Source organism: Anabrus simplex, chromosome X (assembly GCF_040414725.1).
Source record: "Anabrus simplex isolate iqAnaSimp1 chromosome X, ASM4041472v1, whole genome shotgun sequence".
Classification (NCBI taxonomy): domain Eukaryota; kingdom Metazoa; phylum Arthropoda; class Insecta; order Orthoptera; family Tettigoniidae; genus Anabrus; species Anabrus simplex.
Window position 1 is genome coordinate 145971369 of NC_090279.1, and position 72089 is coordinate 146043457.

Consider the following 72089-nt stretch of genomic DNA (forward strand, 5'->3'; position numbering starts at 1 on the left):
GGTATAAAAGAAGACAACTGAAGAAGTCCTCAACATCTTGAACAAGAGGAAAGAGCTTCTCATAACCATCAAGGAGCGTAAGCTCAGCTACCTCGGGCACATCATGAGAGGTGAACGACACGAACTTCTCCGACTGATCATTCAAGGGAATATTGATGGGAAAAGATCTGTGGGAAGACAGAGAAATTCCTGGCTGAAAGACTTGCGGCGGTGGTATGGTCATACGTCGATAGAAATCTTCCGCGCTGCCGTTTCGCGTGTAATCATAATCAATTGGATCGCCAACTTTCGGAGGGAGACGGCGTCATAAGAAGAAAACTGTGTGCGTGTATGCTTTTTATTGAACACTGAGCGAATAGTTTCAAATTTATTTGCAATTGCGTGAATCTGTGCTTGTGATGTGGCACTTCACCAGGAAATTGCTGAACAAATGCATCGCGTACGCGTCGAGCTGACTCGTAGTTAAAATAACTTTTACATACGAAAATAACTGTCACGCCATGTTAACAGCTCAGTTTCAGACTGGCGACTGCTAGATGGAATACGTGCACGATCCTTACAAGGTCAAGAAATATGACCGCACCTCCCGTGCTACTGCGTAAGGCTCGGAGAGCAAAAACGCCGCTGGACGGTCTGGGTTTATATGGAACACCCTGTACTGTTAGGTGTTTGAAACGGTAGAATAAAATGTAAGGTAGACAGGCTAACTGGCGTAAAATTTAAGGAAATTGTATCCTGTAACTGAGGCAATTAAAATTTTTGAATTATAAAACCGAGTGAGTTCGCCGTGCATTCGATAGATAGTGAGTTCGAACCCAACAATCCGCAACCCTGAAGATGGTTTTCTGTGGTTCCCCATTGTCACAACAAGCAAATGCTGAGGCTGTATCTTAATTAACGCCACGGGCGCTTCCTTCTGCACTCCTAGCCCTTTTGTACTCTACTACTAATATTTTCATTCCTCCCCAAAGGGGGAAGGCGGGCCTCTTAGACGGTGACACCGTCTCTCAGCCCGGGAGATTTGTTACTCGGAGAAGGTGAGGGGTTTGGCGGCCGTGGCCTATACTAGGAACTTTCCCGGCATTCTCCTTGGTGCAGGAGAATGTAAAACCACGGAAAACCATTCTCAGGACAGCCAACGGTTGGGGCCAGCCCTGTCCCGTCTCCCGAATGCAGAGGCTTAGAGCCATGATAGAACCGTGGCCACCGCTCCTCTGCTCGGTTGGCCGGTCAGAGTGCAGAGGTATTGGACCACGGACCAGCCGTGGCCACTTATGGGCCGAGACCCACTCTGCATCTACCGACCCCCTTTGCTATCCCACCGTCGCCATAAGACCTTTCTGTGTCGGTGCGGGGTTGGAACACTTCCACGGAGTGACATTTGCACGGAGTCTCAGTATTCATATACTGCCTACCTCTTCGGTGTAAATTGTTGAAATCATACTCTGTTTCTCACTTCATTCGCCGCTTCGTCTGGAATGCAAACACGACTTACCTCGCCCAAAACTATTTTACTTTTTCTTGTTATTCTTCCTTTACATTTACTTTTCTTGAAATCTGCGCACCGCCAATAAGTCAGTTGATCTTTTCTGGTATAGTCCACAATGGACTGATATCCGTTGTAAACCAACAAAGGGTCGTCTTGGTGGTCTGGGTGAACTCCATAGCTGGAGAACAACTATCACCAGTTCAACATGGAACACTAGTTGTTACCAGGTATCAACTGTAGCAGTGAACTCTCAAGGTATATATCTACCTATCTTTTTACCGGGTAGAACTTCACCTCCATTGCTCCTGAATTGCAACCATTCTTGGTCTTCGTGCAAGTGTCACTGTTTGACACACCCATGCTTAGTAATTTCCTGGAATGTTTGGCGTTCCGTGCAAATGTCAAGACATTCCATCTCCGTGCAAGTGCCATAACTTCGTCGGTGCGATGTAGAGCAGATTGTAAAAAATATATTTAAAAATTCTTATTATTACCCGCTCCTGATCTTATAATCCCTTAGTACTTACTAGCTCAGATATTTCGCATATCATCAAAATAAATTATATTCTCATGGGAAGAACAAAGAGGAAACAAAAAAAGAAAAGCGTTGTCTCTTCGCCTCTGGGGACACGCATACCTGTGTCAAGATCGTCACACAACTGTCCGGCTGAGCGGGGGTCGATTTTCATTTGTCAAGCAGTTATCATAGACACCCGGGTAGAGTGCGACACCATCTAGATAACTCATTTCCAGAGAAATCTGGAGCGGTAATCTGGAGCTGGACAGCGAACTAATTGTGAGCCGTCATATAAACACATTCATGCCTATATATTATCGTGTTTCACAGCCTTCTGTGCGCGCTACAAAAACAACGGAACAATGATACAGCCGACTAGATGTGTCTGTCGCCATAGAACAATGCAACGGTCTCGATGATCGCTTGAAACAGATAACCATGGAAAACAAAACAAGCAAACAGTGAAGTAGCGTTACGCGCGATTTCCACTCGTGATACGTAACGAACCATCAATCACTTTCCCGCCAAAAGTGACGTGCTAATGAAGACATAACATACACGAACGTGCTTCATGTAACCCGAGAAACAAGTCCATTCCGAAAGTTTATAAATAGTATTGGAAATAATATCTGTGGTGTAGTGGTTAGCGTGATTAGCTGCCACCCCCGGAGGCCCGGGTTCGATTCCCGGCTCTGCCACGAAATTTGAAAAGTGGTATGAGGGCTGGAACGGGGTCCACTCAGCCTCGGGAGGTCAACTGAGTAGAGGTGGCTTCGATTCCCACCTCAGCCATCCTGGAAGTGGTTTTCCGTGGTTTCCCACATCTCCTCCAGGCGAATGCCGGGATGGTACCTAACATAAGGCCACGACCGCTTCCTTCTCTCTTCCTTGCCTATCCCTTCCAATCTTCCCATCCCTCCACAAGGCCCCTGTTCAGCATCGCAGGTGAGGCCGCCTGGGCGAGGTACTGGTCATTCTCCCGAGTTTTATCCCCGACCAAGAGTCTGAAGCTCCAGGACACTGCCCTTGAGGCGGTAGAGGTGGGATCCCTCGCTGTGTCCGAGGGAATAGCCGACCCTGGAGGGTAAACAGATGATGATGATGATGATGATTGGAAATAATAAGTGAGCACAATTCATTAATCTGGCTATGATATGCGCCAGAGGCAATTTTTTATAATTTCCTATATATACTGTAGAAAGTTCTAAGACTATCAAAATTTACTCCTACTTGTAAGAGAAAAGGTTCTTCATAGACGACCTACGAGAGTTCCCCCTGTGGGTGGGGGAGGTAGAATAACAACCACGGTACCCCTGCCTGTCGTAAGAGGCGACTAAAAGGGGCCCCAGGGGTTCTGAACTTTGGAGCGTGGGGCGGCGACCACGGCGCCCTTAGCTGAGTCCTGGCATTGCTTCCACTTACTTGTGCAAGGCTCCTCATTTTCATCTATCCTATCCGACCTCCCTTGGTCAACTCTTGCTCTTTTCCGACCCCGACGCTATTAGGTTTGCGAGGGCTAGGGAGTCTTTCATTTTCACGCCCTTCGTGGCCCTTGTCTTCCTTTGTCCGATACCTTCATTTTTCGAAGTGTCGGACCCCTTCTATTTTTCTCTCTGATTAGTGTAATATAGAGGATGTTTGCCTAGTTGTACTTCCTCTTAAAACAATAATCACCCCCACCACTACATTCTACACCTGCCAACGATAGTGTTCGCAGGGCTCAGACGGTCTTCTGACCCCAACTTGGCAGGTTCGATCCTGGTTCAGTCCGGTGGTATTTGAAAGTGCTCAAATACGTCCGCCTCGAGTCGGTAGATTTACAGACACGTAAAAGAACTCCTGAGGGACGTAATTCTGGCACCTCGGCGTCTCCGAAAACCATAAAAGTAGTTAGTGGGACGTAAAACCAGTAACATTATTATTATCATTAAGATAGTGTTCTACAAGAATTCTACTGAAAGAAGAAGGAAATATGGAGCACATTTTATATCACGGATGCCATGACGACTCAAGATTGGAAACAACCAAATTATAAGCTACGACAAGTCATGACACGATCTCGTGATACGTAGGGTTGTGTGTGTCGGCTGTGCAATAATCGTTGTGCTCGCTATCCCCTTTAGGAATGTGGAAAAAGATTGGTGTCTTTGACCAAATTTTGTTGTGATTAACACGGAGAACTACATATTGCATTCTAAGACAAAATGTATGTATCTACTTCATGGTCATTGGCTGCATTAAATTATATCTGACATAGGGCTAGTTGGAAGATTTCCGAAGAAATCTTGGCTAAACGTAGATTTTCTCTTTTGCTATTTGCTTTACTCGCACCGACACAGATAGGCTTTATGGCGACGATGGGATAGGAAAGGCCTAGGAGTGGGAAGCGGCCGTGGTCTTAAATAAGGTACAGCCCCAGCATTTGCCTGGTGTGAAAATGGGAAACCACGGAAAACCATCTTCAGGGCTGACAACAGTGGGATTCGAACCCACTATCTCCCGGATGCAAGCTCACAGCTGCGAGACTCTAACCGCACGGCCACCCGGTTTATTTATTTAGCTTATGGCTAGTACATAACTCTGCATACAAACATTAAAAGAATATAACAAACAATATAACACTTCAAACAATCAACCAATCTCAAAAACAGATCACAAACTCAAATCTAAACTGTCCAACCGTTGTACAACCCCGTCAGAAGCACACATGAACTCCTTCAGCTGACCGGAATATGACCTCCTTGGACATTCAATAGCAATATGACGGATGGTCTGGTTCTTCTCACCACAGTCGCACTCAGGGGAGGAGCGCATGCCCCACTAATGTAACAATGAACTACATCGACCATGATTGGTACGGACTCTGTTGAGAATAACCTAAATTCTTCTCGGGAGATTAAAACCAGGTGGTGGATGTTGAAGACTAAAGAGGGTCTGCCATTCATCTGGGACTGAGTTGTTCCACTCCAATTGCCATTCATCAGAACCATTAAAGTTCCTATTGATGAGTTCCCTTGCAGTCTGAATGGGCGGAGATCTTGATTTCAGACGTCCATAACTCACAACAATGTCTTCATGAATGGGAAGACTTGGGTTCATTGTTATCTTCCTGAACTCGCGTATTAGGTTGTTTCGTCTGCGTGTTCTTGGAAGTGTTATGTGGCTCAAGACTGGCAACGAAAAGAAAAGAGGAGTACATCCGACTGCGCCGCTGACAATGGGCATCGTCTGATTCAGAACAGCATCAATATTCTTAACATAAGGGCTATTCAGCGAAAAAGAAGAACAATACTCGGATGTAGAGTATACCAGTCCCAATGATCATGACTAGAGCCCGGATTTCCATGCACTATCAAATCTGAAAATATGCATGTATTCATGCTCTATCATATAGCAAAACATGCACGATAAACTGGAAATATGCACAATCAAAATCCACTTCCTTTTGAAACATTTGTACAACTAATTTCTCCAAATTGCCTTGATTTAAGCTCGTCCGTTTGTCTGTCAGCACATCCTTAAGCACAGAAGTTCTACGTCACAAGAAGTGACAGTGCATAGTTAATTGAAGACATTTGGGACACAGTGAGGTCAGATTGTACGTCGTTTGCATTTTCACTACAATACGTCTTATATAAGCTTGACGAATCAAAATCAGGATTTGAACGGATCACTTTTTTCAACTTATATCTAGCTGGCGCTGCTATACTTCTCCGTGCGATGATGGCAGACACATTTGAATCTCCTCAATAACTGGCACTGATTGCCTGCTGCGATAGCAAAGTGACAAGTGAGAGTTCCCGGTAGGAAAATCCAGAATAACAACGGAAGAGGGTTCAGTGCAAAACCAGCTGCTAGCTCAGTAACGCGGCGTCACAGAAATGCGATACAAGTTTTATTTTGTTCGTCTAACACAGACGAAAGAATGAGCCGTCAATGAGTAATGCACAATTTATGGTTCGATTTATAACAATGTATAACTGGGACAATTTAGTCCCAAGAATTACACAGATCGACATGGGGCCTTCCGGCTAACGTCAATGTTTACTCAAGCAGCAGATAAGAAAGTGTTTGGTTAATTGGATTATGTACTAATTTTGGTTGTCATGTAAGATGCCAGGAATACATTCGCTCAGTTTCTCAGTAATAGACATTCTGTATAACGTGGAAAAAGGCCCCAAGTTCTGCAAACCAACATTCCTAAAAGGCACTATCATGCAAGTTAGCATTATATATGCGCCAAAGTCACAAGAAAAGTCATATTATGCAATATTAAACGTCCAAATATTCGCTATTAAATCCAAAATCTTCAAAATATGCATTATGCATGAATTTTGTCCTAAAAAGGCCAAAACATGCAAACATATACGGGAAAAGAACGGTCATTTGGAATCGTTAAGCCATAAAACGAATATTTGCAAAGTTTGAGAATTGTAACCAGCTTATTTAAAAACATGTATTTGCATGGAAATCCGGGCTCTAGGCATGACCTAAGTATGGATGCTGATGTTCCCCATGCCACTCACCCGGTAAACGTAGATTAGCAGCAGAGCTGGTGCGAGTAAATGTAGGCAACGAAGTAATATTATTACACTCGAAATGGCTGATTACCTTCTTTGTATATAGGAAATTACAAAAAAATTGCTCCACAACGAATTGTTCAAACACATTTTTTAACAGGCATATCTATGATTAAAGAGAATATTTTCTAATGCTAGACACATTTCTTAGCAAACAAAGTAGGGTTCTTCATACTACAAAAAAACCTACAATTTAGTAATATCCTCAACTATGCCTATAGTTGAAGGGATAAAGAGCCCGGAAAGATTTCAAATTTTGAGTGAGTCTTGGATATCTCTGTCAAACTAAAAAAGAAATTCGAAAATCACTACCGGCCTAAATGCAGTTCCAGAGAAACAGCCTAAAATCGCTTGTTTTTTTACGCATTTTCTGTTTGACTTAAATCCTAACCAAAATAATGTATTTACATAATTCCTTCTCTGAAGTGTTCCTTGGTTCAATACCCACAGGATATTTCTGATTTTTTGAAAATGTCCAAACCGAATGTGAAACAATGCATTCGAAAATTCGTAGCTCATATGCCTAGGATGTTTTTAACATTTATTTGCTTGCCTGATCGGCTAGAACTGTGGCGTGTTTTTTTTTCTTAAGAAAGACCTGCCTTGCTTGCGCCAGTCTGTATTTTATGTCGTCCTTACTCTACTATCTTTAGTTATTCTACTAAGATGGTTTGGAAATGTAAAGAGGATGGAGGAGAAAAGAATACCAAAGAGAGTGAGAGGGAGAGAGTGGCGGCGATAAAGACCCCGCACCCCGCAGGGGGAGCCCACTGCTTGTGAGGGGCCCATGACTGTTTCTTAATTCAGTAGACCGTCGTAGTGCAGAGCTTCTTTCGTAAATAGAAATGCAGTAGTTATTTCTGAAAGGATGCGAGCTTCCCAACCTGTTCCAATAATATCCATCCCTTGCTGCCACTCACAACAATCAACAAGGCTTTTGAATAAGTAATTAGCCAGCTCTGAGAACCCAGTAGTGAGCGAAGATGCGATAACAAAGAAATTCTCCAAATCTAAACGCTAAGTACTAAAGTGTCTAGCCTGTATATAACTCTCGGCAGACAGTGTAGCAAAGTAGGCCTACAATGGACGGTTGAGTTGTAAATTATTTGGTCCTAGGAACCAGACTTTTTCTTAATATTGTGACGGTCAGCGTGTTTTGGTTACTATAATTGGAATATGCATTTCTTGTGTGTGTGTGTGCTGCGTACCATACAAGTGTATTATGAATACACCGGTTCTCGTCCGATCACCGCAGTTAAGCAACATCGGGCGTGGTCAGTACTTGGATGGGTGACCGCTTGGGAACACCACGTGCCGTTGGCTCCATTTCCTTTTTAATTCAGCATTTAAAACTAAATTATGTAATTATTACTTCTTCTCCTCTTTTCGGTCTTCTAAGAACCACGCTTTCTCCTACTATCCTTCACATTTGCCCAGTGTTCCCGCAGTCTTCTTCGGTAAGCATCCCTTCTTGCCGTTTTCATTTTGGGTTTGGCTGAAAACTCTGTACTTCCCCAAGTTTCTTCTTCAAAGAGTCACGTTCCTCATGTGATATCCCCGGTTCTTGTAGGTCTTTTTCCATCTCTATAAGCCAGATCACTTTGGTTTACTTCCCCGCAAAGTAGGCACAGATTCGATTGGACCATCCTCCGGAGCTCACTCGTGTCCAGTGGCCATATGAAGAGATTCACCTTTTGCGTATGGTATCCCTTATCTTCTTCCACACAACCCAGCATGTTCAAACTTTTTTTCTTGCGGCAAGAGGTGTGATAGGTGATCTTAACTAATTTTGGGTCGCTGAACACGAATCCGTTGTCCGTTTCTACGTACCACGTCACGTTTTCTCGCAATAGGTATATCAAATCAAGAGATAGACCTGAATATTGCATTTAAAATGTACTGAAAAATGTTGATAATTTTGAAAATATTTATAGTTCTTTGTATGAAATAGATGAATATTGTCTTGAATTGTTATATACAATAAATAATTATTGAGTATAAAATTTCAATGAAATATTTAGCAGTTATTGTAATATAATACTGATTTACACAAAAACACATAAACAAACATCTCTGAGGCAATGAAAGCATTTTATTTTGAAACTTAAACGTGATTTACAAGCAAACAATGTAACTTTTATTCAGTATCTTTATGAATTCATAAATGTGAACAAAATTAACAGTCCTAGATGTCCGCTTGGAATGAACGCTTGGCTCCCCAGCATCTGACTGCATCAAGTTTGTCTTCTCTTTTCAAACACCAACAGTAGTCGGCCATCATTGGTTCATCCCACCTCCCCTGGTATCTTCTTTCTGCCTCCTTGATGTCCTGATAGAACCTCTCTCCCATCTCTTGATTAACAGCCCTTAAGATTTTCCAGAAATTGATACAGATGAGAATGAAGGAAGTGCAGTTTCAGACTCATTCTACGCAACTCTTTCATATCACCCAACATCGTTTTCAATGTTGTTTAGTATTGTTCATCCTTTACATTTCCTAGGAACTTTATTATGACGTCTGTTATTGAATTCAATGCATAAAGTTCCACGACATTCATCGTCTGTTCAAAGTTTCTGTCTTTCAGAAGCTTTCTAATTTGTGGTCCATTAAAAATGCCTTCCGTGACTTTTGCATAAGATCAATGTAGAAATTTGCTTGCATTGTACTTGAAACAGGGGCTAATTTTGTCCAAGGCCTTAACGAACTGCTTCATGATTCCCCAGTTTGGTGTGTAGCGGTAGCAAAATAATTTTTTGTGGGTCAACTAATGAAGCGTTTGTAACATTTGTAACATTTTTCACACCAAGTGTCAAAACTTGTCTCTTGGTCCAGGAAGGTGTAGACACCTAGCTCTGCTGTCCCATTCACATAAATAACAAGGCAATTTAGTGTAGCCTGCTTGTTGTCTTGATACAATGCCACACACCTTCAAGTCACTACACACATCCCACCGGTGCTTATGATACTTGATTTTATCTAAAACATTTTGCATTGTGACATATTGTAATTTTCTTTTAGTGAAACCGAATGTACCACAGGAATCGAAGCTATATTGTTACGGTTATGAAGTAGTACAGCCTTTAAGCTCCTCTTGCAGGAATCCATAAACAGCAGATTCGCTGTTATCACAAAGCAGCACTGTGCCGGAATGACACATTTTCAGACAGTAAATGGCAAATAACACAAAAACTAGATGTGATACAATAGAACCAATGACATTTCTGAAATCAGGAGACCTTATTTAGTTAAAATCACGTATCAGATGCTTTGCCGCAAAAATCATGCTAGGTAGTGTTATTAGTGTTCCGGGGTAAATGGGTCTAACTACAACATCAAAGTTACTTTAAAACTGTAACAAAGGTTATACATTTTTCTTTTTTAAAACAAAAACAACAAGTAACAATTTCACAGGTACCGGTAGCAAAATAAGTCTAGTAAAGACAAGATTGGTGGTATAAACAGAACTTGGGCTTCAAGTCTTCACTTAACAATTCCTGAGCTACACACTTAGCTTTACAAAGATCACCATTTTATGCAAGGGCAGAACACCCCTCAATACATGGAGCACTTGCTCCCAATTTTTGACATCAAGCCTCCCAGAGGCACTTTTACAACACTAGAAAAGAGCTGACACGCTCCCAATTTTTCAAGCCTATCCAAGGCAATATCAGAACCTTACAATTACTTGCCATCAAGGCAAAACTTACAAAAATGAACCAGGGGTATCTCGTACCCAACCTACAGGGCCTTCGTGTAAAAGAAATAACAGTTAAATAAATGGCCCGAACACAAAATGAAAGGAGGCGAATGCCTGCACTCCTCGGTGTAACTTCTTAAAACCTAAAGGGCACTAGGCCGATGACACAGGGGCTATTCCCAAACTATAAAGGTGACCCGTATAAGAAAGAAATTTAAAACATTAAGGAAGAGATAAAAAATCAGTTACCAAAACGTAGTCGCCTCAAACCCAAAATGAAGAGGAGCTCGAGAGGGTGCATCACTCTCTATCCCCGAATTACGGTTACAGATTTTATGAAGTTTTTATATAAGCTGGCAGAAAATTACATTTTTAGAAAAGTAGGCTACATGGTAAAAGTTTGGGACCTTTCCCGCGGGTTAAACTGCTGAGCTAGCAAGAAATAAAGATGTTAAACGGCCATTACCTTGCTGAAGAACTGCTGCCTGATGAATGAGGCACTTCCCGCCTCCTGCTTCACATACACACTTAGTTAGATGTTGATCAAATGGCCAAGACACGTGAAAAACCCCAGTTTATAAACCCTCGGGGAAGGTTCGAGACCTTTCATGAATAATCAAGCCACACCCTCTCACTTTTATTGGCTAGTTTAAAGTTACACACCAAAACGAAGAAGAAGCCTGATAGGCCGAAAATTAATTACAGAAATTAGGGATTGGCTGTATTCAAAACTGGGGAAAGAAAAGATCAATATTGCCAACCCAAAAATGAATGAACATAATTTATGAACAAACTTATGAATACAAAATTTCTTCAAAAAAAGTTCCTTCACTTCGAACCAGGGTGCATGGTCATAGTTTTTGTAGAGACATCTGTTGCAGAAAGTCCAAACTTCGTGATAAGTGGTAAACAAAACACGTAGAATTTCATACAGTACTGGAAAATTCACAATCACAAAATTAAGGAGGTGACATCTTCTGAGGAAAAGTTTAAGTTCAGTGTTTCTCCTGTAGAGTAGTTCTAATTGGCGCAAGATTTAAATGTGCGGCGTAGATGTGTACCGCCCGGTACAATTATTATTATTGTTATTATTATTATTATTATTATTATTATTATTATTATTATTATTATTATCTTTCTTTCTTTCTTTCCTTCTTTCTTTCTTATTCTGCTTACCCTCCAGGGTTGGTTTTTCCCCTCGGACTCAGCGAGGGATCCCACCTCTACCGTCTCAAGGGCAGTGTCCTGGAGCTTCAGACTCTGGGTCGGGGGACGAGGGATACAGCTGGGGAGGATGACCAGTACCTCGCCCAGGCGGCCTAACCTTCTATGCTGAAGAGGGGCCTTGCGAGGGGATGGGAAGATTGTAAGAGATAGGCAAGGAAACGGCCGTGACCTGGAGGAGAAGTGGGAAACCATGGAAAACCACTTCAAGGATGGCTGAGGTGGGAATCGAACCCACATCAACGCACTTGACCTCCCGAGGCTGAGTGGACCCCGTTCCAGCTCTCGTACCACTTTTCAAATTTCGTGGCAGAGCCGGGAATCGAACGCGGGCCTCCGGGGGTGGCAGCTAATCACACTAACCACTACACTACAGAGGCTGACCTTTATATTATTTCCGTAGAAAATACCAGTTAAGCAAGATTTTATCTACGGTGACTCAAATTATTCAATTTTTACGGATTATATAAAATCATATTTTGGCTTTATTGCTGTTTATGTCATTTTCCGGTAAATTTTCATATTGTGGTCATATTTCCCCGTGAATTTTCGTATTTTTGTCATATTTTAATCTTTTTTTTATTCGAGTTTCGCATACCTGCTTGCACTCGTCTCAAAGACAGATTACCGGGCGAGCTGGCCGTGCTGTTAGGGGCGCATGGTTGTGAGCTTGCATCCGGGAGATAGAGGGTTCGAATCCCACGGTCGGCAGTCCTGAATATAGTTTTCCGCGTTTCCCATTTTCACACCAGGCAAATGCTGCAACTGTACCTTACTTAAGGCAAGGCCGCTTCCTTCCCACTCCTAGCCCTTTCCTATACTATCGTTGCCATAAGACCTATTGTGTCGGTGCGACGTAAAGCAACTAGCAAAAACAGATTTTTCACATCTCCTAACTGTCATCTGTAATTTCTCACACTTATCTTTCTCACAAATAAATATTTGTATGTGAATTAGGAGAGTAAGCTGTTTAGAAAAAGACAGAATGGTGAGCCTCAATTGATTAATAGAAGATCGTGCTCATTTGAAAGCTTAAAAATGTGAGTAAATTGCTGTTGCAATTCTTTCTGATCGCACATCAGATTACGGCATTTTTTTCTTTCTGTGCAGAGTCGGGAGTTAGATTTTCAAAATTTAAAAAATGTCACCAACACCTTCTTAGGTAACAAATGCTTGCATATTTTTAACATTTTATGTCATAAACATCCGGGCCCTCCAAATAACATTCCTGCTAATCAGTTAACCTTTCACAAAATAAGTTTCTAAATTCTCCTGACCCATTCCACATTTTGAGTTTCGAAGCATTTCATATTTGAGTTCCAAGGCTTCTTCAATTATTAATTTTCATTTTTTTAAATCAATCTTTAATCATCATCAACTTTCTTTTAAAAATCCAATAATTTATTGTTTCTGAATGTTCATGAAGCCACAACCCCACATATCGATTCTTTAAGTCAACTCTTTGTTGGATAAAATCTCCGATATACCGGCGTTCGTTTGGTCTGTTAGTTGTTTGAAGGACATTAAACTAATTCCAAAGACTCATACTGTACATCTTACTCCTTTGCTTCCAAAGCCTTCTTTAACTTCAATGGGAATTCCATAGTTGCCTCAATTATTGGTTTTATTTTCCTCTACAATTTCTTGCACGCGCTATTAATTTTTATGTTTCTGAAATGTTATGCAATTCATCTTCCAGTTTCTTATCTCTCTCTTAACTCTCCCGTAATTCTAAAAATTTGAACTCCATTACGGCACCGTATAACTATTTCCTTGAATTGGTGGATACAATCGTGCAAGTATGTTGCAGAACAAGAAGTAGCCTGCGAGACAGGTTTTGTCTGTCACTAGTGTGGCGGAGGAAGTGCTGCCAGCCAGACCAGTTTTGGAAAACACTCGGTGACCCTGCAAGTGTGATCTAAACCCTCCCCGCATTTCCTCTTCACACGCTGCTTGTTGCATTTCCGCCTCTGCATTCGAACCCTGGGAATATACTGCATGGTCAAGATACAACGGAACCAGAAAAACAAATCAAGTTCATCTATAGATTAAAAGAATTTCCTAAAAACAGCTTTGGCAAATCCGTCCGTCCGTTCTACTGGACCGATTTGTTTCATGTTTGCATTATTCCCTCCGGAATCACCTGTCGGTGAATCACGAGACAATGATAGGTCTCTAAGTTCAAGCAACTTTGAGTAATCGTTAAATGATCACCCCAATAACTGCAGGCGAAAGCTTACCCTAACCCGCAATACAATCTGCATTTACCAGGTTGCTAAGCGACTTTCATTAATATTCTGATATACCGTATGTTACTTTATCCTCAGTAATGCCATTGCATGCAGCCATGTTTGATTACTAAAGCCCGGATTTTTATGCAATAACAGGTTAGATTGCAAATTAATTCGGTTGGTAGGAAGTGTCGGCCACCCGCTCTTCCATAATGTAGCAAGAGTAACATAAATTATAGGGGTTCTGATGGGCCGTACCCCTCATGTTTATGCAAACCCCATAGCATAATCGTTGTGAAGGTAGACTATACTTGCTACTCGCTTCAGTAAATTTGCATTCTAACTTATTAATGCATAAAAATCCGGCCTCTATTGATTACTACCTATCAAGCCAGAGAGTATACACTTCATCTGATCAGGGAAAAATATTGTTCCCTGATAGATACTCTTTGAATCTCTAACCTTTCCCAGCTTCCAAATATTTTCAACAGATGGCAGAGCGTTCCTAATAACTTATATGCTGCTAAGAGAAAAAAGTCTACGTACAAACAGACCCCATCACGACATACGCGTTGGACATTATCTGAGAACACCCATCGAAGGATAACCTAGCTACACTAGAAAGAGTGATGGCCATGTATCTTAAAAAAGTTCTCTGTCTGGCAAAAACGCTCCTTGGAGACTAACCTATGAACTCACAAGACAACCATTCTATATAGAAGAACTGTAATTAAAAATACCATTGCCTTCTAGGACATAATACCAAGCTTTACATCAAAAACTGCAGGATAAAAAAAGCGAATATATGGATGGATTTTTTACCAAATAGACGGCATCTTGACGTAAGAATGGATGAATTCTGTCTATGAACTGCGGCATATCATAACTCGCTTCTTATTAAATGTTCTTAAATCCACTGAAAATGGCAGGCAAAGCAATCTGACTACGACAGGCGTATCAAGACGAGTTATCTGACCTATTGATAACGAATGGTGCGGAGCAGCTCGGGTCCTCCAGTTTTAAATTACTTGAATTGTTTTCTTCTTCGTGCCAAATAAAATAGCTGGACGCTAGTAATCTGTCAAAAAAGCTGCAACTAAAGGAAGGTATCACTGAATAGGCAACATAAACAGGAGTTCACGTTTTGTAGGATGGCCTGTTTTCATATCCAACTCCTTTCTCGGGTTGGTGACAATCCATCCATCCATCCATCCATCCATCCATCCATCCATCCATCCATCCATCCATCCATCCATTCATCCATCCAATCCAATCCAATCCAATCCAATCCAATCCAATCCAATCCAATCCATCAATGATCTGAATTTCGGGATATCACTCAAGTGGCAGATTCCCTATCAATTGTTTATCTAACTTTTCTTAAATGTTTTCAAAGAAATTTATCGAACATTTCTCTTTGATAAATTATTTGTCCCTTACTGGTCTTCCATGCCTTTGCTGGCAGGACCTAGTGTTTACAGTGCACTATGTCTTCTGGTATAGGCTAGAGCAATTTTGTTACTTTCATTGATCTATCTCTGTCTTATCCTTGGTTTGACAATATGAAAGTGACTGAGGTATGAGCGATGCCAATCCTTATGCAGCCAGTCCCTGTTATGAATGGTGTGAAAATGTTGCTCATAGGGTCGGTTGGTGTATGCATTTCAATGGGCTTGGCAGACTGATATGTAATAGCAACTCTCGCTCGGTGAGGAAAGCAACGGGAAACTACCTCACTCCTCATTTCCCTAGTACGCCTCTTCAGTGATGCCTAGGCCATCTATGACAGCTGATGGCAGAGCTGTTGAGGATCCCACCAGCGGCATCGCTGACGGACTGAACATACATACATACTGGTCTTCCTAAAAATGAATATTTGCTCCAGTTTCTCCTCTTGAATTCCACCTTGTCCGCCTCTGTGGTGTAGTGGTTAGTGTGATTAGCTGCCACCCCCGGAGGCCCGGGTTGCATTCCCGGCTCTGCCACGAAATTTGAAAAGTGGTACGAGAGCTGGAACGGGGTCCACTCAGCCTCGGGAGATCAACTGAGTAGAGGTGGGTTCGATTCTCACCACAGCCATCCTGGAAGTGGTTTTCCGTGATTTCCCACTTCTCATCCAGGCAAATGCCGGGATGGTACCTAACTTAAAGCCACGGCTGCTTCTTTCCCTCTTCCTTGTTTATCCATTCCAATCTTTTCATCCCCCACAAGGCCCCTATTCAGAATAGCAAATGAGGCCGCCCGGGCAAGGTACTGGCCATCCTCCCCAGTTGTATCCCCTGACCAAGAGTCTGAAGCTCCAGGACACTGTCCTTGTGGTGGTAGAGGTGGGATCCCTCGCTGAGTCCGATGGAAAACCGATCCTGGAGGGTAAACAGATTGAGAAAGAGAGAAAGAATTCCACCTTTCGAAAGCTCCATTCAAGCTTACTCCTCTACCAATGTCATTCCACACCATCTCTTAACTGACAGCTCGGAGCATACCACCTAGTCGAGCTGCTCGTCTCATTACTCCTAAGTCTTCCCAACATCAAGTTTGCAAAATTTTCGTAACACTACTCCTTTATCGGAAATCACCCAGGACAAATTGTGCTGCTTTATCATTTGGATCTTGTCCAGTTCTGGTACCAAGTAATCCTGGTGTGAGTTCCGTACACTAATGAGGGTCTTACCAGAGACTTTTATGCCCTCTATTTTACATCCTTACTACAACGCCTAAATTCTCTCATAACCATGTGAGGAGATGTGTAACCTTTCTCAACATATTAATTTTATTATCCCAATGAAGATAATAATATTATTATTTTGAATCGATTTTGGCCTACTGTCTGTTAGGTCATCAGCCCAAGGGCTGGTTGGATCCTCAAATAGCATCACCAAACGTTATGCGTTTATAGGGAAACCGCAAAAACGAATGGCAGAGCCCAAATGAGGCGTACTAGGCATTGCTTTCCTCACTGGGTCGGAAAGTACTATTGCAACACGACTGACCCTATGAGCAACACCTTTCATAACACTCAGATGCACTAGTCGTGCTCTGAATGTCATTACTCAGCACCACCCATACCCCAGCAGCTTCCATATTGTCACAGCCATGGATGAGACTTGGACTTGGATGGAAGCTACACTTTGCTCTGGCCTGTGCCAAGAGACGGATACAAAAGTACTGCATCCATCAAAAAATGGCAACAGGCGGCTATGAAACAAATAATTGACTCTGTATGATATCTGTATTCTTTCATTCTCCTGCTTGCAGCTTCTTTCTTTTCATCTGTCCGATGCTGTATCTCCTTGGTCGCTCTTTCTGGATCGTAGAACTCTTCAAATGTCTAATTGTCACAATTCTTGTTTTATTTTCCACCTAATTCAATACATAAAACTGTTTATTTTCTCTAGAAGGACATTATATTACAATACAACGCTAACAGGGACCTGTTTCGCTCGTTATATCAAGCACCTTCAGCCTCATTTCAACAAATATCTCAAAGTTAAGTCTTTACATTGAACTTTCATATGAACAATATGATTATTAAAAACACGAATAAAGGGGTAAGTGAAATTCAAACTACAAGAATTTCTCATAACAACTACAAACAACACACTCATAATATTCTTGTGTTACAGACACATTCATCATCAAATCGTCCGGCTCCATGGCTAAATGGTTAGCGTGCTGGCCTTTGGTCACAAGAGTCCCGGGTTCGATTCCCGGCAGGGTCGGGAATTTTAACCATCATTGGTTAATTCGCTGGCACAGGGGTTCGGTGTATGTGTCGTCTTCACCATCATTTCACCCTCATCATGACGGGCAGGTCGCCTACTGGCGTCAAATCTAAAGACCTTCACCTGGCGAGCCGAACTTGTCCTCGGACACTCCCGGAACTAAAAGCCATGCGCCATTCCGGTTTTTTTTTGTTATCCACAAATGTTGCAGTAAAACAACACATCACCACCAACAGCTCTACTTCACGCTAAGCAACAGTTACCAACCTGTGTAAATACACTACTGGCGACCAAAAACAAAAAAAAAAAAAAAAAAAAGTGTATACTATTATTGGGAACTATTGAACAACAACAAATTGTCTACAAATTTGATTGATTTTCTATGGAAATGTATGTGATTTTAATGTAATAATGTGCAACATCTTTGTCTTTTATATGTATATATATATTTCACACTGTGACAATGACTTGTAATGAATTGTAAATTTCAAACTAGCGTACTGTAATATCCAGGTGGCTGTTTGGTCTGTAACTGATCTAAAGGCAAATAAATTTTAAAAAACACATCGGCACCTAAGCATCATTTATTGGTGTCCCTTTTAATCACGTTTCAGTAACAAAAAGCAGGTTATTTGCATCCTGCCAGAACGCAGGTCCGAAACTCCGCAGAGGCATGCCAGTTCCTCTCCGCACCACAATTCCCTTACCCCCCACCAACAGCGCGTGGCAACCCATCCAAATTTTGACCACGCCCAATGTTGCTTAACTTCGGAGATCTCACGAAGTTCTGTGTTTCAACATGGCTACGGCCGTTGGCGCAAGGAACAGGTCAGTGTTAATATAAGGTGACTCAAACCAGGTGAAGAACGGGGAAGACTACTATCACGATGGTTCCAACAGACCACAAACCTTTAATGCACAATCTTTTAATAATGTTGTGGTTCCTCAACTAAACTGAAATTTTCAATTGAAGGAGAAAAACCTTGCATGTCTAATCCTCTAACATCATTAATTTCAAATAGGACCTTTAAACGCCTCTGTCGTGTAGTGGTTAGCGTGATTAGCTGCCACCCCCGGAGGCCCGGGTTCGATTCCCGGCTCTGCCACGAAATTTGAAAAGTGGTACGAGGGCTGGAACGGGGTCCACTCAGCCTCGGGAGGTGAACTGAGTAGAGGTGGGTTCGATTCCCACCTCAGCCATCCTGGAAGTGGTTTTCCGTGGTTTCCCACTTCTCCTCCAGGCGAATGCCGGGATGGTACCTAACTTGAGGCCACGGCCGCTTCCTTCCCTCTTCCTTGCCTATCCCTTCCAATCTTCCCATCCCTCCACAAGGCCCCTGTTCAGCATAGCAAGTGAGGCCGCCTGGGCGAGGTACTGGTCATACTCCCCAGTTGTATCCCCCGCCCAAGAGTCTGAAGCTCCAGGACACTGCCCTTGAGGCGGTAGAGGTGGGATCCCTCGCTAAGTCCGAGGGAAAAACCGAACCTGGAGGTTAAACAGATGATGATGATGATGATGATCTGATTTCCTGCCGCTTGTTTCGTACAATTCTTTGTTGCTGCGAAATCGGTAAGATTCAGCACATTTTCTTGGTCTGATGATTTTTCTTTCTTCCTTCTCAGTTTCTTCTTTTCTGCTTGGTAATCCTAGGCATTCCGAAGCAAATACGCTTTGGTTAGATTAGTGTCTGATAGTGTGTTGCCTTATTATTATTATTATTATTATTATTATTATTATTATTATTATTATTATTATTATTATTATTATTATTATTATTATTATTATTATTATTATTATTATTATTATTATTATTATTCTGCCTGCTGTCATTTCTTGCATCCATCTCTTGGCACAGGCCAGAGTAAAGTGTAGCTTCCACCGAAGTCCCAGTCAACATCCATGGCTGTGACAATATGGAAGTTGCTGGGGTATGGGTAGTGCTGAGTAATGACATTCGGAGCATGACTAGTGCATCTGAGTGTTATGAAAGGTGCTGCTCATAGGGTCAGTCGTGCTGCAATAGTACTTTCTGACCCAGTGAGGAAAGCAATGGCAAACTACCTCACTCCTCATCTTGGCTAGTACGCCTCATTTTGGTGCTGCCATTGGTTTTTGGGGTTTCCTTATAACCGCATAACCTTTGGTGGTGCGACTTGAGGATCCAACCAGCCTCTGGGCTGATGACCTAACAGACAGGTACATCACCATCATCATAATTACAACAGAATAAACTTTCACTTCGAAGCCGGGCTGAGTGGCTCAGACAGATGAGGCGCTGGCCTTCTGAGCCCAAATTTGCAGGTTCGACGCTGGCTTAGTCCGGTGGTATTTGAAGGTGCTCAAATACATCAGCCTCGTTTCAGTAGACTTATCGGCACGTAAAAGAACTCCTACGGGAATAAATTCTGGTACTTCGACGTGCCCAAAAATGTAAAACCAAATAATATTTTTATTATTTTCGCTTCGAAAACTTAACTTTAACATTAATCCTTCGAAGATGCAACGGTACTTTAATAACTGTTGTACGGAGCGAGTGGCTTCATGGTTTCGATCACGTAACTATCAGACATTCGGGAGATAGTGGGTTCGAACCCCACTGTCGCCATTCCTGAAGATGGTTTTCCGTAGTTTTCCATTTTCACATCAAGCAAATGTTGGGGCAGTAGCATAATTAAGGCCACAGTGTTTCCTTCCACACCCCGCCTTTTTCTATCCCATCGTCGCTATATGTCGGTGTGAACATAAAAATTAATTTAAAAAACTGCTGAGTGTTCGACTTTCGGGCTTGCCTGTATCAAGGTGTGAATGTCAGGATGCTCATTCTGAGAACTCATTACGCGAACACTAATCACTTTATGACAGCAGCAGGCTCTGTCTTAATGGGACTGACTTTAGAACCTTAACATTACGCACGTCCGCCATATTTTTAAATGACTGCCACCACGATCAAGATCTTGGTCTGAACTCGGCCGGAGAAGGTCTTGTCGTTCACCTTGCGTGGCTTGTAGGCTAACAACCTGGCGCAGTTGGCTGACCTCCACATTATCAGAAATACTTGCTTCCTTTTCTTGAGTTTTGAAATAGTGGCAGGTAGTCTTTTATGACTATTTTATTTTTTATTTGTTTTACGTCACGCCGACACAGACAGGTCATATGGCGATGATGAGATAGTGCTGGGAAGGAAGTGTCTGTTGCCTCTGTCAGGGTTTAGCCCCAATATACAGCCGGAAACTAAAGTCTTCATACACCCCATTATTCCATAATTTCGTGGACAACCCTTATAGAATGTTCATTGTTTTGATGCCTGTGCTTGTGACATCCTCCAGACAGTGAATACTTCTGTCCTTGTACTAAGAGCATGCGCTGTAAACACACACAACCCATGAGTCGTACTGAGCAAGATACAAAAGTCAACATACACTTCAAGAGTTAGTCACAGGTACCACTGAGTTGTTTTTTCAATTATTATTACTACTAATGGCGTTAGGCCTCGGAAGACTATGCGGCTAGCATTTACAGAGTGAGAGAGCATACATTTACGGTGCATACATTTCGTGGTTGAAAAAAAAAGTCATAACGTATAAATTAATACTAAAGTCTGATAAATATTAGAAAATGACAGCGCATGATTGTGGAGTTAGATTTGATAACAGGATGGCAATTGAAGTTGACAGTGGGGCATTTAACTTCACTAAAGAAGGTCGGATATTTCTTTAGGGTGTTCTGGGCAGTAGATAGCCGGCTCCATGGATAAATGGTTAGCGTGCTGGCCTTTAATCACTGGGTTCCCGGGTTCGATTCCCGGAAGGTGCAGGTCGCCTACGGGAGTCAAATCAAAAGACTTGCACCTGGTGAGACGAACATGTCTTCGGACACTCCCGGCACTAAAGCCATTTCATTTCATCCCATGTGGATGACTCGGATAGCATCCATGACCCAGACGAATTCTTATTAAGGATGAAAGGTGTCTACGAGTTAGTTACTTTCAATTTCAATTTCTCGAACCACATTTGCGTTGGTATGGTGGGCTGAATTTTAGCACAGTCCTTTCCTCTTATAAGTTGTGACATTTTCCAGTACTCAGACCATTCCCTGTAGACCTGTTGTTTGATTGTGGGTAGGAAATCAGAATATGGTAACTGATTGTAAAGGCGGAGTTCACATGTTGTACCACTGAGTTATGTAGTAAGGTTTATTCTACAACTGTGTGATCGAATTGGATGTTTTATCCACAAATGTGCTCCAAAAGAATTTAAATACCAACTGAACAGAAGGAAGTTATAACTGAACTTCATGCAAAGAGGTTTTCATTGCGAAGAGTTGGTGGGATAGTGAAAATAAGCCATTCAAGTGTTCAGACAGTTATCAGCAGGGCTCGGATGTAAGTCATATTTCTTCTTTGTCTCCATTTTCTTGCCTGATTGTATCTTGATGCAAATCAGGTTATTATAGTCACAATTAAGTGATTTTTATTTGTCATATAAATGCATAGTTTTACTATTTTTTGTTATAAGGTCATATTTTGAGCTAAACGTCGTATTCCGGTCATATTTGGGCGGTTTGGCGACAACTGTAGCTGTGTAAAGTCATCGTCAACTTCCCGAATGAGAAATAGTATTTACAGAACTCCTTTCCGTATCAAATCTGTAGTTGATACAAATGGAATACTCTGCCTCTTCTATCAAGATTGCGCAGGAATAGTTTTCCTATAGTTTGTCAGCAAGTCGGACATATATTAAGTGGAACTTTGGAATTATATCGAGTGCAATTACTCGCTTAGAAGCTGCTAGCTTAGAAATATATGCAAGTATTGAAATTGTGAGAAGTGTTGAACTTTCAGCACAACAATCACATGGAATAGTTGGCGTCAGTGTAATATGGAAACTTTAAAATTTGCTTAAACAAAGTGACGGTTTTCGCTGTGTGTGTAAGATAAAGGAGAATGTACCAGTGCATTTCAAGATGAGTGCGTACCCGACAGCAGTGATTTAATATTATTTAAATGTGCACCAATGGCGTCTTGTGACGTAGAAAGTAGCTTCCCTTTTTAAAGAATGTGTTAAGTGATAATCGGAGATCTTTTGCGCCTGATGTTTTGAAGATAAACCTTGTCATACACTTCAACACCACCCGAGGAGAAGAACGAAAAAGTTATACGAATTTGCACTATATGCCGAGTCGCCCTACCGTAATGTATGGAAAGACATCTACTTAATTCGTTTCGTGGTGCTCAGTTTAAACTTTAACGCATTTGAGCAATAGTAATGTAATCTGGGCTTAAACGTTTCAAAATATTTTTTAAAAAATAGATTGATTCCTAGTTTTCTTCGTATTTCAAACCAGCAATGAAGGGTACAAACATATTTTGACTTTTAAAATGTTGTGTGATCTATAATCTTAGCGAACTTAGTACTTCTTAGGTATGTATTCACGAATGTTTGATAAGTGAATCAAGGACAATACACTGAATAACTGCTAAACGTGTATATTCAGAAAATTAATATGAAGGTAAAGAATTTAGTTAACAAATGTGTAACAAAGGAATTGATGTTTCGATGAATAAATTATTTTAAAATAGCCATATTTAGATTAATCCCTTTCGGGTCATATTTTGTAATTTTTACGTTATATTTCGTCACTTTTGAGGTCATATTTGCTTGCTTATTTAGGCTATTTTTAGGTCTTAAACATCCGAGCCATAGTTATCAGAAATTATAACGCACGGGGCGGTGCACTGAAAACCTCCACATCATTAGAACAATCAATACTTCCACACCTACAGAAATGGCAGTGGATATCGCACGTACTAATGGAAAGACTGTCCATCCCATTACAATAAGAACATTAAAAATTGCGGGTTTTCAGAAGAGATCAGCAAGAAAGAAACCTTACATTAGTACCGTTAATGAGAAGAAGCAACTGTAATTTGCAAAATTGCACAAAGATAAGGATTCCAATTATTGGAACAACTTTCTCTTCACATATGCGAATAAGCTCAATTTATCTGAGTGTGATTGAAAGTAGAAAGTTTGGAGAAAACGTAATTAAAGCCTTCAGAAGAAAAATATTATTCCATCAGTGAAATATGGAGGTGGGAACATTCTTGTCTTGGATTGCATGTCTAGTGCTGGGGTAAGCAATTTAGTGTTTAATGAAAATACAATTGATAAATGGATGCATCTGGATATATTTAAGGAAACTCTGGAATAGTCTGCTGAAAACCTGGGACTAGAAAGTGACTGGGTCTTTCAACAAGACAATGACTCTAACCATACCGCTATAATAGTGAAAGTATGGCTGCTTTATATCATTCTCAAGCAATTGCATCCACCTCCCCAGTCCCTCGACATTAAACCCATTGAACACCTTTGGGAAGAACTCCATAGGAAGATTAGGAAATATTCCATTAAGTGGAAAGACGACTTGAAACTTGCCATACGAACAGAATGGAGTAAAATTTCACCAGCAATCTCCAGAAATCTAGTGGAATCGATGCTCCAGCATTTGTGGTAGCTGCAAAAGGCGGAAACACAAAGTATTGAACCTAAAATGAGACTGAAGAATAGTGAGTATATGTTCACTTTTGTTCCTAACATTTCTTCCCTTTCAGAAATGAACGACACCTTGTCTTTAGTTCCACACTTAGTTATTATTGTATGTATGGTTAGTCATCAGCCCAAAGGTTGGTTGGATCCTCAACAGCTTCGCCATCAGCTGTAATAGATGGCCTAGGCATCACTGAAGAGGAGTACCCGGGAAATGAGGAGTGAGGTAGTTTCCCGTTGCTTTCCTCACCAACCCAGAAGTTGCTATTACATAGGCCTATCAGTCTGCCAAGCCCACTGAAATGCATACACCAACCGACCTTATGAGCAACAGTTTCACACCATTCATAGCAGGGACTGGCTGCATAAGGAATGGCATTACTAGCATTGATCATACCTCAGTCACTTTCATATTGTCAAAGCCAAGGAAAAGACAGAGATCTATGAAAGTAACAAAATTGCTCTAGCCTATACCAGAAGGCATAGTGCACGGTAAACACTAGGTCCCACTTGCAAAGGCACCCACACTTAGTTAATAATGTCAAATGTGTATACAAGTCTATCATTTTGTTTCATGTTAGGCTCCATGGCTAAATGCTTAGCGTGCTGGCCTTTGTTCACAGGGCGATTCCCGACAGGATCGGGAATTTTAACCATTATTGGTTAATTTCGCTGGCACGGGGGCTGGGTGCATGTGTCGTCTTCATTATCATTTCATCCTCATCACGACACGCAGGTCACCTACGGGTGTCATATCACAAGACCTGCATCTGGCGACCCGAACTTATCCTCAGACACTCCCGGCACTAAAAGCCATATGCCATTTTATTTTGTTTTATAAATGGAGATAAGTAAAATGTTCTGTTTTTTTTTATATTTACATGAAATGTTGAGGTCTACATAGACTTTTGTTTCAGAGTGTATCTATCCGTTCATTTCTGGAGCGTGGTCAATTTTCCGACACCACTGTAGCCATGGCAACCACTGTTCGTCTATGTACACTATAGTTCATTCCATGTTAAGAAAACAGTATTGCTCTTATGACAACAGGGTTGCCATATCGAATGGTTTTGCTCAACACCATCACGGGAAAACGGCAGCACATAAGTTTGTGAAATTCAGTATTTAAGTTTAAGACAAAACGCGGAAGAAACTAAGCTACAAATTATTTTTTATGAACTGAAGAGGACACAAATACCTCAGCATTGAAGTCTAAGGCAAATTGGGGGAGAAAATTGACAAATAATTTTCATGCGCTCGAGGTGTGAGGGAATAAAGGCTACAAAACAGACGCAACAAATAAATACTGTAGATTACTCTAGAAAAAATCACAGTATTAATGTTAAGGTTTATCGCATAACTCTCACTCATCACAAGATAATTACGCAATGATTTAAAGCTTAAAAACACACGCAACAAATAAATACTGTAGATGACTTCACTACAGAAGTGAGCTGTCGGAGGTTCACAGAGTGAGGGACTAGACGAGGCTTGTACCAAAGTAACACAGAAGAAGGAAAATGAAGGAAGACAACGAAGCGATGGCTGTTCCCACAATTGTGCTCCCTCCCTACAAATGTATTTATGAAAAAGGAAATGTTATGTAGTTATTTTAATAACTCACGGGCAAAAATGCCCCACCCCTTTTATCTATCTTTCATAATACATTACAAATTTTATTATAATATCCCTTAATCAAGAATAATTATGGCTATCTCAGAGGGGGTGTGTTCACTCCTTGTAGGTCCGTAAGAGCAATACTGTTTTCTTAACGTGGAATGAGCTATACGTCAGTAGCGTCATGTACACGTTGCTTCGTGAGAACGAGTACAATTTACTACCTATCGCACTTTGTGGTGATTTGAACATTAATCTGAAGTCAACCCCTGGTCCTTCATGCTTGATACGCTCGCCCTCGAATTAAACAAGGACCCAGCCACTTCCGCTACGAGGAGAACTACGTGCAGTCGCTACGTAACCAAGTAACAACCCAACAGTACGTTCACTATCACCGTCCATTACCGAGTATAACTAATGTACTCAAACCTTTGTCTAAACAAGTAAAGTTATAGGAGGCCCGCTGTCTGTAATTTCGTTTGTTTTGTCGATTTTTCAGCTATTTATACGTTTTAGGTCTTCTCAAGAGCGCATCAGTGGTTTTTAGTTTTCGTGTCTGTTTGTCTGTTCTGCCATCACGGCGGAACGGCTCGGAAGACCCCAACTAGAGTATGGTTCCAGTGTATGGGACCCTCACCAGGATTACCTGATTCAAGAACTGGAAAAAATCCAAAGAAAAGCAGCTCGATTTTTTCTCAGTGATTTCCGACAAAAAAAGTAGCGTTACAAAAAGGTTGCAAAGTTTAGGCTAGGAAGAATTGAGAAAAAGAAGTAGAGCTGCTTGACTAAGTGGTATGTTCCGAGCTCTCAGCGGAGAGATGGCGGGGAATGACATTAGTAGACGAAAAAGTTTGAGTGGCGTTTATAAAGGGAGGAAAGATCACAATATGAAGATAAAGTTGGAATTCAAGAGGACAAACTGGGGCAAATATTCATTTATAGGAAGGGGAGTTAGGGATTGGAATAACTTACCAAGGGAGATGTTCAAAAATTTTCCAATTTCTTTGAAATCATTTAGGAAAATGCTAGGAAAACAACAGATAGGGAATCTGCCACCTGGGCGACTGACCTAAATGCAGATCAGTATTGATTTATTGACCAAACTTCATATCTAGAGTATACTCATCGAAGAGCAGGTTTAGATATTCATATGACTTAGAAATCACTGAATAGACTCGGTTTTTTTTAGGAAAACCAGAATAGTTTTTTCCAATTTTCTCTTATACTATTCATTTGCTATAAAATCCGTAGACAATACGTGAAACTTCCCTTCGTTTTAAACAACCTTGGTTATGTACATTATTTCGCTTAGTCTTCAAACACGAAAAAGTATTGTGCCCTTTTCAAGGCAACAACTGCGGTGAACTCTTCCTTCTTCTGTGCGCCGGCTGCTCCTGTAATAAATGACATGTAAATAATACTCACCGCTGCATGTAGACTCTTCTTCCTCAGTCGTGCCCGTCCGTTATCCCCGGAGAGAGGCCACCCGTAGATCAGGAGTGAGGAAATGAAAAGAGGGGGTAAACTAACTAAAATGACGGTACCCAAAGACTGAATAAAATTTAAATAAAAGACTTATTGAAATAAAAATGCAAAATGATAAAAAAAAATGAACGTAACTGAACTAGTAAAAAAATGTAAACAAAATGAAATCAATGAAACTAAGAAAATTAAAGATTGAAGATCTGCCTTACAAAACATCATAATCTGCCTAATAAACTGACTGAAGGTCAAACACCTTAATTAAAATTATTCCAAACTCTGTTGACACTGTCTTCAAATTAAATAACATGACTCAGTTTAAAACTCTGGTCAGAAAGACCACCTTCTTGAAATACAGAATTATTACGTAGAAAATATCTCTCAAAAATAAATTAAAATAGTTGAATCATAATAAAGTGAAATTGTTACGTCATCACTCCACTGACTTAAAGAAGTTATCAAATATTTATCACATGTGGCTCATTTGGTAAAATACCCAAATTAAAAATAATCATGGACTGCACTAACCAAGTGTATCATATAAGGAATAACTCGAAGAAAAACAACCATGAACATCACACTTCATTTCCGACATAACCATTGTCTTATTCAAACACCTCATAATTAAACAAAATAAATTATTGAAACATCAAATCTGAGTGTATCAACCACTCATCTAAGTTTTAAACTTCAACTTGCATACCTGTGATAGACTGGACTTCTTAAGAATCAACCAAAATTTAGGCCAAGTGCCTGATGTTAACATATCAAATGATAGCGATCCTTGTACATTAAAATTTCTATTGAATTTGCCGCTAACTGCATTTTATTATCAACTCATATTTGTGGTACCACCACTAGATGGAGGCAGATGCCATCTTGTTTACCTCATTCATTGCGGCAGTTTTATACAATTTGTTTATTAAAGATCGCTTCATTTTGCAAATAAAAATGTAGTGGTTTTTAAAAGGTTTGGTAATTACTTAAATGCCTGGTATGAGCATACCACTACTATCATTTCGACTGTGATTTAATCGATGATCTATTAACCTAACATCTGACAATCTTATTTACATCATTACATCTGTTAACGGAGAAACACTGCTCCGACAAAGAAAATACAGAAATCAAAACTAGCCTATCTACACCTATCTATTTACATCAAATCAAAGATAAATAATTCACATACGCTTACGTCCTACAAATACACGGTAATAAAGTACACTCAGAAAGAAAAACAAACAAACAAACTAGATCCCACCATCGCGGCCTACTGGAAATTAATAAGGATGGAATGCGCAAAACAACATCGGAGTCTCCAGAAAAATATACCCCGCTGCGAGTAGCAAAAATTGCGAATTTGACGGCAATCTCTTACCTCAGACGATAAATGTCTGGATATGACACAATTTAACCTTGATGGACAAATTACTGTTATTTCATGTCATCCATGACTCTACATGATTATAGAAAAACACATTGACTCGTCGCTCTGCTCACATTGTACAATGGCTAGCATATCTGCCGAAACATCTACTTTCCCTGGAATTATTTAAACAAATACAGGCTTCTGCCTACAATCATAACCCATGTCGTAACACATTTAACACCCGTGGTTAAATTCTTCATTTCACAATTCTATTTACCCATTAAATCTCGACGTCTTTATTATTCATTATTCTCACAATACGGCCTCGCTCGTATCCGGCGGGCAAATATCTGTCGTGCACATTACGACTTCTTACGACAGTTCAAGACATGGTCCAAATCATATTTCCATCATCAACGTAGATCATCAGGGATATTAATCATCTAGCTCGATCTCTCGATCATTCTCTGCTTAACATATCACAAATCTCAGAGCTGACTCATCAATGGTACTCACTGTTTCTATATAACAAAAGATGACGAGATTGCCTCTCAAAACACAGATGTTGAAACATGTGTAACCGCAGCTACACAGAAATAAATACTCGCGTCTACCAAAATCGTCGCAAAATACACGGGATAGGTACAATCAAAATCGTCGCATCTGAAGGATGATTCCCCAACAAAACAAGCTGAATGCGCAAAGTAGCAAATAAACATAAAATCATCGCGGCGGCGTCTACAAGATCAAAACTCAAACAAAATATGACTCAAAAAACCAACGATCTAATCACATGATGAATCATAATAATAAACTGGCATTACACTCATAGATCAAATATCAAAGCTGCCTAACTGTCAAAGTGGCATACTACAGAAATAATCCAATAAAACACGCAAACAACATCTACCTAAACGAAGTGCACAAATAACCTAGCTGAAAGTGCAACATAACATTATTATTAATATTATTATTATTATTATTATTATTATTATTATTATTATTATTATTATTATTATTAGTTACAATTATCAACCGTGAATTATTTACAATCCTACCTAATACTCTAAACTACATTGATCATCGATTAATCACAGTCCTACATATTTATTTACATTATTTATTGATGCTCATACCTGTGTGATGGGAGCATGTTGGCTCACCCTCTGGACTCGGTCATGGTGAAATTAGAATTCCATCTTCACGCTGCTGTGGTAATCCAAATTTTTACACACGCAAATTTGACACATATTTGCCATGCCGTAACACACGTTTATATTAGCATACAACACTCGCATTTCTCTCACTCCAGTGAAAGTTAGACGATCCCACTGCAGACTCCTGTGGTGTAGTTGGACGGTCGTCTCGCTGTCTACCTGGAAATCACCTGTTGGTCTGCACGCCGGCCTCTCAGCTTTATTTACCTCGCAGCTTACAGAACATTAACCCCAACGGAACATAACTGTTTGCCCAAGGTTTATTACTGCGGCCTTCATTGAAGAAAAGTCATTCTCCTCCCTGTCTGTCTTTACTCTTTCTGCCCGTAAATATCTCGCTTGCCAAATAGTTTATTGAAATGGTACAAGCAAGCTAAAATACAGTTTATGTTGTGGAGAAAATTCTATGCTGATAACACATGTGAAACTACCCGTGGGTTAGAGAAGTTTTTATGTAATTATGCCGAAAACATGGACTTGTTCCTCTCGACTCGTAATGTGAGTTCATTTAAGTTGAACGTGTAGCTCTCGCCTGTCATCTCTCTGCATTTACAGTAAGAGTTTGTTAAAGTGTTCACTACTGAAATGTTACTCTCCCAAGTAAATAATACAAGGCTTTCTCAAAATGCCTACAAGTGTCTAATCGCTTTTTTACCAGCCAAAAGTAAAGCTGACTAAATGAATTAGCTGTCTCACCCTGTCACTCTGTCAAACGAAGATTCACTTGAGAATACTGAAGAAAAACTGAGACTATTACAGAATCACTGCAAAGACTCTAGAAAACACACTGTCACACTGAGAGTACTCAAGACAACACACTGAGGATTCTCAAGACAACACACACTGAGAGTACTCACGACACTGCCAAGACTCAAGAGACACAATGAGAGTTCAACCCTCTGGTCGCTGGGTTTTGTCAAGAGTCCTCCCACCACCTAGAAAATAGTTCCGTGGAAGGGATGTGGCGTAATAATCTAGCCCTCGGGAGCGCTTTATCGTACATCCGTAGGTTATAGTTTTCAAAATTTATATGCAGAACTTCCTAAATTTTGTCCACCTTACATGTGATATTGCGCCGCGGGAAATGATCACAGGATACTCCACACGACAGCGCGCGTCACTGGTGTTATTTTCTTCCGGTGAACGGCTCCATCCCGCCATGACAGCTCATTCTTCTGGGTCCTCTTACTCCTCCGTGCGAAGTTAAATTTTATTAATTAGGCACTAATTAACCACAGATTCGCACTGATAATTCACCAAATATTATAAAGAAGTCAGGACACTGTTTTTCACCACCTCACCGGGCTTCAGATCGCGAAATACTGACTGTAGATTCCCGGTTTTACAGTTCATTCAAATTTAGAATCTTGTGATTGGCTGAGACTTTCGCGCCCTTCGTAGCGTGGGTGCTTCCACTTCCTCCCAACGGTTGGCGGGTATTTTCGCTGTCCCTTTTGTCCGAGCTAAGTAGGTCAGGCCTCAACGCGTGATTTTCTCGTGAGAACCAAACAGCAAGTCGCCGCTCCTATGCGGTGTCATAAAATTTATTGGATGGACTCCTTAGGGTGGTTTACAATTTGGTCGTGCTTTGAGAAGAGTTTCATGGATCTTACTTGCCGTCTGACTGGCGCCAGAAAGTTCCTTTGTGACTGCTAGTTTCACAGCCTAACTGTGGTATCTCATGTGCGAAATATTCAATTTTAATTTGTAATTCAATTAGGTAAATTCGCTTATGGGTGCAGTATAGAATCATGAATATGTTTTCGACTTAGGAGAAGAGAGAGCGACTACAGATTCTTCGGTTGTTCCCCTTTAACTTGCCTCTTGCAACATGCAGGGTGTACAGATAATGCATCTTTTGACTAAACCCACACGGGAGACGAGGGTTTCGATTAATCGAAAGAAAAATGACTATCCACAAAGTGAAATACATTCTAGACTTTGTAATTATTATTATTATTATTATTATTATTATTATTATTATTATTATTATTATTATTATTATTATTATTAGCCACCCAGCCCTGTGGTGTACAGGTAGTGTGCCTGCCTGTTATTCAAAGGCACTGGGTTCGTTCTCCGGCCACTTCAATTATATTAACTCTGGACTGAGGAGCAGAACGAGGTTCACTTGATACGAGCTTTTTTCAAGCTCTTAGTTACATGAAGAAAGGGCGCAGTGAGAAGATGTCACTACTGACCTCGTGTAAATAGACAACACTGGTAGCAGAACGTGGTTCACTTGATACGAGATGTTCTCAAGCTCTTAGTTACAGGAAGAGAGGGCACAGTGAGAAGAAGCTACTGACCTAGTGTACATAGATAACACTGGTAGCAGAACGTGGTTCACTTGATACGAGATTTTCTGAAGCTCTTAGTTACAGGAAGAGAGCGCACAGTGAGAAGAAGCTAATGACCTAGTGTACATAGTCCAACACTGGTAGCAGAACGTGGTTCACTTGATACGAGATGTTCTCAAGCTCTTAGTTACATGAAGAAAGCGCACAGTGAGAAAATGATGCTACTGATCTCATGTACACAGACAACACTAGGTTGCCATGGTTACAATGGTGTCAGGAAATTCCAGATAGACCCACAGCACAAAAACATATTCATGATAATAATAATAATAATAATAATAATAATAATAATAATGAAAATGAAATGAAATGGAGTATGGCTTTCAGTGGCGGGAGTGTCCGAGGAAATGTTCGGCTCGCCAGATGCAGGTCTTTTGATTTGACTCCCGTAGGCGACCTGCGCGTCGTCATGAGGATGAAATGATGATGAAGACAACACATACACCCAGCCCCCGTGGCAGCGAAATTAACCAATGATGGTAAAATTCCCGACCCTGCTGGGAATCGAACCCGGAACGCCTGTGACCAAAGGCTAGCACGTTATCCATTTAGCCATGGAGCCGGATATAATAATAATAACAATAATAATAATAATAATAATAATAATAATAATAATAATAATAATAATAATAATAATAATAATAATAATAATAATAATAATAATTGTTCCGAGGTATCTGTGGAACAGCAGAGGTGAAAGAAGGTGCGGGGGTGAACGGGCCTCAAAATACGAAATTAAAGTTAAGATAAAATTTAACAAGGTTATATTTTCTTATCAAAATCAAGAGATAACAAACATGGCAGGTACAGAGTAGCAAGGCAACAAAGGTACAATTACAGTATTTACAGGATTTGGGCTTCGAGCCCCGAACTCACAATTCTTGAGCAATTAGCCCAGTTTTACCCCAAAACAAGTTTCAACAGAGGGGCAGAAAACCCCATTCATGCCCAGGAGCACTTGCTCCAAATTACACAGTAAAACCTCCTAGGGGCACGCAGAAAACAAAATTTAGAAAGAGCTACCTGCTCTTAAGTTTGAGCCTATCAAAGGCCACACCAGACTCCACGTTCAAGCTGTCCTCCAAGGACCTACACACAGGGGTAAAAATACCCAACCTACTGAGGCCTATTAAGTGAGAAAAGGTTAATTACATGGCCTCTACAATACCAATTTGAGAGGAGGCGTACTTGCACTCCTAATACATTTGTTTAAAACCTAATCTGGCTCTAGGCCGCTAATGCAAGGGCTAATCCCATACTAAAGAGGTGACTTTAGAAAGAAACAATTTACATTACGTTAAGGAAGAATCAGTTGTGAAAAATAAGTTCACCTCAAAACAATATGAGTGGGAGCTCGAGAGGGTCAAGCACTCTCTATCCCAATATGTAGCTTAAAAGAGAATAGATACTAAGAGTCTTTACATTTTAGGGAAAAGTTACATGGTGGAAAAGCTTCGGACCCGCCCCGAGAGTTAAACTGCTGAGCTAGCAAGAAAAGAAGTTATTAAACGGCCATTACCTTGTGGATGAACTGCTGCCCGAAGAAAGAGGCGCTTCCCGCCCCCTGCTACGTACTTTACACACTGAAAGATGTTACTGAAGTGGCCCGGAGACCCGAAAATCAGCAGTTTATATACTCTCGCGGAAAGTTCGAGGCGTTTCAGGAATGAGAACACCCTCGCACAAAAACTTTATTGGCTAGGGTTAAGCAACATATCCCCGGGGAGGGAGATACACCTGATTGGTCATAAATTAATTAAAGAAATTCGGGATTGGCTAAATTCAAAATAAGGGGAAAGAAAGGGTTATACAGCCAACTTAAACAATAACAGAAAGAAATTTAACAAGGAACAAACTTTTGAAATAAAAATTTCTCCAAAAACAGTTCTTTCACTTCGCACTAGGTTGCACCATTGTAGTTCTTCAGTAGTGTCCTCTAGAAGAGAAAGTTCACACTTCTTACTACAGGTAAAACAAAAATACATCGAAAACGACCCAGTTCAGAACCTTCAAAATTTCCAAGTAGTGACATCTTCTGAGAAACGTGAAATTAACACCTTAGATAAGGTTCAGACTTCCTCCAGTAGGGAAGTTTCAACTGGCGCAAAGTTTGAATTAGCGGCGTGGAGGTGTACCGCCCGGTACAATAATAATACCAAAGGGCCAACATTTCAAGATAATATACATCAAGAATTAAACACTCTACAAGAAAATTGATACTATGCGAAAAAAGCATATTTTTTTAGGGTCATCTTCTCAGAATGAACTCTAATAGTTTAACCAAAGAAATCTTTGACTTCTTCTGTAACCGCAAAAAAATACCAACTGGTTTAAAGAAACGGAAAAAGACCTAGTAGAATTAAAAATTACAGAAAATTCACTATTCGATCGAACAGCTGAAGTAATAACTGAAGATGAAAGTATAGACTTCCAAGACAAATACATTAAAGCCCAAACCTATTATCTCGGAAAACAAGAGAAAACGAAGATCAGAAAGAACGAAGAAATACTGGGCACTAAGAAAAGAACCGTACAAGAGAAATGATTGTTTCAGCATACCCCAAAGATGGTGAAACGAAAGGATAATAATAATAATAATAAGAAGAAGAATATTATTATAATAGTCCGCCTCTGTGGTGTAGTGGTTAGTGTGAATAGCTGCCACTCCCAGTGGACCGGGTTCGATTCTCGGCTCTGCCACGAAATTTCAAAAGTGGTACGAGGGCTGGAACGGAGTTAACTCAGCCTCACTCGTCTTCATCTTTGCTTGTACGGTGAACCCTCGTCCCCGACAATCAAGGCCTCTGTTCAGCATAGCAGGTGAGGCCACCTGGGCAAAGTACTGGTCCTCTTCCCTAGTTGTATCCCCAGACCAAAAGTCTCACGCTCCAGGGCACTGCCCTTGAGGCGGTAGAGATGGGATCCCCTCGCTGCGTCCGAGGAAAAGAATCAATCCTGGAGAGTAAATAAATAGATTAAGAAAGAAGGAAAGAAGGAAAGAAAGAAAGAAAGAAAGAAAGAAAGGAAGGAAGGAAGAAAGAAATAATAATAATATTAATAATAATAATAATAATAATAATAATAATAATAATAATAATAATAATCGTCTTCATCTTTGCTTGTAAGGTGAAGCCTCGTCCCCGCCAACCAAGGCCTCCTGAAGCGCTCCACTAAGTAGCTTGTTATCTAGAAGTCTAAGCCACCTGTTGTCGTTGTGAGGTCTTCTAACGTGCCGGATGCTCTGTGATAACCGCCCTCACTTGTAGAATGAGTTTTCCCTTTTAGAAGTGAACACTGCTCTATCAGCTGATGATAATGGTTGCATGGGTTCACCCAATTAACAGCATTTGGCAGCTAAAAACCGGTCTGTCGCCGCTCACTGAGTGACGGCACCGCTACACCCTGTCTCGCAAGTCCAGCGGTTCGTTGTTCAAGTGCGTTCATAAACTCACGGGGCATTGTCGGTACGACGTAGTTGGTTTAGGGCTCGAATTTTTGTGACACATCACATTTTGATCACCTGACTTCGTTTGATTGCACTCTATTTCATTTGTTTTCGACTTATTTATCTTCATCTTGTACACTTTCCCCAAGATTCAGTCCGTACCATTCATCTATTTTCCCAGTCTTCTGCAGACTCAGATAAAATAACAAATCATCGGCAAATCTCAGGGTTTTGATTTCGTCTCATTGGATTGTGATTCCCTTTCCAAATTCTTCTTTCCTTACTGCCTGTTCTATATATACATTGAAAAAGACGTGGGACAAACTACAGCCTTACCTGCCCCCTTCCTGAATTGCTGCTTCTTTTACAAAGCCGTGGATTTTTATCACTGCAGAATGATTTTTGTACAGATTGTAGAAATATTTCTTCTTCTTGGAATAATAATAATAATAATAATAATAATAATAATAATAATAATAATAATAATAATAATAATAATAATAATAATAATAATAACAATAATAATATTCTTAACTTTACGTCCCACTAACTACTTCCACGTTTTTCGGAGACGCCGATGTGCGAGAATTTAGTCCCGCAGGAGTTATTTTACGTGCCAGTAAATCTACCGACATTTGGCTAATTATTTGAGCACCTTTAAATACCACCGGGCTTAGTCAGGATGGAACCTGCCAAGCTGGGGTCAAAAGGGCAGCGCCTTAACCGTCTGAGCCACTCAGCCCGGCCATAGAAGCCTAATTTTGCTTGTATTATAATACTCTTAGCCGTTTCTCATGTATTGTTCTCATGTTTTGTGCCGATAATGTCGAGTGACTTTGTTTGTGTCTGGTTATTTTAAATTTTCTTTCCTTGGAGGTATGTCTGTTAAGTCATCAGCCCAGAGGCTGGCTGGATCCTCAAATAGTACCACCAAAGGCTATGCAGTTATAAGGAAACCGCAAAAACCAATGTGTATGTTGGTTATTCAGCCCTTAGGCTGGTTGGATCCTCAACAGTTCCATCATTAGCTGACATAGATTGCCTAGGTGTCACTGAAGAGGCGTACCAGGGAAATGAGGAGTGAGGTAGTTTGCCATTGCTTTCCTCACTGGACCAGAAGGTGCTGCTGCAGCACAACTGATCCTATGAGCAACACCTTTCATAACACTCAGACACTAGCTGTGCCCCAAATGTCATTACTCAGCACCATCCATACCCCAGCAGCTTCCATATTGTGACAGCCATGGATGAGACTGGAACTCTGGTGGAAGCTACACTTTGCTCTGGCCTGTGCCAAGAGACGGATACTGCATCCATCAAGAAATGGCAACAGGCATCCTTGGAGGTATATTGGGATTAAATGAATATTGAAGGTAACGGGTTTCGAGTGTAGTCATTTTAGTAATGCGATCAGTTTTTTCTCGCTTTTATTATGTATGTCCACCGGGCTGAGTGGCTCAGATGGTTAAGGCGCTGGCCTTCTGACCCCAAATTGGCAGGTTCGATCTTGGCTCAGTCCGGTGGTATTTGAAGGTGCTCAAATACGTCAGCCTCGTGTCAGTAGATTTACTGGCACGTAAAAGGACTCCTGCGGGACTAAATTCCGGCGCCTTGGCGTCTCCGAAAACCGTAAAAGAGTAGCTAGTGGGACGTAAAACAAATAACATTATTATGATTATTATTATTATTATTATTATTATTATTATTATTATTATTATTATATGTCCTTTTTAACACACAGTCCTACCAATATTACACACAAAACAGACTTACACATACAAAGGTAGTTACTATACTATGTTGAGTTTCCACACAGAATATGTTTTAATATGAATGCTTATTACTGGGGCTCGGAAGCTGAGGACCTGTAAATTGCCCCAAAAAAAAAAAACACCTGCAGAAGAAACTAAAAATATCCGAAAACCTAAAAACTGGCTAAAAAGAACATAAAAATACTATCCAAATTCATTCATAATTTTCGTTTTAATTACACATTTAATGAAGGAATATGATGCTTTAAAAGATGCAAAATTCATGCAACACGCAATGCAAAAGTGTTCGAGTGAAATACTTCTTCTTTCAGAAATTGTATATTTTTTGTTTAGCAATTTAGGAAAAGGAATTCCGTGTTTGTAAAAAAAATTCTTGCAAAATTTTAAATGAAAAATCTTTTCCACCTAGAATGAATTCAGCGATCCCGCAATGGACCTTAGTATACAGTAACTGGGATTATATCCAGAGTAGGGTTACAGAAATTGGAATTGTTCTTCAGACAGTGCTTTGCAAAACATCGAGAAACTTCTCTCCACATCAATGGGTGGTAAGAATTCATACTTTTAGAAAGTGAGATCGTCCTATTCAAAAACACTCGTATAAAAATTTTCTCCTTTCAATATTTCACTCATCTTGCACATAATTTGATACTTCTGGCTTTTCAAGCATTAGATTAATTTGTTTCATTTCGTTTCATTTTATTTAAATTTTATTTTCTCTCTTATCACAGAAAAGATGTCTAAGAGATGATGCATGAACTAATGACGGTTCGAATTGAGAATGGGCAGTACAAAAGTACTCGAAAAAAGGTGAGGTTGCAAAAAAGAAAAAGGTCGTTAATACCTATAAAAAGGACCCATAATCCAAAAAAAGCCGAAAAAGGCAAAAAGGACAAATAAAACCCACCATTTTCTGGCCTACAGTGACCCAGAATGAACATATATTATGTTGGGCCTCGTTTGTGGACACTCGAGAGAAGAAGACTTTTCCTCGAGTTCCGAGCCCTACTTATTACAATAACCCTGGAATGGAAACATTTTATGTTGATACTATTTGTGAACGCCTTAGGCCTATGACGCGACTTTCTTTCGAATGGAGTCGGCATTCGAACGTACCGATTTGTAAGTGTGCAGACCTTTGCCTCCGTGCTCTATGATAGCTTTGGGTCACGTAGCGTCGCACATTTCAGTTTACGAGATTTTGTTGGTCTTCCTAGTATTTCATTGTTTTTAGAACCGGCATTGTTTCTCCGGCAAGAAACATAGTGGATTTGCTTTCTGTAACTTCTTCAATTCGTAAAATTAAAAAAAGGAGATTTCCACTTCCGAAAGTGCACATGGCTCTGAGGTTCATTCAGCCTACACCAAAAATGAGTACAAGGTTAATTCCTGGGGCAAAGGCGGCCGGGCGTAGAGCTAACCACTCTACCCCATCACGTGCCGAGGTTACGAATAGTGGAAGCCTTTACCTTCCACTCCTCCAAGGGCCTTCATGGCCTGTACGGAGATGACTTTGCTTTGCTTCTTCAATACTTATAGTTTAATCATTTGAATGGAAAATACTTTTATTCGTGGGAAAAAACGACGACTGGATTCGAAACAAACTGATGAAGCCAGACACGGGAAGAGAGTACATCAGAGGTGCACGGATGAGCGCCCGCTGAGGCTAGCCAAGAGCGGCCCGACTGGCGTGACGTAAATGCGGGCAGCTTACGTAGCAAGCATACGTCACAGTGAAGCGGGAGAGCGAACGCACTTTGCAGGGAAGGAAACAGTGACGTTCGGTTTTCATTACGATGCTCTCGTTCACTCTTCAGCGAAATGCACATCGTGAACACCTCTGGTGGGGATAGAACATCACTCACTTCAGGTGACAAGGATGAAGATACTGTGATTCAGGACCACGAGGAAAAGGACTACATATATGTTCCAGGCAGTGCATATTCGTTACCCCAGCTGCAAAAAAATGTTTTTTTTTTAAATATAAGCAATCGTAGCCTCACTACACTCTGTAAAGTCAACATTACCATTTCATAAGGCTGCATTTTTCGTGCAAAGGTCTACCTGAGAAAGGTCTTTCAAGAATATTTTCAACCACACGCTCGCACATACTTCGAAATTGATATTCACCATCATAACTTAATCTATAGAAGATTTAAACAATGTACTTACAGTTTCACCCCGTGACGCTTCGTGATAGTGCAATCATGGTTTTCACAAAAATACATTGAGACTATTTGTTTTTAACTTAAAAAGCCTAACCTAAACTGAATAAGCAAAATTCAACGGGCACTTTACCGTCGCCGAAGTATTATAGCTTTACTCTCGTACTGAGTATACGTGCATCAACGACAAACGAGGGAAAATATTCGTCACAACGTATAACACACGTTATATTCATGAAGAGTGGCACAGAACTCACAGAAACTTCACCTATAATCCAAGACGAACACTACAAAACTTCGCTGTACACCACTATACAAAATACTTTTACTTCGCGCTTAGCTCTGTGTTCATGCTGGGCAACCTAAATATTTTTCTGCGGCTATAAAGCATACTCTGCACGTGCTATCAATGAATTGCTCAGAAAAACTTTATACATGCCTAAATCAAAAAACAAAGTGTATTCTTCTATATTAAAATTGATTCCATAAACTGGCTCTATTTTTATTAGCAAGTGGCTATACTGTTAAGATGCTGTTATTTTTCTTGCAGTCTCTGGTGTATGTCGCTGAAGACTTCAGTGTCAAGTATTAAAACTAACATTTCCTTACCTAAGCTAGCTGGCCTGTTTCCGTAAATATTTATCGCGGGAGAGCCCACAGCCCCGCCTCGCTCCCAGGACAAGGAAGCTTCAAGCGCATGCGTCAACCAAGCGACTTACATTTCGCTGGGGCAGCTCCCTTTCGCGCCGGCAACTGGAGAAGCTGAAGTGTGGTAGTGCGAGCGGATTGTCGAGACAGCTATACTTGGCTTGGCTTAGATGATCGCAGATTTTTTAACTTTGTAAAAAGCGTTCTAAGGAATAAAAATAACATGAAAATACAAATGGGGTAAATGGGGTTCAGTGTACGCCACTGGTTCCAGGGGATACTAAATGAAAGGAAAGAACGGTCATTGATGATCCTCAAAGCCTCATATAAAAGCTAGAGAAAACCGAGGCGTGAAACTGTTCATTAGGCCCGGTCCTAAACGCCATGCTAATGTCGTGTAAACAACATCCGATGCTTTGGGACTCTTTACCGATGCTGGTATGCTGGACAATAGAGCTCGTTTCGCTAAAACGAAAACCATTGCACAGCAGATTAAACCTGAAGATCACCGGGCGAGTTGGCCGTGCGCGTAGAGGCGCGCGGCTGTGAGCTTGCATCCGGGAGATAATAGGTTCGAATCCCACTATCGGCAGCCCTGAGGATGGTTTTCCGTGGTTTCCCATTTTCACACCAGGCAAATGCTGGGGCTGTACCTTAATTAAGGCCACGGTCGCTTCCTTCCAACTCCTAGGCCTTTCCTATCCCATCGTCGCCATAAGACCTATCTGTGTCGGTGCGACGTAAAGCCCCTAGCAAAAAAAAAAAAAAAAAAAAAAAAAAACCTGAATATCGTCAACAATATAATGGAATCATCTACGCAGATTTTGTTTTATAACTATTGAAAGCCTAAGACTTTTGGAAACAATATATATATATTGAACCCATGACCTTTGTGCCCTAAGAACATTATGCATTATATAACAATTAAATTAAAAGTTGGATTCTTGATAGCATGGATTTGACACGTGACGAGGGGGTGATTACCTTCGGTCCCACGCTCTGGGGTACGTGACGTCAACCACACGTGTCGACGGCGGAAGAATCTCAAGTAATTTTTATGAACTATTTCAAAGCGCGTGTACACGGCGTGACCACGCCAAGTCAAAAAAATATAGTGCCTATCAAAGGGGGTCAATCATCTCACAAATCGAACCCGTAAAAATTTTAAATGTCCATGAACACTACCGCCAGAAATGTAGCAAGCATGTAGTCACTTTCAAAACTCTTGAAATTACAGTTTAGGTAAGTCAGAAAATTTAGAGAAATTTTCTTGGCGGCAAAGGGAGAGATCCGAAGAGAGGGGGTAACTGCTATAAATATGAAGGGACGCCATGACGAAGCTTCCTTCTCCGGCATTTGTGATACAAAGCGGACGAAAATTGTTGAGCTGCTCTGCGAAATCAAACCAACGAAAGTAGACTGAGTTCGACTGCGGATTTTAGCCAGTGTGGCTAAGTCTTGACTCCATGGGGAGATAGTTTTCTTGAGAGAAATAAGTGTATCAGATAGGACGGTCAAAGTACTGAAATATTCTAATGTGATTAAGTAATTCGTGTGCGGGAGTAATCATAATCCATCGTGTGCGTTCAAGCAATCAAGTGAAGGGTATTTTCTTTTTTTTATGCTTTATTCCAGGAAACCTGAAGAAACACAATGATATGTACAGCCATGAATGTAAAAATGGCTAAATAAAATGCCAGGGTCGCAGGTGAGCCCTATGACGAACAATGGTGTGACTACATAAGGTAATGTGACTTTCCATCTTACTACCTCTTATATCTCGTATCGTGATTTCTAAAAGTGTATTTGCATGGGGATATACGACGCAATGGTCGCCCTACTAAGTTTTGTAAATGTGAGAGTACGACTAAAAGAGTCATTTGTTTTATTTTCCACTTGGATAAATTTTTGAAGTCTTGCGAGTGCCATATAATGTTGTAAAAAGTTATTGAATAGGGTTCGGAAGTGATATCACGTCCAATGTAGATCGTCATCCGTGTGAGTGTACTGCCTATATTTTGTGATGTCAAAGTAAGATGTTCATTCGACGTAAAATTCTTCTGACTGCAATTTGACGTTAATAATAATAATCCATGGTCACTCATTTTCAATCGAGTGGAAGCGCGCTGTCGGGTGAGAACCTAGGAGATGAATTTGGTCACGGAGAGAAACGTTTTTCTATGCCCATTTTAAACTGTGTCTGACTGACAATAAAAAGATCTAGTAGAATGTTTCAGTCATGTCTCGTAAAAATCAAGTTATTAAATACGATATCATTTATGCGAAGTTATTCATGAGTAATGCATTGTGCGATATTAGATGTCGGAATTTCTAGTGAGGATTTTATTCCAGTTCTTTGTCAATGATAATTGTGGAGCTGGGAAACAGAGGTTAGTTTTGTGAATCAGGTTGGACCTGTCATGGAAGCCGGGACACTGAAGCCCAAGGAGTGTTTTATATGAGTTGAGATGAGATGTGCGAATCAGGTTAGAGTCCTGTCATTGAAGCCGGGATATGATAACCCGAGGAATATTTTATAATGTTGAGAATGGAAAGAAATTCATAGAAATCCATAGCGGTATAATTGGCGACGCGTATAATTAGTGTGGGCATCTTGAAGCATATCTGTGCATTTTGTTGGTTAGAATATCGTATTTGTTTAATCATGTCGGCAGAGTTTAAAGGGAGCATTTTGAGAAGTCAGTCAGGTAGAACGAACCGGGTGGTTTATGTAACTGCCAAGCGAGCCTGGGGTGAGAGACCTCAGTTATGATAGCGGGAGAGAAGTGGAGTTGAGAATGTACTGTAATTCTCGGCCAGGGGATGCGTTAAAATGCTGGATTTAGTTGAAAATTCATAGCCGGTAATGATCTAAGTATTGTGAAATACTGTAATTGGGGACGTAATGAACATTTGAAACCATGAACTTTGAGTATAAGGAACAGAGTAACCCAATTTCAGGATTGTCCAAAATATAGAGCGATGGTCGTGATTGATCGGTTTGTCTGTGAGGGGTGTGCAAATTTCATTATGGTAATGACGAGATATGACATCGTAATTATATGGCGAGTTGTTTGGTTTGTACGTAGATTATTAGGATATCCAAGTGTTAATAACGGTTAGGATTAGATTAGATTTTAAAGTGTGATATCACGATACGAGATATATAGCTGGACATGAATGAGGTAACAAATTCTTTTCCAGCCAGATAAACATCGCAATATTGAATTCACATCACAGCTGCGTAGAAAGTTGTGAAGAAACCAAAGTCCGCGGAGATAAAATTTACTGTTCTTTAACATTTCGATAAATCATTTAAATTTATTAAATTATTAAATTCAGTGAAACCGCATTTTGAAATAACTTTAATCAAGCGAATAACTTGGAGATGCATTCTGGAAATTTTAATTTGTTGTCTGGGGAATATTAAAAAATAAAGTAAAGATAAAAGGGACATATCCGAAGGAAATGGATTTTCTGCCACAAAGTTTGTGAGCATTGTTGTTGTTGTAATTATTGAACTTTGATTGATTGAGCAGTGAATGTGCTGGGGATAGTAAAGTGGAACTTTGGTCATCAACCGATGTAACTTAATTGTGTTTAGCCTTCAGCTTAGAAACTTGGATGGTCAGGGGGTCATCAACCTCAGTGACTTAGATTAGGGCCATATGCCATTGTAGCATCATTTCCTTGCGGTCATCATCCACAATGACTTTAAAGTAACTTAGAAGATTAGATGTCGGTCCATGACATAGACGCAGGTCACATCGATTCAATTAAGGGTCCATGCCGTAGAACCACTGTGTGGCACACACCGATTGGACGGCCTTAATTATACTCAGAGTCCAGAGTTCGTGTTACGAGGGCTGGACCATAACGAATCACTATGATGGTACATGTGGTCTCACATGGAAGCCGAATTTAAGGATTTCCAGACTTTCCTTTCTTAAATGATTAATAATTGAGATAATGGTTTCTAGTAAGATTGCCCATCAGGCAGTTACGTTAAAGTCTCACACCAGTGTTCTGACATTTATGTAAAAATGATTGTGGTGTCCAGTGGACACAATTGACTATGACATCGTTGACAAAGTAAATTACTTCATTTCCCTGAATAAATAGGAATATTTTAAATAGACCTTTCATTCCAGTAGATAGATTAGAATTAATGAACCCTACCTTTACCTCAGCAAGTGACGAAGAACCCGAAACGACCAAGAGACAGATCTCATGAACTTTGCTGATAGGTAAGGAAGGTAGGTATCCCTCAAAATGGACCTAAAGGGTTCAGTAAAATGGCTTCCAACGTGGTGGCATCAGTCACTTAACGATGGGGCATAAGTCACGATAACGATGAGGGAACCTAAGTCACGATAACGATAAGGATATTTTGGAAAAATCGTGTACTAGAGGAAATGAGAAATAATGTTGAGGCTATGCCACATTATGGATGATACAATCGTGCGCCAGAGTTGATAGTGAACTCGAAGAAATAGATAAACGCCCGATGAGTAAGGCTAGGAGATACCACTATGAGAATAATTTATCTACTGAATGAAAGGTATAATTTAAGTGTGTTAGTGTAATTTCCCAAATTTTTTAATACTGGTTTGAGTGTTTTGGCTGATCACTTTGATCGAGTGAACATTGAATTTCACATTTTATTAAATAAAATTTTAGAGAATGTTGCATTAACAGTGTGATGTGTTAGATAGGAGGATGTTGTGATGTTTATCGTTGTAGTCTTATTATACGCCGTTGAAGTCTCGGGCTCACCGATGACCTATCGTTTTCTGTTAAATACAGTATGTTTATGCAGGAGGGAGAATTGGCCCAAGGGCAGTTGGTCCAAATGATGAAGGACTTTATGGAGAAAATGGAGGCCGATAGGAAGGTTGCGGAAGCCGATAGGAAGGACTTAAGTGAGAGTGTAAAATCTATTAACGATGAGTTAAAAGGCGTGAAGGAGGTCGTACAGGACACGCAGGATAGTTGTAAAGAAGCTAGTGGGGATATTAGGAAGGACATTGGTGACTTAAATGTGAAGGTGGAGCAGAACACTAAAGCACAGGTTGACTTTAAACATGAAATAAATCAGCAGTTCAAGGAAACTCGCGAGCTACATCGTGTTCTCAGTGAAAATCAGGACATAATTAGAGGGGACCTCGATAGGCACGTCAACGAAAGTAGGGAACTACATCAGCAGTTGATGTCAGATCAAGCTGAGCTTAAGGCCGATCTGAAGACAGAGGTAGAGAAGTTCAACATCATGCGTGAAGACGATAAGTCAAAGGTCTTCACAGCAATGAATGAACATAAGGAAATGTTGTGTAAAGAGATAGCCGTCGTAAATGACAAAGTAGACCAGGTAGCCGAAGACGTGAAGGCAACTGTAGACCAGCGTATTGAGGCCATTGACTTTAAATTAATCCAGATGAATAAAGAGGATATGAGAAAATTAGGTACAACTCAGGAAGAAACGGCTAGGAGTATTGAGGAGGTACAAGCAGATATTGAGGAACTAGGAAAAGATCTAGGCGATACAAGGGTAGACCTATCGAAACAACATAAAGATACCCAAGATAAGGTCATAACACTGAGCGATGAGTTGACATCTGTTCATGAGGCCCTTAAGGGGGAAGTTAGTGCCCGGAAATTGGAACTGGATGGGTTAGTGAACAATATCGTAGGAGTCCAGGCCAAGATAGAGGAAGTGGTTAGTAAATCTCGACGCACCTCAGATATGTCGTTCAGTTGCCCTAGCAACGCTAGTAGTCCCATACATCCTGCAGGGAACGGACACTTTGACAATTCTACCCATTCTCAGGGGCAAAACGTCACTAATGTTATAAACATGATTCGTCTTAAGGAAGATCAGCCTAAGAAATTCGATGGCAGTGGTACCCAGACGCCAAAGGGTTTTCTTAGAGAACTTAGGGAGTATATTCGCGATAATAGGATACCTGAAGAGAGGCAACTAAGGACTGTGGAACGGTACCTAGACGGAGTTGCGTCGCTGTGGTTCAAGGGTTTCCGATATAGCTTTGACACGTTCGAGGAATTTCAGACCGCATTTTTGGGCAAATTTTGGAATTCTGAGATTCAGCAGAACCTAAGGCTAGAGTTATATAGTCGCCGGTATAACACCGCAGGACCGCCGAAATTTTCGCTATATTTTACGGAACAATTAGTTAAGTTCAAGGAACTGGAATCAGCCCCAAGTCAGCAAGAACTGGTTCAGGCTATCCAGAAACAGTTCCCACCGGATATCCAGAGAATATTAATTGCTGCGAAGGTCGAAACCCCGATGCAGGCAGAATTGATTTTGCGACAGCTGGACCAGACCCATTCGCATCAATCAGCCCCGCGAATAGTCAGGCATTCAGAGCCCCAGGTGAATGTCGTAAATCACAGCCAGGAGAGCGCGCCAGATAGGGAAGTTTCCCGAGCACCGAGATATGAGAATGAGGGGCGGCGGTTCGACACCAGGCCATACCAAGGTAGGAAGAACTGGGAACAGCCCAGATACCATCACGAAGAGTGGGACAGACGCCGAGAACAATGGAGAAGAAACCAGGGTCGATACCAGGGGAACTCAGATCTAAGACGAAGGAACCCACGCGGGAATGAAGACAACAGAAGAGGGGACGGTTACGAAAATTCCAGACGTTCTGACCGTTGGCACGGGCCTGAAGAGAGAAGGAGAGAAGGGGACCAGTATTTGAGAGAGCTGAGGTCAGGTACCGGACAGGACAAATGGAAGGACAGCATCCAACGAAGGGAAGTCAACACTGACTGTGTAGGAGCTCAAGACGTGTCCCATACTGGAGCTATCCGAAAAACCTACCACCAGGATAGGGAATTAAACCCTAACGCGCCTCATTTCGACGAAAGTCTGAACTCGTCAAATGAGCGGAAAAAAAACTCCAAATTTCCAGTAGTGGTTACGAGACAGGATTCCCACACACAGCCTGAATATGTTTCTCGCGACGGCTGGATAGTAGCCCAGATTGACTCCTGGATTATACAACCAGATGAATTAGTGGAAGACCACCTCAGACAGGAGGTTAGGAAAATAAGAGAGCTACCAATCATTAATGTCAGGATATGCAACTTTAAGGTGAGCTGTTTATTGGATACAGGCGCCAGCATCAGCTTAATTTCACAAAATTTCTTTAACGAATTGTCTACTCGGAAGAAATTGCCAGAAATTCCTGTAGCAAATATCAAAATTAGAGGAGTCATTCCCGACAAAACTGCCATTTGTAAAACGCAGACATTTTTGGATTTGCAGATAGGAGACATGACATTTTCGCATCCTTTTGTCATAATTTCAATTTGCACTATAATGTTATTCTGGGGGCAGACTTCATTTGTGAAAGTAATGCCGTCATCGATTTAGGAAGGAGAGAGGTGAAATTTAGGAAGGATTATTTATTTATTTATTTATTTATCGTATGATGTACACAGAAAGATTATATAAATAAGTATGCAATATATACACAATATATACAAACAGAAGCCTATAGTTCCAAATCAAGCCCTTTGATCCATTTTAAGGCCTCCTCAGTTGCGTTATGAATGTCCTCCAAAGGACCTTGAAATGCTCTCTGTGGACACTCGACAATTACATGGTGGATGGTCTGTGAGGTAGCTCCACAATCACACCCAGGAGACTTCTGCCAGCCCCATTTATAAAGAGTATAGCCGCATCTTCCTTGATTGACTCTAATCCTGTTTAGAGTCCTCCATTGACGTCTGGGTAGATGGAATCCGGGAGGTTGAACATGAGGTAGGGTCACAAGATGTTGATTGGGAACAGAAGACTGTTGCCATTGATGTAACCAGGCGTTCGTGATGGAGAACCCAGATTCTTCCAGTGTAAGTGCAGCGCGCCAGGATGGAGATCTAGACTTAAGTCGTGGAGAGGCAAATTGATTAATATCTTGATGAACGGGGAGGTTGGAGTCCTGGCTGATCTTCTTCCACAATTTTAGAAGAGCTTCAGACCTTCTTAAGCAAGGCGGTGGAATATTGCTGAGTGTAGGCAGCCAGGCCACGTTTGTAGAGCGAATGCAACCAGTTATAATGCGCATTGCTTGATTTAGTTGAGCATCAATCTTCGCAGTATGAGTACTGTTCAGCCAAGTTGAAGCGCAGTATTCGGCAACTGAATAGCAAAGGGCTAGAGCAGTAGATCTCAACACTTGGTTGTTTGCGCCCCAAGAGGTGCCGGCTAATTTTTGAAGGATATTATTCCGACTTTTAATCTTGGCGGCTGTGTTGTTAATATGATGTTTATATGTTAGGGATCTGTCTAATGTGACTCCTAAATATTTTGGGAAGGGACAATGCTGTAAGGATTGATTTCTGGTTGTTATTGAAGGCTTGTAGTTGGCAAATTTATTTCTGAGATGGAACACAGATACAACAGTCTTTTGGAGGTTTGGACGAAGACACCATTTTTGGAAATATGTGTCTAGCTTTTTTAGATCTGCTGTAAGTATTTGTTCAGCTTCTGGAAAACTTGGTGTTTGACTAACCAGTAGTATATCATCTGCGTAAATAAATTTCCTGGACTTAGTTGCTGGAAGGATGACGGACCGGAATTAGTAGCTCTAAACGAAGAATCATTGGGTCAGACTGGGAGAAGAATGTGTGAGGAAGAAGTCCATTTCACTACCGTTTCTAAGGAGACAGAAGAGGAGATAGAACAGGGAACAGAAGAGGTCAACCAGGAAGAGTGGGATGTCCTCGAGACTGAATTGGGAAAGGCTGTAGAAGATTTAATAAATCAGAAAGTATCAGAATGCCCAGGGACGGCGGAAGAGAAGATGAAGTTGAGGGAACTACTTCTCAAATATCAGGATGTATTCGATTCAAAGCCAGGATGCATTCCAAATTTCAAATATGTGTTGGCTGTAAACAGTTGGGAGCCGTTCAAACGTAAGCCGTATCCCATTCCGGAGAAACATCGCCAGGAGGCTGGAAAAATTATTAAAGAGATGGAAGAAAGTGGGTTGATTTCCAAGGCAAATACACCATTCGTTAATTCCTTAGTTACCGTTCAGAAACCCGACGGGTCCCTGAGGGTATGCCTGGATGCCAGGGTCGTAAATGACAGACTAATCCCTGAAAATGATAGAGCTCCTCCCATCAAAGAAGTTATTAGGAGGTTTAGGGGCAAGCGCCGCTTCACTAATATTGATCTGACCTCGTCGTATCATCATATAATGCTCGATGAGAAGTCAAGATTGTTTACTGGATTCCTGTATGACCAGCACACGTATGTTTTTAACCGTCTCGCGTTTGGGATAAAAAACGCCGGTGCAGCTCTCATACGCGCCCTAGATCGCAACCTCACCGAACAGGTTAAGGCCATAACTACGCGCTATGTCGATGACATATTGCTTTCGTCGAAGGATTTCGAGGAAAATCTTCATCATCTCGAGTTGCTACTCGAAAATCTCAGGGTGGCTGGTTTTAAGATCAACTTGAAAAAATCAAATTTCGGACAGGAGGAAGTTCTCTTCTTAGGACACATCATTGATGGTGAAGGAGTACGCCCTAACCCAGTGAAATTGCAGGCAATTGACGACTTTCCAAGGCCTATCAAGGTAAAGAACGTCCGACAGTTCTTGGGTATGAGTCAATTTTTCAGTGATCACTGTCCAAATTATACGGAGGTGGTGGCTCCATTGCAAGATTTGCTAGTAAAGAACAATCGATGGAAATGGTCTAGGGAACATGAGATTTCTTTTCGGGATACTAAGGAGATGTTAGCTAGAAGTGTGAAGCTAGGGTACCCGAATTTCGATAAGGCCTTTATCTTGCAAACTGATGCTTCCACCGTAGGGATTGGTGCAGTTTTATACCAAGAGGAAGGAGAAGAACCCAAGAAGAAGAACTACTTGGCATTCTTTAGCCGTAAACTTAGGAAACACGAGCTAAAATACAGTGTCACTGAATTAGAAATGCTTGCAATTGTTCAATCACTACAGCACTGGAGAAAGATGATTTTTGGAATCCCTATAACCATTAGGACGGATCACAAGGCCTTGACCTTTGTGATGAAGACGGTAGTTGCTAGTGAGAGAGTAGCTAGGTGGGCACTGTTTATCCAGCAGTTTGATCTGACCATCGAGCACTGTTCAGGAATGTCAAATGTCCTGGCGGATGCCCTAAGTCGAAACCCAAACGATAACGAACATGAGGTGAACTTCGTGGAGTTAACTGACGAAGATAGAACCTTTCTAAATGAGCTGACACGATTACCAGAATGTCAACGACAGGACCAGTTCTGTGGCAGGTTAATTTCGTTGTTGAAGGGAGAACTTCCACATGACGACCCAGGACGTGGAGAAGTTGAGAAGCTAGCTGAGAGCTATTTGTTTGTCGACAACACCTTGTTGAAATTCATAGACAAGGATCACACTAAATCTCGAATTGTGGTACCACCACCACTTAGGAAGGGTCTTATATGGCATGCCCATAGGATAACCGGTCATGGTGGGATTGACAAGGTCACCGCCACCCTTCAGGAAACGTTCACCTGGGTTCATCTACGAGAAGACGTGAGAAGCCTTGTAATTACATGTGACACATGCCAGAGAGTTAAGGCGAACCCGTACCTCATTCGACAGGCACCGATACCTCTCTTACCAGCTAAACCTCGTGAATTGTTCGCGATGGATATTTACGGAGTCCTTCCCAAGTCACGTAGAGGGAATAGATACGTCTTGGTAACCGTAGACGTATTCTCTAAGTTCACATCGTTATGTCCATTACAGAAAGCAAACACTAAATTGGTATTAAGAGCTATAAATAGGACCATAATTCCAACTATGGGGAAGCCTATGTTTTTGTTAACGGACCACGGCACACAATTTACCTCAGCTCAATTTAAACAGGAGTTGCAAAGGCTTGAAATTCGACATATTCTTAGTTCAGTTCGCCATCCGGAGGGAAACCCGTCAGAGCGAATTATGCAGGTCATCGCGAAGTTCTGTCGGATCTTCTGTGCTCAAGAGCATTGGAGATGGATGGATGGATGTGTTACCTATCATAGAAGATTGCGTGAATAACACAACCCACGAATCTATAGGGTGCGTCCCGAATGTGGTTCATTCCAATATTTATCCTCTGAGACCATGGCACGCAGTGGTGAAGTGTCCGAGCGACCCACGGCCGACTCAAGCGATGCGCATTGAAGAGACAGCTAGGCATCTTCGTCAGCAAGCTGACCGACGTTTGAGACGCGTCAAAAATAAAAGATTTCATCGGCCTTTGAAAGAAGGCGAATATGTGCTTGTTCGTAAACCCGCTCTCTCAAAACCTGAGGACAAGTATTACGCGAAGTTTGCACCGTTGTATATGGGTCCATTTAAAGTCATCCAGAGTTTCCGAAATAATTCCTATAAAATCCAGTCGTTAGATGGACGCTCTGAGGCTATTTTCAATGCAGCCAACTTGAAGGTTTATCGCAAACCTGAAGATATGGCGGACCAGGAAATTAACCTCATTGAATCAGTGGTGGATCAAGATCTGGAACCGCTCGAAGAAAAGCAGGATGACCCACTGAAACGATGTAGGGAATGCAGGCAAGTCCCAGACTCTGTGATATTGAGAGCATTTGAGGAATACTGGAATCTTACAGAGAAAATCTCGATAGAACAGGGAGAATTTGAGGAAGGTTCTGAGGAAGAAGACTTTGACAGCGAGGAAGACTTTGACGGCGAGGAAGGGATAAATAGCTCAGTCGAAAATTCAGTGGAGAACTACCAGGAAGCTGGAGGCATCAACTAATATCCGTACACCAGAAGATGACCAACTGCCTAAGAGAGAGGAAAGGAATTCACATTCAAAGGTCATGTTTCATCAGACGTCAAAATTAGAAATTTCGCCATCTGGAGTATTTAAAGGAAATTCCTTGTCACTGCGCGAAAGGAATTCGTGTCTTGGGGGAAATATGAACCCATGACCTTTGTGCCCTAAGAACATTATGCATTATATAACAATTACATTAAAAGTTGGATTCTTGATAGCATGGATTTGACACGTGACGAGGGGGTGATTACCTTCGGTCCCACGCTCTGGGGTACGTGACGTCAACCACACGTGTCGACGGCGGAAGAATCTCAAGTAATTTTTATGAACTATTTCAAAGCGCGTGTACACGGCGTGACCACGCCAAGTCAAAAAAATATAGTGCCTATCAAAGGGGGTCAATCATCTCACAAATCGAACCCGTAAAAATTTTAAATGTCCATGAACACTACCGCCAGAAATGTAGCAAGCATGTAGTCACTTTCAAAACTCTTGAAATTACAGTTTAGGTAAGTCAGAAAATTTAGAGAAATTTTCTTGGCGGCAAAGGGAGAGATCCGAAGAGAGGGGGTAACTGCTATAAATATGAAGGGACGCCATGACGAAGCTTCCTTCTCCGGCATTTGTGATACAAAGCGGACGAAAATTGTTGAGCTGCTCTGCGAAATCAAACCAACGAAAGTAGACTGAGTTCGACTGCGGATTTTAGCCAGTGTGGCTAAGTCTTGACTCCATGGGGAGATAGTTTTCTTGAGAGAAATAAGTGTATCAGATAGGACGGTCAAAGTACTGAAATATTCTAATGTGATTAAGTAATTCGTGTGCGGGAGTAATCATAATCCATCGTGTGCGTTCAAGCAATCAAGTGAAGGGTATTTTCTTTTTTTTATGCTTTATTCCAGGAAACCTGAAGAAACACAATGATATGTACAGCCATGAATGTAAAAATGGCTAAATAAAATGCCAGGGTCGCAGGTGAGCCCTATGACGAACAATGGTGTGACTACATAAGGTAATGTGACTTTCCATCTTACTACCTCTTATATCTCGTATCGTGATTTCTAAAAGTGTATTTGCATGGGGATATACGACGCAATGGTCGCCCTACTAAGTTTTGTAAATGTGAGAGTACGACTAAAAGAGTCATTTGTTTTATTTTCCACTTGGATAAATTTTTGAAGTCTTGCGAGTGCCATATAATGTTGTAAAAAGTTATTGAATAGGGTTCGGAAGTGATATCACGTCCAATGTAGATCGTCATCCGTGTGAGTGTACTGCCTATATTTTGTGATGTCAAAGTAAGATGTTCATTCGACGTAAAATTCTTCTGACTGCAATTTGACGTTAATAATAATAATCCATGGTCACTCATTTTCAATCGAGTGGAAGCGCGCTGTCGGGTGAGAACCTAGGAGATGAATTTGGTCACGGAGAGAAACGTTTTTCTATGCCCATTTTAAACTGTGTCTGACTGACAATAAAAAGATCTAGTAGAATGTTTCAGTCATGTCTCGTAAAAATCAAGTTATTAAATACGATATCATTTATGCGAAGTTATTCATGAGTAATGCATTGTGCGATATTAGATGTCGGAATTTCTAGTGAGGATTTTATTCCAGTTCTTTGTCAATGATAATTGTGGAGCTGGGAAACAGAGGTTAGTTTTGTGAATCAGGTTGGACCTGTCATGGAAGCCGGGACACTGAAGCCCAAGGAGTGTTTTATATGAGTTGAGATGAGATGTGCGAATCAGGTTAGAGTCCTGTCATTGAAGCCGGGATATGATAACCCGAGGAATATTTTATAATGTTGAGAATGGAAAGAAATTCATAGAAATCCATAGCGGTATAATTGGCGACGCGTATAATTAGTGTGGGCATCTTGAAGCATATCTGTGCATTTTGTTGGTTAGAATATCGTATTTGTTTAATCATGTCGGCAGAGTTTAAAGGGAGCATTTTGAGAAGTCAGTCAGGTAGAACGAACCGGGTGGTTTATGTAACTGCCAAGCGAGCCTGGGGTGAGAGACCTCAGTTATGATAGCGGGAGAGAAGTGGAGTTGAGAATGTACTGTAATTCTCGGCCAGGGGATGCGTTAAAATGCTGGATTTAGTTGAAAATTCATAGCCGGTAATGATCTAAGTATTGTGAAATACTGTAATTGGGGACGTAATGAACATTTGAAACCATGAACTTTGAGTATAAGGAACAGAGTAACCCAATTTCAGGATTGTCCAAAATATAGAGCGATGGTCGTGATTGATCGGTTTGTCTGTGAGGGGTGTGCAAATTTCATTATGGTAATGACGAGATATGACATCGTAATTATATGGCGAGTTGTTTGGTTTGTACGTAGATTATTAGGATATCCAAGTGTTAATAACGGTTAGGATTAGATTAGATTTTAAAGTGTGATATCACGATACGAGATATATAGCTGGACATGAATGAGGTAACAAATTCTTTTCCAGCCAGATAAACATCGCAATATTGAATTCACATCACAGCTGCGTAGAAAGTTGTGAAGAAACCAAAGTCCGCGGAGATAAAATTTACTGTTCTTTAACATTTCGATAAATCATTTAAATTTATTAAATTATTAAATTCAGTGAAACCGCATTTTGAAATAACTTTAATCAAGCGAATAACTTGGAGATGCATTCTGGAAATTTTAATTTGTTGTCTGGGGAATATTAAAAAATAAAGTAAAGATAAAAGGGACATATCCGAAGGAAATGGATTTTCTGCCACAAAGTTTGTGAGCATTGTTGTTGTTGTAATTATTGAACTTTGATTGATTGAGCAGTGAATGTGCTGGGGATAGTAAAGTGGAACTTTGGTCATCAACCGATGTAACTTAATTGTGTTTAGCCTTCAGCTTAGAAACTTGGATGGTCAGGGGGTCATCAACCTCAGTGACTTAGATTAGGGCCATATGCCATTGTAGCATCATTTCCTTGCGGTCATCATCCACAATGACTTTAAAGTAACTTAGAAGATTAGATGTCGGTCCATGACATAGACGCAGGTCACATCGATTCAATTAAGGGTCCATGCCGTAGAACCACTGTGTGGCACACACCGATTGGACGGCCTTAATTATACTCAGAGTCCAGAGTTCGTGTTACGAGGGCTGGACCATAACGAATCACTATGATGGTACATGTGGTCTCACATGGAAGCCGAATTTAAGGATTTCCAGACTTTCCTTTCTTAAATGATTAATAATTGAGATAATGGTTTCTAGTAAGATTGCCCATCAGGCAGTTACGTTAAAGTCTCACACCAGTGTTCTGACATTTATGTAAAAATGATTGTGGTGTCCAGTGGACACAATTGACTATGACATCGTTGACAAAGTAAATTACTTCATTTCCCTGAATAAATAGGAATATTTTAAATAGACCTTTCATTCCAGTAGATAGATTAGAATTAATGAACCCTACCTTTACCTCAGCAAGTGACGAAGAACCCGAAACGACCAAGAGACAGATCTCATGAACTTTGCTGATAGGTAAGGAAGGTAGGTATCCCTCAAAATGGACCTAAAGGGTTCAATATATATATGCTTTACGTCACACCGAGACAAATAGGTCTTATGGCGACGATAACAATATTTCGTGTATTGTTATGCGTTAGGTTAGGTAGCAAATTATTAATAGACTGTGGAAAGTTAACTTAAGCTCAAGCGAGTTGGTTATGATAATGATGATGATAATAATAATAGGCCTACTAATACTCGCGAACATCAATAAAAAATTAATGAACAGCCGACCAAGAGTTTTCCGAAGGGCGAGGTCAGGTAGAATTATTCTCAAGTTGAGAAAATCACATTTGTTTTCTGGCTGTAGTCGTTGTAGTTTGCAACACTCCAGTGGTTTTCAGGAAGCTTCCCCTGGATCTAAATCTTGGATCTAAATCTACGGATAGCTGATACATAACCTTTTTTTTTTTTTTTTTTTTTTTGCTATTTGTTCGGGGCTTCGACCTATAGAGATATTTTGCCCCTACTTGTACCATGTGATATGAACTTGCGAGTAATTGGAATAGAGGAAGTATAGAGTGTTGAATGTGAGGAAATTAACGTTAAGGACGACACAAACACCCAGTCCCCAGGCCAGGGATATTAATCATGTACAATTAAAGAAACCTGACCCAGCCGGGAATCGAACCCGGAGCCGCCGGGTGACAGGCGGACGCGTTGTCTCCTACACCGAGGGGCCGAAAAAGCGGGTGTTTAGTTCTCTCTGCATTGGCAGCTACCTCACGACGAATATCCGGTGGCACTATCCGTGCAAGCTGGTAGAGTTTTACAAGAGGTAACAACCTGTAAAAGTGCGTCCACACTTGTGTCTGTATCAAGAATTGATAAGCGATCATGATACAGCCGTCTTTTGACAAGGCTACCCGATCCGTATTACGTATCTATGCGTATCTGTCAGTTTTCCACCCATCGGTCTTGTATCATCTGTTGACTCTTGGCTCTGATATAGTGACAATGTCTCAGCACCTGCAGTTGACTCCTGCCAGGTCTTCTAAAGGCCGCGAACAGATATTTTTTTTCTTTTCTTTTTGCACGATTCGATAGGGTTCCCAACCATACATCATTATTTTTCAATTGATTGCAATGATGCGGATCCTTTAGGTGGCCGATCATGATACAGATACGGTGATCTGATTTAAGTGTGGACGCACCTTACCAAGCCTACATGTTTCACTGAGCGCTTTGTCAACTTTGTTTGTATGGCTAGATTTGTACCAAACTGGGCAGACTTATTCTGCAGTACTGTAGCTGTCGTTCTTAGGAATAATGGTTGAGATCCCCGCGTGCTACCAGTGTTACTTATGAAAGAAGTTCGCTAAGGCTGTATTACTTCACCAATACTTTTGAACATCTATTCAGAAAAGATTTTTCGTGATACTCTTTACGGAAAGACTCAAGGACTTGTAGTTAACAAACTCATTATAAATAACAACAGGTATGCTGATGACACTGTCCTACTTGCAGCTAATCTGCAGGATCTACATGAACTACTGAAGCCAGTAACGCCATGGGCTTGAGACTTAATGTAAAGAAGACCAAGTAGGTGGTTGTAAGTAGGAAAGAATATGGTATTCGGACTAGTTTTACAGTAGGAGTGGGTGTATTTAAATAGCTGGGACTTCACATTAATGATGACCGAGAACTTGCACATTTGAACAGGCCAGAAATTATTTTCAGAAACTTAGAAAACTGTTGACAAGCCGTAACTTTTCCCTTACAATACGGACACGACTACACCGGTGCTAAGTTTTCAGCATCCTACTATATGGCGTTGAAGCATGGACACCAACTGAGACCATGTGCAAAGAACTGCAATCATTTGAAATGAGAACGTACTGAACAATGCTTAAGATACCTTGGGCAGCTAAACTGACCAGTACAAACGTTTTGCAACGTATGAACAAAGAACCAGAAATTCTCACTGCCATCAATAAAATGAAGCAAGAATACTTTGATCATATGATGTGGAACAGTAAAAACAATCTTCTACAAGTAATACTCCAAAGACGAAGTAGAACGTCGTGGCTTGATAACTTGAGTCAGTGGTTTGGGGTGACGAGCTTATTCTATTCAGAACAGCGATGAACAAACAACAGATCACCAAAGTTCGGCGATGACATGGCACATGAAGAAGTTTCGGCAACTCCTATTGGTTTACGCAGAAGATGATAAGAAATATTAAGCGGAAAGCATACCAAAACAGGAAGATGCGTCAAGAATGTAGAAATCAGCCTTTCCGCGTTTTGAAATTCAAAGAATTGAGAAGACCTGTTAAGTATAAGAAATGACATTTTGATCTTGGGGGATATTCTAATTTTGAATGCAATATATCGATATAAATCGTGTGTTAGCCAGTAAACTAAAGCTACGGGTTACGAGGGTATTTTATCCCTCTACTGCCCAATGTGACTTTGAAGTCACACATCATTCTGTACACATTTTCTACTGTTAGAATGAAATTGAGCCACTACTTCCCAGTGTACTTTCAAGTTACAGTATGGCTGTGTGATTTTCAACTGTTTATAGTTTAATAGTTATATGCATAAGCCACTAGGAAGCGCCAAATGTATGGTTGGGAGCATTTCCCAGGCACATGGCGGATAGCTAGTTTTACAATTATGTTTTGTGTTATTACTAATAAATTATATGCACAAAAATATAGAAACCAAAGGTAAGCATCTTGAATATTTTATGAGACTGTTATTTTATAAATTGTGGCTACTCCAACCACTACTCTTATACTTACATCTCCTTCACACAATATACATAACATTTGTTTGAGCGCCAGTTGCTTTTTTAAGAAAAACAACAAAATTCGGTAGAGCATACCTCTTATATCAATTATCTCAAGGCGTGAGGTGATAAACTCACATATCTGGCAATATACAGGGATATGGATCAGGACAATATTAAATTACTGTTGCATTTCCACAATTGAGGATTGTACATGGAACTGGAATCACTTATTATAATTAAAATAAAACTGAGTTTATGACTATAATTTACGTCACAATGAACAATCATTGACGTCTTTTAATTTAACTAAAGAAATATATTGTGAGATTTGCGGTACTAAGAAAAGGAAAATTTAATCTAAACAAAAAAAGCTATTGGCATGAACTTGAAGTGAGATGTGATATCGCCGCTGAGTACACTCTTCTTCATGTTATGAATGCATAACATGTCTGATGCTTTAATTACCTGTTGTCTGCATACACCGCTGTTGAACTTGAAAATTCTTGGGAAAACCTGTGAGCTGAAGTCGGGAGCCGTCTGTTGTTATCTTCTTATATAACAAGGAGTTGGCCTACATACCATGTACGCGTGTAGGGAGCTCCAATGTAATTACGTCCGCTCAATATATTATAAGAGATTTGAAAATATTATGGAGACATCTTGTGAAGTCCATCCTCACAAGAAGATGATGTTTCTTTATCAGCATAGTACCCGTCTCTGCTCGGATACAAGCACCACTTGTAGACCTCCTCGATTATTACCGGACCTCTTGAAAACACAACTCTTAGCTCTTACCATCACACTAAGACCACTTCTTCCATTTGATACCTCTGACTGTAACATATGATCTGCACGATATCAACTGCTTATGAACTGAGTAAGAACAGAATACCTCTCCCCACCGTCGCCTTGACTTTATATCACCTCGCGATGACGACTCATCTCCCCACTCACTGTTCATCCCTTCCACTTCCACATACAGTAGCTGGCGAATACTGACACTTGGTCGCAATCACGTGTCCACGCACTGATGTCATCAGTCATGTGTCGTCTCAGCGTACACAAGCGGTCCGAGAATGACTGTACCGAATGCGTCACCGGGAAATCTCCTTGTACACAACATTCCCAGTTAAACATAGCCTCGATTGCAAAATACTATGCCAGCTCATCTAGCCAAAGTTACAAGCCACAGCATGACAATATGAAACCAACAAATCTCACTTACTACAATACAGAATAATTACAAACATATTCACTTAACCTATGATTAAATACAATAATATACGCGATACCTAATTATTACAGTCTAAATGATGAGAAACAGAATATATAAAATCTAATGAATCTGGTTAATAATAATAATAACAATAATAATAATAATAATAATAATAATAATAATACATACTGAATGGAATCTGTAACCCTGTTGTACGGTTACAAAATTAGTCAATTTTCACATATCAGAACATTACTGCCCAGTGTGACCTGGAAGTCACAAACCTAATTTTTGAAAATCAAAAATGAAAATTCAATAAAAACTGCATTTATGTGTAGTTTACAACATATTTACTTAGTATATGGCAGAGAATTTTTTTTAAAACACAACAAAATAATTTGGGCAGTAGAGGGTTAAGTCAAATTAAAAGCGAATTGTAGGACAGAGTTCAACGATAGTTCATTCCTAGCCCACGAGATGGATCAACAAACGTCACACTAATGAAGGACTTCGTAGAATTAGAGTCAGGATAAGATTTAATCTTACATCATGTAGAAAAGTATCCTTAGGTGCTAGGACGCGTACATATACAGGATTTCTCTTATAAATTCAGACCGAAAGCACGTTGTTTGTACTCAGCTGCCTCAGCCGAATTTATGCCGCGCGCGGCCACCCTGCTTTAAGCGTGTATAAACATTTATATCGAATCTTACCTTATGAAAGATGCTGGAATTGTTGTCCTTCTTGGGTTAAAGAGGCACTGTACCTGGTAACCACATTCTGGCTGACGCCCGTGGGTTCTCCCACTGTAATGTTTCTGATTTCATTCGTAATGTTTTCTTTCAGTTCTTTCAATATGTGAGGATTTGTTCGATACACTTTTTCTTTCAGTTTACCCCACAAGTAGAAGTCGCACACAGATCTGGAGAACGAGAGGGAAATTACCAGCACTGATCACTCTGTCAGCAAGCACTTCCGAGATTGTAAGAAGGGAATCTTCCGCTGTATGAGCCGAGGCTGAATCTTGTTGAAACCAATCACAAGATTTTTCTTCTTCCGCTAAGAGATAGAAGAACGACGTCAAAATGTCATCTTGGTGCCTCTCTGCATTTACTGTCGTCTCGAAACAAATAGGCCCAATTATTCGTCTTGCACCAACAGCACACCAACACCAATCTTCCAATCATAATGAGGGACTTCATAAACACCATTAGGATTGTCTGCACACTCATAGCGAGAGTTATCACTAAAGCCCGGATTTTTATGCACTAACAGGTTAGTCTGCAAACTAATTTCGTTAGCAGGAAGTGTCGGCCACCCGCTCTTCCATAGTGTAGCAGGAGTAACATAAATTATAGGGGTTCTGATGGGCCGTACCCCTAATGTTAATGCAAACCTCATAGCATAGTCGTTGTGAAGGTAGACTATACTTGCTACTCGCTTCAGTAAGTTAGCATTCTAACCTATTAATGCATAAAAATCCGGGCTCTGGTTATCACTGTTCACACGACCATTAAGAAGAAACCAGAAATTTTGCGTACAAAAATATGATGTTGCAATGATTCGCAGACGGAAGGATGCAGTAAAATTTCTTTTTAAAGTTGTGAACTATGCTATTGATAATCCCGAATTACTGTCCTAAATTTCCATGTACCTCGCTTCAATTCCAGAAATAACATAACATTTTTAAATGAAAAAACCAGGACGTGTGCCCATGATAACTCGCCGGTAAACAGGATCTGTAGTATCTTCAACAGTGCCATTCAGAAAAATAATGGCCTTGACTTCAGTCTGCCATTGCGTGAGTTTGTAACTGAACTTCATCGCGCAATTGTATGAAGTCCTAAAAACAGGGGAAATTGTAAGGTGAAGTCCTATAATATTGTGTTTGTACGTGTATTGCTTCATTTATTTTGTCATTTTACTTTGTCGTGTGTTGTTCCATCATATTAACATAAGTTTCTTTAGTTTTAAGAAAAATAGTTTAATATTTTATATCAATATTATAGGAGATTAGATAAAATTGTAGAATATAGTTTAGATATAAGTATCACCACGTTAATTGTAGCTTAACTTATCTGACGTAGTTGTTACTGTAATTGGGACACTAAGTCCTGTAGTGTGCAATAAATAAATAAATAAATAAATAAATAAATAAATAAATAAATAAATAAATAAATAAATAAATAAATAAATAAATAAATAAATAAATAACTGTCTTACCATGTTAAGAGTAGAGATTCAAACTGGCGACTCATGCTTGCCAGGTCGGACACGTGCAGCCTGCTTGCAAGGTCAAAAACTACGCGCGCGCATCCCGTACTGCAGGTTACGTATCGGAGAGTGAAAACACCGCTTAGACGGTCCTAATTTATATGAGAGACCCTGTATTTATTTGTATAACCTATATGTCGAGACCAGTGCACTGAGCTACCTGGAAACGCTGTTCGATCTGTGTAGCTATTAGCTTGCATTCGGGAGATGGTGGATTCGAACCCCCCCCCCCTATTGACAGCCCTGAAGATGGTTGTCCGTGTTTTCCTATTTTCACACCAAGCAAATGTTGGAGTTGTAGATTAATTAAGGCCATGGTCACTTTTTCCTGCTCCTAACCCTTTCCAATCCCATCGTCGCCATAGGATCTCTCTGCGTTGGTGCTATGCAATCATTCAGAGGTGTACAGTATTACACATAATAATCTCAGAGATTTATCACTGGAGTATACACCGAGTTCTTATAAATCTGTATTGAGTCTATCTACGAAGTCTGATGGCATATGACGGAAAATGTACGAGGGAAGTAAACGCCCTGATAGCGCAGACGAGGGAAGCTTTATCAACGAAGAAGCGTCCACTAACAACTAAGACCATCTGCACGGAGATACGAGAGCATTTCGTGAAAAGATATTTGTGGTGTCTTGTAAGCTATGGCTCAGAAACATGGACCCTGCGAATAGTGGAAGTACTAAAACCCAATATCTTTGAGATGTGGTGTTGACGTCTACCAAATACAGTAGAGACAATACGCGACACTCAGCGAGATATCGAGTGACAGCTATTAGAGCTCTCTCTAGCGGGTAGACCTGAGAACTACTGATTCTGTCATAAGAGCACGTGAATTTGTGTGTGAAGTTTTTGGTGTTATTTATGCGTTTTCAGTGAGTTGACATTAAATAGTAGCGTGTGTCATTCCTTGATATCTCCTCTCAACATGAGGGGAAAGGTATGTGCTGTGTTTGGCTGCACTACAGTAACTATGAAGTAGAGAAGAATGCGCGGTCTTTCTTCCGTTCCCTTCGTGACAAGAAAATGTAAGTAATATTGTGTTTGCATATGTATTTTACCAGTGACAAAGAGATTTTTATAGTACTTCATAATCTGCTCGACCCATATTTTAAATGGCTTAAAATGTAATACGCATATTTTATTGCATAGTGCAGTAGTTAACTTTCAATACCGATGTGTTGTTGTAGGCGTGATCTGTGGGTTTTGAAATGTCACAGAAGGGATTTGGATAAAGTGTACAAGAAAGAAGGGATGTTACGCTTACATAAGAATTATAAGATCTGTTCAGATCATTTCCAGACCAGCGACTTTTAAAATCCTCGACAATACAGCCAAGGGTATGTTACATTTTTACTCTAATTGTACGTAAATATTCCTCAAAGCATCACTATCGACAACATTTTCATACTTTTTTTTCTTTTATCCCTCTTCTCATATTAAAGCCAGGATTTTATAGATTTTCTTTCTGTTAGTAGGCTTCATGTTAAGAGGAAAATTGTCCAGCTTTTAAATGTTAATTCATTGCATCATGTGTGTATGGAATGTGCCGATATTTTTATTGAGAAGTGTCTTAATGTGATGATACAATGTTTTTTAAATTAGAAAAAAGACAAATCTAACCGTAAAAGTTCAGGCAGGAATACTAAAGCAAAAGAAGTAATGCATAAATGAAAGATCAAGCCATTTCACAGCAGTCCATTTCACATCTTGTTTATATGTCTAATTTCAGTCTTTAAATAATAACCTTTTAAATAATTCTTCATTCATTTATCCAGAATTGCTTTAGCAACTTCGAAATTAATATCTCAATAATACTTTCTTTCTAGACGTAATTTATTTATCCATTTTCGTATATGCATTTCCATTGATGTTTGAATTTAGCGCGACTTTTCAGGTCAAGTCACTAGGAGCGCCACCGTCGAATTGTCTCCCATTTTAACAAGGCTAAATACGTATGTGTCGCGTATTGTCTCTACTGTATTTGCGTCTACTATTAAGAATACCTTGGACTGATAAAGTTACAAACGGCAACGTCCTCAAAAGAGCAAATGAGACACGAACCTTGAAGAAAAGAAGAAACAGCTTCGTCTGCAACTTGCATTTGTTTTTCTGACTGGTGCACCACCCTGTGAAGGGAAAATGGAAGGTAGAAGGAGAAATGTAAGACCAAGAATAAAATTTATAGAGGCATGCACACTTATTGCCACTTGAAGCTGCTGGCCAAAGAATGGAAATAGTGGGAAAACATTCATGTACCCACCAATCCTAGGGTTGAGAAGAAGAAGAATGCATTTGATATAACTTTTATCCTAACGTGTAAATAAAAAAAATCATGCGATTGGAAGTAGCATAAATATACAATAAATATTAAAAAACAGCGTAAGCCCCACGACAGAACCCTGAGGGACACCATTCTTCTGTGTTACGTCTGTGAAATAACACCCTGAGCTAAAACACGCTGCTAACGATCTGCAACATTTTCAAACCTTCATTGCTGAAGAAATTCAAGCTTCTTCGTTAACACACGGTTGTTCTTTTATGGTTTTGTCAGATATCCTCTATGTTGACTCAATTCTTCCTCTCCAGAGAAATAACAAACAATCAAGTAATGTGAGTTAGAGCAGAGCAAAGGCAGGAAAACAGCTTATTTAGGTTATGCTGTACGATGTACGAAGTAGAGGCTACTACAGTGCACAAGATATTACAAGGCAGATGGAAGGCAAGTGAGGAGCGGGTAGACCACTGATGTCATGGCTCCAAAACATCAAAGACTGGACCGACATCAGCAACACCGAACAACCCCCAGATTAACTAAGGGAAGGAGTACTTTCTCCAGAGTGATCTCCAACATCTGTGGAACCAGATATGGCACTTGAAGTAGCAGTAGTAGTAGAGAAATAATTGCTCCTGCTCAGAAATATATAACATTCTTATAGGAAACGATTTGAAATAATAATAATAATAATAATAATAATAATAATAATAATAATAATAATAATAATAATAATAATAATACAAATTGTTTACAAATTATTTACGTCGCACCGGCACAGGCAGTTTTTGTGACGTTGGGATAGGAAAGGGCTAGGAGTGGGAAGAAAGCGGCCGTGGCCTTAATTAAGGTACAGCCCCAGCATTTTCCTGGTCTTAAAATGGAAAACCACGGAAAACCATCTTCAGAGCTGCGGACAGTGCGATTCGAACCCACTATCTACCGGATACAAGCTCACAGCCGCGCGCCCGTAACCGCACGGCCAACTCGCCCGGTGCACATAAATATGACAAGCAGAGTAGAGGAGATGTAGAATCCAGTACTTACGTAGAAATTAACAGCGTTCCGTTCCGGTAGGAATTTACAAGCCAATTTTGGATAATGAGCAATTCAACAAAGATATTGGGTGCCAAATAGAGATAGTGTATTTGCGATGAGCTAGAGAGATTTTATCGCATTTACTGGTAGAATCTGACAGTATTGTCACTAGATACTATACTAGACTTAACTAAAGTTGGCGTCTGACAGGTAAGGTTGGAGGGAGGAGCACTGCACGTGCCATTTCACGATGTTGCCACATTCCAGCATTCTTTTCTACATGCTCTTACCCCTCGCTTCCGTCTCAGTTATGCCCTCCTTCATTCTGACCGCTGTGATCTGTTGTAGACTACCTGGCCAGGCGGTGTCGTCCCATTTGCGATCGCTCTTATACAAACAATCTGGTTCTTATCAGTGACAGTGACAGGTTTGCCAACTCCCAGGAAGACGAGCTGCCCTGAAGTTTTATCTCCATGGCAACCGCAGTCGCTCCACCCTCGTTTCCATGGCAACCCACAGCCACTCCCTTTATCCCGCCTCGGCAGGCAGTAAACGGACCTCCCTCTAAGAAATGTCACACACCAACTCTCATTATTAGCAGTACAGTATAGTGCATGAAACAGATACAGGGGAACCTCTATATCTCCAATCACCTCGGGAGCTACAGTACCGGTCAAAAGTTTAGGACCACATTAAAAAATCATGAAGTTCCATCTAGAACCTAAAATTGTGCTACTAGACCTCTGTATTTTTTTTCCTGCGCTCTCGCATCTAATATGATATACGTCGCCTGATTTCAGTGATTTACGCCAAGTATTGTATAAGTTATACATTTTTGACTGTTGGAAGGTCACATCAGAGGGACAACATTTTTGAAATATTATATACTACGTATATACTCTAATTAGGGGCTGCCTGGCCGAGCCGGTAAAGGTGTGCTCGGTTCGCCCGGAAGGACGTGGGTTCGAATCCCCGTCAGGAAGTCGTAAAATTTAAGAAACGAGATTTCCACTTCCGGAGGTGCATATGGCCCTGAGGTTCACTCAGCCTACACCAAAAATGAGTACCAGGTTAATTCCTGGGGGCAAAGGCGGCCGGGCGTAAAGCTAACCACTCTACCCCATCAAGTGCCGAGGTTAACAATGGTGGAAGCCTTTACCTTCCACTACTCCAAGGGCCTTCATGGACTGTACGGAGGTGACTTTGCTTTGCTTTGCTATCTACTCTAATTGTTTTCAAGTATCACCACCAAGATTCTTCTATAGACTTAGCAATAGTTGGGGTTATTTTGGTATAAATAGAAAAAATCCGAAAAAATGCGGCGCCGACTTTTGTGCGTTTATTTTTTGTTTCAAATCAGCTCTAAAATGGTCAGTTTTTCCTTGTTCTTGTCATAGGTCTCAGTGTTAGCTATCGGCATCAGAAATGTGTTCTTGGATACCATCCGCAGAGTGCAAATGATACTATCAGGGCAGATAAGTTTGATGGCGATAGCTAGTCCTGAGACCTTGGGCCATACATGACAAAGGTAAGGTAAGGGTTATTCTGCCCAAAGGCAGGTCCTAACCTCCGCAGAGGTGTTCCTGAGCCGGAGTTTACGTGCGGTAGGGTGGCCAGTTCCTTTCCGCTCCTCCATTCCCTTACCCCCCCACCAACAGCGCGTGGCAACCCATCCAACTCCTGACCAAGCCCAATGTTGCTTAACTTCGGAGATCTCACGGGATCCGGTGTTTCAACACGGCTACGGCCGTTGGTATACATGACAAAGGCAAAGAAAAATCAACCATTTAGCCCTGGTTCGAAAAAAAAAACACTCAAAAAATTGCTAAGTCTGCAAAATAATCTTGGTGGTGATACCTGCAACCAGTTAGAGTGTACAGTACCTTATATTATCAAAATTTTTCCAAGAGTTAAAAATTCATAACTTCTACAGTGTTTGAACTAACTCAGTTTAATTAATTTCGTGTGGCTATTTCTAGCCGAGTGCAGCCCTTGTAAGGCAGACCCTCCGATGAGGGTGGGCGGCATCTGCATGTGTAGGTAACTGCGTGTTATTGTGGTGGAGGATAGTGTTATGTGTGGTGTGTGAGTTGCAGGGATGTTGGGGACAACACAAACACCCAGCCCCCGGGCCATTGGAATTAACCAATGCAGGTTAAAATCCCCGACCCGGCCGAGAATCGAACCCGCGACCCTCTGAACCGAAGGCCAACGAGTCAGACAACTAACTCAATGAAATCAGGCGACATACATCCTATTAGATATGAGAGCTCGGAAAGAAAATTACACAGGTCTCGTGGCACAATTATAGGTTCTAGATCATATTTTGTGATTTCTTTACGTGGTCCTAAACTTCTCACCGGTACTGTAAACTTTATTTCGAGTTATCGATCTTTCGAGATATATAGAATACCGTTTTTGAGCATGTATATCTCATAATTGAATCATATGTATCAACGAGCTTATACTGAATACATTATCTTTAACAATACTTAAAAATATACAAACAAACTCTATTTTATGCCGTCACTTTAATTATAGTAACTTCTTTAAAATACAGGATACAGTAGGGAAACAAGAAACATGGAAATAACTGGAAATAATTCGTTAGTCGCTTTTATTTGTTACTATTAAACTTTCATCCCTTCACGTTGAAACTTCTTGTCAGTACCACACAGCCGACATTCGTAAATGGAGCATGTCATCCTCGGCTTCGGGGATTGCTTTCGTACATGACCGGCAAGTAATTCACACCTAGGGAATTCGATCCCGGCCCTTATTTCTAATCCCGGAATTTCGGGATTACACTTGGTCAGTCCCAGTATTCCGGGATTATCCCGGGATTGAAAGTTACAAATAAAAAAAAAACAAGATATTCTCACAGAAATAAGCTGTTTAATCAGAAAATCGAAGTTTAGACAAAATAAACATATTTTACGGTATACACCTAGCTAATCTAATCACTCTAACTAATCAGACTTAGAGTCAGACTAACCAGATTTAAAATCACTCAGTCTCTATGTTAAAATTATTCTTTTCCAAGAATCAGTGAGATCCCTTTAAACTTGCATAAAGTTAAAAAAACCTTATGTAACAAACTATGCAAATAAACTTTAGAAATTAACAACAATCTCTCTGAACATAGACTAAATAGACGACTTTCGTGTAAGAACATAATAAGTAGGTAGAAAATTTCTTAGCAAAAATTATTCAAAAATAACATTAACCAGTCACATTTCACATTTCTTGTAAATATAAAGAAAACTAATTTGAAATGCAAAAATAGGATCTGAGAAATAACAACGCGTCCAGTGTCTCACCAAACCTGGTTCTCAATTTGTTGCACATATATGCAACTGCTGAGAAAGCGCGTTCAGGTTCGATGGAAGTTGGAGGAATCGTTAGTAAATACTTATAAGCCTGTTCTAGGTTATAGCTCCGAGTAGAATTTGAAGACTCGTATAGTTTCATTTCTTTCTTAACAATTCTGAAAAATTCATTTTCATTTAATGCTTCAGGAGACATAATTTTCATGCTGTTTTCTATTTCCAGCTGAAGTTTTTATTTCAGCGTCAAATCACTTTTTTCTGTATTTGTAGGCTCGACTTGCATGTTTTGTTCTTCCTCTTCGTCTTTTTTTACCATTTAATCTCTCAATTAAAGAAACAATGTGTTTTTATCAGACTTTGCTCAGGCTTGAAAATGTACGCTTTATTTCATCATCGAACGCCAACGCCACATTGTCACAATGCCGATTTTGGAGGTAGCATAATACGCCACTCAACTCATTTCTTCGGCGATCTTTCATGCGCTTTTGTAAATGCATCTTGAATTTAGAAGCCAAGTCGGAGCTATTGTCATTTAACTGCTTAAAAAGAAACTTTAGGGCAGCACCAGTTGTGAATAAATACGCATCAGTGCGACAGAGTGCTTCTACAGTTAATTTGACTGGAGCCAAGACTTTAATGATTTCATCGATGAGCTCGAAATCGGACTCTTCCAACTGCACTGGATTATTCAAAGCTATAAGCGCCTTTTTGACGCTAAATTTCAAGAAGGCACTCACTCATCTCACTCACACGGGAGAGGTAATGTACCAATGCACGCAATTGTGGTCAGATTTTCACGCACATAGGGGATGAACTCATGCGCTAAACGAGAACAGGCATTTACACACCGAAAAGACGCATAAATAACGCACTGAGAGTTTCGCTTCACGCAGTCTATTTTTCAAATTTTAAAAAATGATGTCAATCCCGAAAATCCCGGGATTCCGAAAACGTAATCCCGAAATCTACGGGATTGAAAAGCGGTCGGGATCCCGGAATCCTGTATTCACACCCGAGCAACAGCGGGGCTTCGTCGATTTTCCGATCACTAGAAGTTTTAGTTTTTCGGTTCACGTCATATTAGCTCCCAGCATCACTGTAACCCTTTCTTTACTTGTTAACTGTTCCTCACAAACCACAAATGCCGTATTGCACAGCTGTTAATGTTGCACGAAATTCAAGTTATAGAGTATACATTATTTTGCATCAAGGGAGACAACGTTTGCTTCGAGAAATCGAGAAATTCGTGTAACCGAATTTCGAGTAACAGATAAATAAATACACGTGAAGAATAGGACAAACGAACGGGAAATTTAAGTTACTTCAAGATACTGAAAATTCGAGTAATGTAGGTTCGAGATATCGCGGTTCGACTGTACTCGTATCCCATGTCGTTATTTATTTATTTATTTATTTATTTATTTATTTATTTATTTATTTATTTATTTATTTATTTATTTATTTATTTATTTATTTATTGCACACTACAGGACTTAGTGTCCCAATTACAGTGGCAACTACGTCAGATAAGCTACAATTAACATGGTGATACTTATATCTAAACTATATTCTACAATTTTATGTAATTTCCTATAATATTGATATAAAATAATAAAGTATTTTTCTAAAAACTAAAGAACCTTATGTTAATATGATGGAACAACACACGACAAAGTAAAATGACAAAATAAATGAAGCAATACACGTACAAACATAATATTATAGGACTTCACCGTACAATTTTCCCTATTTTTAGGACTTCATACAATTGCGCGATGAAGTTCAGTTACAAACTCATGCAATGGCAGACTGAAGTCAAGGCCATTATTTTTCTGAATAGTACTGTTGAAGATTCTACAGATCCTGTTTACCGGCGAGTTATCATGGGCACACGTCCTGGTTTTTTAATTTAAAAATGTTATGTTATTTCTGGAATTGAAGCGAGGTACATGGAAATTTAGGAGAGAAAGTAATTCAGGATTATCAATGGCATAGTTTATAACTTTATAAAGAAATTTTACTGCATCCTTCCGTCTGCGAATATCTAAACTCTCCACTCCGAAAGTAAGTATTTTAAATTTTTTTTTTGTAATTTTTCAATCTGATAAACATATGATTGACACCTAGGGCTCCAAACGATGCTGGCATATTGTACTTTTGGTCTTACTATGGTATTGAACAGATGAATGCAAGTTTGTGTGTTTTTGAATTTTTTTATATTCCTGATAATGAATCCTAGGGTCTTGTACGACTCAGCTACCACTTTCAGTATACTGTATGTGAATTGAATGTAAGCTCGTGGTCGAATAAAACCCCGAGGGCGACGTAAAGCCCCTAGCAAAAAAAAAAACCCCGAGGTCATTCATCTCGCAAACCGATCGCAAATCACTGTCACCTAGCTTTTAAGTGTAGTGGACGGGAGTTTTCCTTCTGGTGAACGACATCAATACACATTTTTCTGCATTTAAGTACAGTTTATTTTCAGTCGCCCACTCCGATACACTTTTCAAGTCTAGCTTAAGCTCTTTACAGTTGTGTATGTTTTCAATGGTTTTGAACACTTTGAAATCTTCGGCGTAGAGCAGACAGCTCGAATATTTCACTTGTTCAGGCAAGTCATTGATGAATGCGAGAAAAATTAAAGAGCCTAAATTTGACCCCTGAATTATTCCTGAATTTACAGGGTATTCCCGAGAAGAATGTCTCTGGAAAGAAACGAACTGCTTCCTATCACCCAGATAGGAACTGAAAAATGTAACATTTGTTTCGAGAAATCGAACAGCTTATCACTGGTGCAACAAGCCTCAGTGAGAAATACATATCAGGAGGATACGATTCACCTTTCGCAGTGCAAAGCGCGATAATTACGCAGTAACGTCTGGAAGCTTTTCGTTCCGCTAGCTCCACGGCCTCCTGGTATCATGTGTCGCCTGCCACACGCTGTTTGTCTGTCTGTCATGGCCCCCACCCCCTCCACACCTCTATTACCTAACTAAAGTATCACTCCACTGTATGTGACAGTGTCTATTTGAGTGCGTGTGTTCTGTTGTTGTGTTGCTTAGCCTTGCATCCGGTTCCGGCAAGCAGCCTGCGCCCAAGCGCTAACCCGCCCACCTGTTTAACCACACAACCTGATCCTTAAGTAAGGTTATCACTGAATGGGAACCATGTCCAACTCACCTTGGCATGATAATATAACACTCCTGTGCGATTGTCTCTGTGTCGTCATCACACTTGTGCATTAACGTAGTGTTGCCAAATATTTGGAGTTGTCGGGCTGAGTGGCTCAGGCGGTTGAGGCACTGGCCTTCTGACACCAACTTGGCAGGTTTGATCCTCGCTCAGTCCGGTGGTATTTGAAGATGTTCAAATACGTCAGCCTCGCGTCGGTAGATTTACTGGCACGTAAAATAACTCTTGCGGGACTAAATTCCGGCACCTCGGCGTCTCCGAAACCAGTCGTTATTGGGACGTAAAGCCAATCCCATCACATTGCTAACATTTCTCTCATCTACCAAATTTTTCCCACATCACTGATATTTATAATCTTAACCCTTAAATGCGCGATTTATTATTTCGTTCAAATACATTATTACATTTTTTCTTTAACCATAATCGTTAAGGCGTGAAGTCTAAACAGTCTGACACCGCGGTTAGCCGGTTCGAATCCCGTTGGCCGAAAACATTTTCACCATCAGAATGTTGGCCGACAGTCACTAGATTGCGTGCCAAAAAGCCTGGATTAAATTCCAAACCTCTTC